Source organism: Acartia tonsa, chromosome 11, assembly GCF_053477335.1.
Source record: "Acartia tonsa isolate MP-2025a chromosome 11, ASM5347733v1, whole genome shotgun sequence".
Classification (NCBI taxonomy): Eukaryota; Metazoa; Arthropoda; class Copepoda; order Calanoida; family Acartiidae; genus Acartia; species Acartia tonsa.
The window spans coordinates 21,237,522-21,309,610 of NC_137270.1; the positions used below are offsets into that span (position 1 = coordinate 21,237,522).

The 72,089-nt window shown below is 31.5% G+C and overlaps 2 protein-coding genes and 1 long non-coding RNA gene across 3 annotated transcripts; 1 reads left to right on the forward strand and 2 right to left on the reverse strand.

Annotated features, from left to right (window-relative positions):
* Positions 1-5,396: 5,396 nt before the first annotated feature.
* LOC145331617 (uncharacterized) lies at positions 5,397-9,299 on the forward strand. The gene is made up of 2 exons (XM_080176384.1): positions 5,397-8,709; positions 9,147-9,299. The coding sequence occupies exon 1, from the start codon at positions 6,061-6,063 to the stop codon at positions 7,402-7,404; it is 1,344 nt and encodes a 447-aa protein (XP_080032510.1). The 5' UTR covers positions 5,397-6,060; the 3' UTR covers positions 7,405-8,709; positions 9,147-9,299.
* Positions 9,300-27,149: 17,850 nt separating this feature from the next.
* Positions 27,150-58,089, reverse strand: LOC145331615 (uncharacterized). The gene is made up of 8 exons (XM_080176382.1): positions 58,022-58,089; positions 50,157-50,211; positions 47,606-47,671; positions 46,833-46,913; positions 41,805-41,878; positions 39,160-39,232; positions 38,555-38,615; positions 27,150-28,933 (listed from the first exon to the last, which is right to left on the reverse strand). The coding sequence occupies exons 1-8, from the start codon at positions 58,078-58,080 to the stop codon at positions 28,821-28,823; spliced, it is 582 nt and encodes a 193-aa protein (XP_080032508.1). The 5' UTR covers positions 58,081-58,089; the 3' UTR covers positions 27,150-28,820.
* Positions 58,090-65,379: 7,290 nt separating this feature from the next.
* Positions 65,380-69,116, reverse strand: LOC145331182 (uncharacterized). Its single transcript, XR_013883694.1, has 5 exons — positions 69,055-69,116; positions 68,680-68,729; positions 67,945-68,008; positions 65,772-65,845; positions 65,380-65,388 (listed from the first exon to the last, which is right to left on the reverse strand). It is a non-coding gene; the product is annotated as an uncharacterized LOC145331182 (long non-coding RNA).
* Between the last annotated feature and the right edge of the window lie 2,973 nt (positions 69,117-72,089).

Here is a 72,089-nt window from a genome sequence, read left to right on the forward strand (position 1 = left end):
AAGTGCTAGAGCAAATAAGATCTCTTGTGGAAATGAATACCAAAGATTACCCAGATCTTAAAGTGGAAGCATTCAGTTATGCAAATGTAACTGACCTTGCAAAGTTACTCCCTGATTTTCTCTTTAGAAGCTTTTCCCAGAAATATGTAAAGGAAACTTCTAAGAAGAAACAAGAAGCTCTTTCTGGACAAGAGACGTTTATTATCCTAATGGATATTATGAAGGATACACTCAAAGACTTAGAGTTTACTGCTGAATTATACATGGAAGAAACCAGTGATAAGCAAGAAGGTAAGCCAGCAGCTGTAGCAAAACCCAAAGTCTTTAGTTATGAGTCAGCCTCCAAAGAATCCACTAGATCTACGAGTAAATCTTTTGATGGAAATAAATACTTTGGTGCTCCTTGCATAGCACACCCAACTATGAAACGCAAAGTAAAGGACTGTTTGTTAGGACGGTGCAAGATATTTCTGGAGATGAAACCAGCAGAAAGAGAAACTATGGCTGAAAATAAAAATGTGTGCAAAGATTGTTTAAAGGATAATGTATACAAGAATATCCTTTTGTGTTCTATTCATAGTAATACATCTAATGATGATATTTTGACTGCCTTGTCTGAATTCTTGCCAGGATTTCGTAAGGATACAAACATAGAGTTGTTTGTTGGCAAGATATTCAAGCTAGAACATAAGATTGTTCCCAAACCAACGCGCAAGAATGATTTAGCATTTGATATTACTACAGGTCAGACTATTTCCAAAGCAGATGTTTATTTCAAAACAAAGCAAGATTCTAGCAGCCTATCAGTGTATCCAACTCAAATCATTAATCTACATGGTGTCCACACACAAGTATTGTTTGATAGTGGAGCACTTGGTGAGATGATCAAGAAAGATGTTGCTGAACAGCTTAAATTATCAATATTAGATGAACAAGGACAAAGTTATACAGTTGCAGGTGGCCAAGTAGTGCACACTAAGTGTCCATTATACGAGTTAACTTTGGGCCCTAATGATGAAGGGAATTTCTTTTCATTCCCATTGATTGGTGTTGATAAAATATCTAATGAATTGCCTGAAGTTGATCTGACAGACGTAGTAGCACATGTAAAGAAAACATTGGTGTCATTCCCAGAATCCAAATCAACATATCCTAAGAAGCTTGGTGGTAGTGACATACACCTTATTATTGGAATTAAGCAATCCCACATATTTCCCACTAGAGAATATGTCTTTGAGGACGGACTACAAGTTTGGAGAAGTCCACTGCGCGATATCTATGGTAGTAATATCATCTTTGCAGGTCCAGTTGAAGTTGTCAAGAAAGCGTATAATTTGATTGGACCTACCTTTTTCCAAGAGAACTGTAGAGTAATTGAACATTTTCGCCCAAGTCTAGATTTAAACAGCATTCTTGATGATACTACTGAAGAGATGGTTGAGGATACTGGAGAAGAAATTAATACATTTTTCAAAGTTTTGTATGATAAACCAAAGCAATCATCTGATATACTAACCCCAAACAAAGTTAATCTTTCTTGCCATGATTGTGTGATATGTGATTCTTGCAAATTCAATTTCATGAAATTTAAGCCAGCACCAAGATTGTTAGAGAAAGAATTTGAAGAACAAGAAACAGCTGGAACAACAGTTGATTATAGATGTCCTGATTGTGCTATTTGTAAGAAGTGTAAAGAAAGTGATAGAACAAGAGCTGTTTCAGTCAAAGAAATGGCTGAAGATATCTTAATTGCTAATTCTGTAAATGTTGATGTTGAGAAAAGAGTTACGACTTGTTGTTATCCTTTCACTGAGGAGCCCACTGAATATATGACAAAACTTTGGGGAGGAAAGACAGAAAATTTAGACATGGCTGTTGCAGTACTAAATACACAAAGAAAGAAATCTGCTGAAGTTAGAGCTTCTGTTGTCAAGTTCAATTCAGAAGTTTATAAAAAAGGATTTGTTGCACCATTGAAGGAATTATCAGTAGATATCCAGAATGAAATCATGCAATCAAAGTTTCGGCACTTTTTTGTGTGGCGCAGTGTGGCAAAACCTGACTCTTTATCCACACCTCAGCGTCTTGTGGTTGATCCGAGTATGTCTGGATTTAATAACATAATTGCCAAAGGACAAAATTGTCTTACAAATTTGTTCAAGATAATCATTAACTGGAGGTGTAACAAGTACATTTTTACTTCAGATGTGGAAAAAATGTTCAACACACTAAAGTTGACCCCAGAAATGTATAAATTTAGTCTTTATCTTTTCTCTGAATCGTTAGATCCTGTTGAAGATTATGATATCTGGTGTAATTTGACTTTAATGTATGGTGTAAAGAGTGCTTCAGCTCAAGCTACATTTGGTCTACGTCAGACTACTGAAATTAAGAAGGAATCCTATCCTCTTGCTCATCAGGTAATCCATGATACCACATATATGGATGATTCATCTGGTGGTGCAAATGACAAAGAAACAAGAGATGAGATGATAAATCAACTACAAGAAGTTCTTCCCTTTGGTGGATTCAAGATCAAAGTTGTGACAAAGAATGGAGAAGCTCCATCTGACAAGTGTTCTAGTGATGGCATTAGTACATCTTTTGGCGGCTATAGGTGGAAGCCAAAGGAAGATGTAATGATGTACAAATGCCAAGAAATCAATTTCAATACACGGCGTAGAGGATCTAAGAAAGATAATCCATTTGCAGTTGATTCTGAAGAAGATTTGGAACGTTTATTGAAAAACATCAAGTTTACCAAAGCCAATCTTTTGGGAAAAGTGTTGGAATTCTTTGACTTAGTGGGACTTTTTGAACCTTTGAAAGTTCATTACAAAATTGATTTACACAAACTACCTGTAACAGATTTGGATGAAGAAGTTACTGGTGAGTTTAGGGAAAAGTGGATACAGAACCTAAAGCTTATGTTCCAATCAAGACTGCTTGAAATTCCCAGAAGTTGTATTCCTGAAGAAGCTATTAATGGAGATAACTTAGAGTTGATTGTTTGTTGTGATGCTGCTTTAACAATGTGTGGATGTGCTGTGTATGTTAGAACACAATCTCAAAATGGTACTTATCATGTTAGACTCTTAACTGCAAGAAGCAAGAGTGTCTACTATTCGATTCCCAGGAATGAGTTGATGTCATGTGTGCTAGCAGCTGAAACTACATATACAGTATGCAAAGCCTTAGAAAATAGGGTATCATCACTGATCTTGGTGACTGATTCATCTATTGCATTGGCTTGGATTTCTAATGAAAAAGCTAAGCTCAAACAATTTATCCATTCTCGTGTAAAACACATAACCAGACTAATTGGTTCTGATAAGTTTTATTTAATCAGTACACATGATAACCCAGCTGATTTATTAACACGAGGATCAGCTACCTTTGATGATGTAAAAGCTGATTCAGAATGGCAATTGGGTAAGAGTTGGATGAGAATGCCAGTAGAGAGAATGCCAATCAAGTCCTATGAAGAGGTTTGCAAATCAATGACTCCAGAAAACATTGCTGACATTGAGAAAGAAGTTCACAAGGAGTTTCCAGCCATCAATCATCTTGATGATACTGATTGTATTGAAACAGATTGTTTCTGTGTTGATGACCTTACTGAAGTCAAATCCTGTGAAGATATTCATGATACTTCTTCTGATTACTACTTACCTACAATTCTCAAATCTACTATTTGTAAAGTTAAGCCTGTCACCAATGAAGCATCTACTAAAGAGTCTGAAAACAAATCCCCTTACACTGTTGATTTTGTAAGATTTGGATTTAGAAAAGCATTTTTACATTTAGCATTCATTATGAGGTTTATTTCAAGAGTGAAACATATGGTTCATATAAATCAAAAGAATGTAGAGTTTAGTACTGATTGTTCAGTATGTCAAGTCAAATCTAAACTGAATGTTAGAGGTTTTGATAAGTTAACCAAGAAAGAATCATCCAATTCTTCAAGAATCACTTGTTCTCCATTGGACTTGTACCTAGCATGGAATTCACTTTGCAGAATAGGTTCAAAGGAGGTGAAAGCAGCTCTACATCATACTAAGATTGCTGAGTTTGAGGAGAAGGATGAGATATTATATGGAGGAGGAAGGTTGTCGTATCCCACTCTTAGAATTGAGACAACTCCTGCTGTTCATGAGCTTGACTTTGTTCAACCTGTTTTTCTTGTATCAAGTCCTGTAACATATGCTATATGTATGTATGTTCATTGGGAACTTTGTCCACACAGTGGTGTTGATCGTACTACATCCTTTGTTTCCAAGATAATTCATGTTCCAAGAATTAGGAAACTTGTAAAACTGATAAGAAATTCTTGCACACGTTGCAGATTTTTACTAAAGAAACACTATCTTCCTCTTACAGGAAATCAGGCAATATACTCCTTGATGAAAGCAACACCATTCTTTTCGTGTATGATAGATGTTGCAGGGGTGTATCAAGCCCATGATAGTATCAGAAAGCGTGTTACAAAACCTGCATACTTTCTTGTGCAAGTTTGTTTATTGACTGGTTGTACATCAATTGGTGTTTTAGAAGACTTGTCAACAAGCTCAATCCTTTTTGCATTGACTCGTTCAGCCAATCGATATGGTTGGAGTAAGTATCTTGTTCTAGACAACCAATCTAGTTTCAAAGCTCTTGAGAAAGCTAAGCTTTCATTCAAAGATTTAGCTGGAAGACTGTGGAATGAACAAAATATGATTTTAGATTATAGTTGTCCTTTGGGACACAATGAAAGAGGCAGAGTGGAGTCTAAAATCAAAGTCTTAAAAGACTTTCTTCAGAAAGGTAGTTTGGTGAGCAGTAAACATTCATACCTGGAACTTGAAACTATTGGTCTTAATGTTGCTACAATGATTAACAGCCTTCCTATTACAGCCAATCAAGATGATCAAGCTAATACCATGGGAGAATTGGGTCTGATCTGTCCTAATTTGTTTATCATGGGCAGAAACAATGCCAGGAGTCCAGAAAGATTTGTATCACTAGATTTCAATCCTGCTAAAGCTCTCAAGGAGCTAGCTGCTACTAATGAGAAACTCACAGAGATTCTTGGAGATTTCATTCCAAGATTCATTCCTGGTAAGAGATTCACTGATGTCAGACCTCCTGAGAAGAATGATGTGGCGCTTTTCGTTGCTAAAGAATCTAACAGATCAAGAAATATTGAATACAAGTATGGTAAGATCATTGAAACCAATGTTGATGGCCGAATCAACAAAGTACTTGTTGAATATCGCAATGCAGATGAGTGTGTCAAACGTAAAGTTGAAAGAAATATCAAAGACTTGGTGCTAATTCTAAGCTCTGATGAGATAGATTTCAATTCTGCAGAACACCAGCTTGCTTCTTGGGTTCAACAAAAGTATCTTTAAGGATTATTTACTTGTTAAATCCTAAAATTTCAATGATACTACCTTTAAGTAAAATTCTTTAGTTTAAAATTTATTTTATTTTCCACATCAAATTTGTTTACAAGCTCAGAACTGTACTTATGTATGTAAGATATTTCATAAAACATATACATTACCTTCCTTGTAGTGTGAATGTTTATTTTATGATATATAAACATCACCTTTCTTGTGGTGTTTTTAAAACATCACCTTTCTTGTGATGTTTTTATGTGATGTATTTGATGTATGGTAGTGTTAGTTTATTCGTTGTATGTGATTTAAACATCACCTTTCTTGTGGTGTTTTTATTTTTTTTTGTATGTTATTAAATCATCACCTTTCTTGTGGTGTTTTATTTGTTGTATATGATTTAAGCATCACCTTTCTTGTGGTGTTTTTATTTGTTTTATGTATTCAAACATCACCTTTCTTGTGGTGTTTTAATCATTAATCTTACATTATTGTAATGATTATGATTGTAATATGTATGTGTATCTTGTAATTATTTATGATATATAGTACTTATTATATATATTATGAGCTTTTTTTGAATAAACAAACCTAAAAATGAAAATTGTGTTCTTTGGAGAGATAGATTGTTCGTTTTTTTTTTAATTCAGAAATTTTTAATGAGGTAGCAATTCAAAATATGCAACTTTTTTTTATTTTAAGTTTTTATTCAAACTTTTATTTTTTTTTCAGTGAGTTCAAGGCGGTAGAAAGAAACCTGAGCTTCCCTAGACAAAAATCTAGGTACCAGAAATCCATAAGTCACAAAGATTTTCATGTATTTGAAAACATTGCCCTGGAGGATATTTTAGATATGGATCCGGATACTGCTGTATCTGCTGTCAAGGATCAACAAATAGCTGTTTACGATTTAAAAAGGCTTGCTACTCCTGGGGTGTATCTTAATGAAGTGGTAGTTTATGCTGTTATGAATACCTTTGAAAGCTTACCCCATCACAAATTTGTTGTCTCGCAATATCTATCTGGCGATCTAAAGGAAGACACAGCACACAGGTATAAGAATGAATATAAAATGCATTTTGATGGTTACGATCTTATTCTCATTCCTCTCTGTTTCAAAGCTCATTGGACATTAGCCATTGTACACCCAAAAGCAAAGGAAATTGAATTTTTTGATTCTTTTCACTACAAGCAAGCTCCTAATGAACTTTTTAATAAATGCAAAGAATTTATGGAGCAAGTACTTGAATCAGATCTCACTGTAACAATAAGGAAGGATTTGCCACATCAGTATAACTTGACAGATTGTGGTCTATATACTTGCAAATTTGCTGAGCATGCAGTCAGTGGGATTAATCTTGATTTCAATGATGCTAACATGAATAGCTATAGAATTGAGTACGCAAATAAGATCAGGATTTTGAAGCCTGATGAGCCAGAATACCTAGAATTAAGAAACAGTGTTGATAATGAGATGGCTGATGCTGACAAGAATGAAACTGTTGATGATGATGTAATGATTGTTGATGATACAAATGAGACACTCAATGACAAGCCAGGTGATGACAAAATATGTAAACTTATGGCAAGATCAAGTTTAGTCAAACATAATCAAAGTGGTATCTTTTCCTATGAGGAAAGCATGGATTTGCAAAAGACAACAGACAAACCTTTTATTGGTAAAGACCTTAATGGTAAAATCATAACTTACAATACCAATAATGATTGGAGAAACATGTTAAGTTTTTTTGAGATCATGAATCATTTCAACTCCAACCATAAAACAGCGCTTAACCTTATTGAGGAAGAAATCAGAAAGGATCCCATGATTGCAATGAAGTGGAACAAGGCTGCCAGAAATAGCAAGGAGGATATGTCCCCATACAACTTCAGATGGCATCGTTATGGAAATTTCCAAAGAATCAAGACAATTTTGTCAAGCCTTGGTATCAAACTTCTAAACAATCAACAAAATGAGAGGAATACTCTTAAGAAAGACAAGAAAAAACTCAAAGCCAGGTAAATTTTATAAAGAACCTTTAGGTTTTACCTAGGTAGGTATTAACACATTTATTTGTTTTACCTAGGTAAGTATTTAAATCATCTATTGTTTTACCAAAGTAAGTAGTTTTACCTAGGTAGGTATTCATTATCTTTTCTTTACCTAGGTAGGTATTTATTCTTATTTTTTTACCTAGGTAGGTATTCATTATCTTTTGTTTCACCTAGGTAGGTATTTATTCTCAATTTTTTACCTAGGTAGGTATTTATTCATTTTATGTTTTGCCTAGGTAGGTATTTAAACATCTTTATTTAAGTAGGTATGTATTTAAATATTTTTCATTTTTAGGTATTTAAAATTAAAAGAAAACATTTTTTTAAATTTTACATAGGTAAGTATTCAAATATTCTAATTTCTTTTACCTAGGTAAGTCACTAAATTCTTTTATTATAGTTTGATTGGATTGGTTATATCTAGGTTCTAGGATTACAGTTATTATGAATGGAGTATAAGAAAATATGTATCAAACAGGTAATGCTGGTAGTACAGTTTAATTTGCTCATTAAGTCTTGCCCAGTGTTTTAGAAAAAAATCGTTTCAAATAAGTTTCATCGATGAGCTAAATTAAACTCTATTACCATTTATTTATGTTTAGACTCTTTGCATATTTTACATAATATTAAATTTATTTAAAACACATTTTATTACTTTAAATGATATAAAATCTTTCGTTATTTATGAATATAAAGTTTCTTAATTTTAAATGCAAAAGAAAAACATTACTGTACAAAAAAAAACAGGTTATTTGATATTCTAAAACTATAAAAGCTGGCAACAGCTGACTGAAATTTGAGTCTTATCGTAGTAGTAAACAACAGTAGTTGAACTAAGGAAACATAGAGAATTGTCGTATATAGTGATTTTTTTAAGTTGAAGTTGCGTTTTTGGTTATTTTGTCAATATAGTAATAGTACATTAAAGATAAGGCCAATTTCGTTTTATAGTTAAAAATCACTTATTCTTTCTGTTTAGCAGCTTATTTAGTTTTTCTATTGAATTGTTATTAAACTCAGGGATAAAGTAAAGGAATATTTTTAGAAATAAGAATGACCTTCCCTTGTCGTTCTGAGGTTTTAAAAATATTATAGTAGACAAAATTTATCACCTTTCCTTGTGGTTTATTTTATTCTGCTATATCTCTTTCTCCTTGAGTTGTTTTAAATTGTTTAACTTGCTACTTAAGGTCCAAATAATTAGTGAATAATAGAAAATGGAAGTGAGTGTTACTGAATTTGTTCCAATCAGCCCTAAAGAGAGCATTGTTTGGTAAGTAATTCTTATGTTATATATTGATCTAGTTTTATAAAGTTAGGTTAATTATTTCATGAAAGTAAATACTAAATAATCATCAATATTGTTTAGTATTGACCTAGTTCCATGAAAAAGTAGTAAGACTTTTGTAAAAGTTTTAAATCTGCTTGAATTTGTTTATTTTAAAGTTCGCCCCACTGTAATTTGGGGTATCTAGGGACAAAGTGCGTTCCTTTGAAAATTTGGGGTTTCTAGGGATAAAAACAACGTTCGTCCGAATTTGGGGTATTTAGGGTTCTATTTACTCTATACACATTGGGGTAAATTAAGAAAAAAGCCCTTTAACCAATTTAGTGAACTTAAACCTAAATCCTAACTCATGATTGATTGATTGATTATAATGTGTGTTATTTGAATATGATTTGAGTGATTTAAAGTGTGTATATTTTCAGTTCAACTGTGTTAGAGCCAGTCTCTTGTGCTGATTAATATGATTTGAATCTTAATATTTGTCTTTAAATTGTAATATGTTTAATTTATCCTATTTTATATACTCATTGTGAATATTTTGTTTATATGTGAATATATTTGTTAATGAATTGAAACTTGTTTTTTGCTTTAAATTATTTGTCTTTGATTTTTAAGCTAGGGCTAAAAAATTTCCGCAACATTGGTGCTGCTTGTGACGCTATTGATGAACCTGTTGGTTCTGCTTGTAACGCTGTTAATGAACTTGTTGGTTCTGCTTGTAACGCTGCTGATGAACCTGTTGGTTCTGCTAGTGCTGCAGCCGTTGACAACATGGCTACGGCGGGTGTTGCCGTGGCTATTACTGATAATGATGTTAGTTGTGCTGCAGTTAATCCTGATGATATTGGTGATGATGCTGTAGCCGTTGATAACATTGTTACGGCGGGTGCTGCCGTCGTCATTCACAATGATGTTGCTAAATTTGTTTGTGTTCCATCCGTTTCTGATAATAAGGTTGGTGCTGTTGTAAATCAAGAATCGACTTGGTTGCTGCCAAGCTTGCCGCCCGACACAGGGTAAGAGGCCTGCAATATGGCGGGTGGAAATATGGCGGGTGTTGCCGCCAGAAAGTTATTGAAAATTTTCAAACCACACATATCTAATCTACAACATAAACTATTTATGTGTGAAAATGATCTTTTAAAGAAAAAATATTACAAGTTATATGTTGAGCTTGTGAAAGGAACCTAAATGGGTTCTGTAAAGAATAAGTATTCATTATTCAACTAATTCTATTGTTCATATCTAAGCACAAAAAATTCTACAAAACTGTTTAGACTTTTAAAGCAGATTTTAAAAGATTTGGTTTCTTTAAGTATGATTTCGAAAAGCAAAAGTTCGTGTGTATTAACTACCAAATGATTTTTGCAGATTTTTTAAATCAAGAAAAAATAGATTTTTTTTACAAATTATTTTTCGAGGTATTTTTTTCATGGTTCACGTTTACTTAAAAAATGTTATTTCTCAGATTCTCATATGAAATAATGCATTAAAGTAAAGAACACAACATGTAATATTATTATGATAGTGTTTAAAATATTCCTCATTATTATTTTAAAAGATTATCGCAAAAAAATCAAGATATTTGTTTAAATTTGTAAGCAAATCAAAGATTTTCCTTCATTCCGGAGGCAGAGATTTTTAACAATTCATGTACAAAAGTTTTCTTTCACTCCGGGAGCTGGGATTCCTAATAATCCACGCGTAAAGATTTTTTTTCATTCCGAGAGCAGAGATTCGTAGTAATATATGTACCTAGCGATTTCGGACAATTTTAAACCTTGAGAAAATACTTTTTAGCAATTATTTTCCTAGGTACATATATTTTTCGTTCATGTTTAAGCATTTATAATAATGAACACGATGTATGGTATTATTAAAATATTGATTATTATTTTATGTGAATGTCACAGAATTAATTTAAGATAAACTATGCATATTTTAAATTAACTTTACCTTCATTTTTATCGCATATATTAAAATTGAAGCAATATTTTTTTAAAAGAAATTACCCATTTCTTAAGATTTATAAGTAACGCAAATTTTCATACAATTTTGTTTAAACTTTTATTTAAAATTTTATTTCCAACTCATAAAACTAAAGTTTTCTATTCGAATACATAAGTTTTCTTTACGGATTTATTTGATCGGGACCTGGGATTTTTTCGCTAAAAAATCTTAGGTACGTATTTTTTTAAATTTGGATGTGAAGCATTATTGTCGTTTCTTGTTTAACAGACGTGAAATATGATATATACAGATAAGAACATAAATGAAACACATTTGATCATTTTAAAAATATCTTTTTATATTACAAGCATTATAAATAATTTAATATTAACTATATATATTAAGATTATTACATTTTAATTTCGTTCTGAAGATTACCTAAAACAAAAAAAGCAGTAATTTTATGAACACAGCAGATTTACTTTGATTTGTTTGATTTTATTTCGATGAGTATAGCCTAATGAAACTGCTATACAAAGCGTTCCAGCTCTGTTTCCTCGGCCGAACGCCTTGCATAACAGCAAAACTAAAGCTTAAGAAATATCTGATAATTTCATAAAGATTCTTTTTAGTTTCTTTGATTCCTTCTTTCTTTGAAGATTTTAACTTTGGAACATTTTTCATTCTATTTTTTTCAGAAATGTTCGTGAATTGAGCCCCGCACCAGGAATCCTGTTCACGGTTACACAAAAAAAGAAACAAAACATAACCATAAACAGGACTCGTCGCACGTGGCATTATTATAATTGTAGTGCGTCGGTTTGATCTGCAAGCTTTCGAGGTTCAGGTTGAACTGAGGCCCCAATTGCTCTTAATTTTAAAAGACTGTTTAAATAAGTACACGGAAAAGCTTATTATCTATTCAGCCAAAGAGAAATTGCCAAATAAACACTTTTTGAGACTTTTCTTTTACTTTGAGCTTAATTTAAAATTCGCATATGCAAAAATGCAATTTTACTTTCATTTTGATGTTTTATTGATGAATTAATACAGTTCTTTTATATGTTCTTAGATATAAGGATATTTTATTTGATGATATGTTTAGATTAAGGATAATTTTACTTTATTTGATTATTCTGTTTATCTAGATTTAAGGATTGTTTCTTATCTATCTTTTACATAAAGATTTGATCGAAGAAAGATTTACGTATGCATTTTCACTTTTCTTTAGCAAAAAATATTTGTTTGAAAAGAATTTTTTTTAAGTAATTATTCTTCTTTTATTAAAAGATTTGAATGAGTTATGAGTGAGTAGTGAATGTGTAAGCTTTCAATGAAGAATGTTTTATTTCCTATTCCTTTATTCCTACATTTTTGTGGAATTGTGTCATTTTGTGTTAGTGCGAGTATTCGTGAATATTACTACTAGCAAATTTGAGGCCAAAAGGCCAAAATTTAAAACTCTTGTAATTTATGTGGTTTTGAATTGTGACTTTTGTGGACATTGTCTGCACACAAAGTTGAAAATTTGAATAGTGTGGTGTTCGATTCCCCACTTTCAGGCGGGTGTGTATTGGAAGTATAATAGTGTGATGCGTTTGTGAACTCGAACCTTTATCCTTTTGTTTTCCTTATCATTAATGTCAGTTTGGAAAGCGCTGAGATTCAAATTGAAAGTTCATAATTGGACGCGGCAATCAAAACAATGCTTGCGCATGGACCATAAACAAAGCGAGCGTGGCCATCTTTAATCTTTCTTTCAAAATGTGCGGATTATCTGCATGATAAAAAACCATGTATAGTCAGAATTGTGGTGTTGTCCGTACTGAAAAATACCTTTGAGTGCTTCCCGGCTTTACAGGAACAAAAACTTCGGTAAGAATTCTTTCTTTAAGCATTTTCAATGGAATGGAGTGATTTTTTTTAAGACGGCAAATTAATCTTTCATTTTTACTTAAATTAGACCAAGTAATTAATTTATTTTTGTATCAGAATATTTTAATCGTAGTCTATAATGATTTTGTTTATGAATTTCAAACTCGTATTTAATTTTGATTAATTTTAAGCAAAAAGTAACCCTAGCATTCTTATATATTTTAAAATATAATTTCGAAGTCACGCAACCTCTCATAATGAATATTTACTTTATTAAAAAAGACGATTGTTCCAAATAAGAAAAGATTTATTCTCTTTTACAAGATTTATTTTATCATGTATTTAACATTTTAATATTTGATTATTAATTTTGTTATTTTCTATTTCAGCATGACCGTTTTCATACAATAAATTGTATTAGTAACTATGCTGGTTTTGTCTCTTGTGGGAAGTAGCAGGTTTCGTACGTCTGTACGTAAAGATCTGGTAAACGGCCAGCCAAATGCCGTTGTACCGAAACAATTGGGTTCCTGGAAGCTGTTTCCCTAGCCAAGGCAGATGGGAGAAAGGAAATTCAGAGGCCAAGAGAATAAAAATCTCCCAAGGGCTTTTTGCCGATGATACAACAGTCATTGGAAAAAAGAAAGAGCTGGAACAAGGTGTCAGAGAAATTAAAAAAGTGATGGACAAGTTTGAAGAGCGCAACAACGAAGATAAAGAAGAGTTCCTAGATTTTGGTAAGGCTGAGTGTAGAAAAACTCGCGTCCTAGGTTGTTTATTGGGCTGGAAAGAAGACACAAACAACAGGATCAAAAAGGCTGGAAGTGCATGGATAAAGGTAAAGCATCGGCTAAAAGGAACAAAAATATCCAAAAGTCTACAAGCAAGAATTAGAGAGGCATGCATAGAATCTACTATGTTGTTTGATTGCCACACCCGGACCTGGCAAGTCGGGGAAATTCTAAAAATGCAAAGGACAATGGACAAAAAATACCGCTATATTTGGAGTAACAAATCAAAACCACCACTTTTTCAAATGCAGGAGGAAGAAAAGAATATGCAAGATATCCGTAATGAACTAAAGATTAAGACATTAAGATACAAAATAGAAAAACGTGTACTCCAAAGGATAGGCCATGTTATGAGGATGGATGATTCCAGAATGACCAAAGCTGTAATTCTTGGATGGTTGGAGGACTTCGGGCAAGAAAAGAAAAACAGTGCTGTACTGGAAAAGAATCGTCAAGGAGGCGGGCATGGATTGGACTAAAATCGGTCAAATAACGAAGGACAGAAAGATCTGGAGGAAGGCTGTGAAAACCAGGATGAAATACCTGGAAAAATGGGAGAGGAGAAAAGGAAAGAAGATTCCAGAAATGAGCGGGCACAGGAACCAGGATCCAGGTACAGTCCTGTCACTAGTATGCTCATATGAAGGATGTGGCAGAATATGCCTCACAAAAACAGGAGTGACAAACCATGAACGTAGAATACATGAAATATCTAGTCAGAAAAAAATTTTCAAATGTGATAAATGTGATAAAAATTTCCTAGGAAAATCAAACCTAACCACTCACAAGAAGGTCTGTACAGGATTAGTGGCTAGAAATGTTAATAATAAGAAATATGATAAATGTCTAAAAGAAGTGTCTGCATCAAATTTTGCAAGACACAGAAAAAAGTGTGCACCTGAAGAAAATAGAGGTCAAAATACGACGACGGCCAAGCCAAAAGTTCCATGCGACAGGTGTGGAGCCCAAATATCATCAAATAACCTGGCCAGACACAAACGACTAAACTGCTTGTAAGAAGATGGGGAGTATCTTTCGAGATAGAATACCCGAGACAAGACAAGACAAGAGAGAGAGAGAGAGAGAGTAAGATTATTAATAAATTCAATAAAATAAAAATCATATTTTTATAAAATATTTGAAAAAGGCAAACAAAAAATAAAAAGGAAAAAAAATAAACTAATAATTGTTTGTTAATTTGTGTGTTATAATTCATGATTTATAATTAGGTTCCCAATTAGACTTACTTGCTTCTTAAACAAAATTATATAAGCTTTCCCTCAAAGTTACTATCGAGCACTAAAACCCACTGCAAAGGACGTCCAAGGAGGGAGAGGGGTTGGGGTAATCGGGCAATCTATCTTTTCAACGAAATAAGGTTGGGGGGGCGGGTGGGGGTTGTAGTTTAAATGGTAGGTCCGGCTCTCAGGCATATCTCAAATTTGGCGAACTTAAAACTTTGCAACGCCTTAATAGAAATTAATTTTTTCTATTTAGAATATTTACATTCCATATTTAAATGCACTAAAAATTATTAAAATATTTCATTTTGTATAGCAAAAACGTTAATTTGATTTTAGAAATTAGCAATGGTATCGGAGACAACTTCGCAGGAATATAAATAAAATTCGTGTTACACCTCTGATGACTTTAGAGTTTAAGTTTTTAGTAGCGAATTTACTCTATACTTAACCCTAAACGGTCGGTACCCTCCTGGACGGACGGATAGATGGATTAACAGGCAGTCGGACGGACGGACAAACAGACGGACGGACAGACGGACAGACGGACGGACAGACAGACAGACAGACAGACGGACGGACGGGCAGACAGACGGACGGACGGACATTTCAAATTATAGAGTAGACGGACAGAGGGACGGACAGACAGAGGGACGGACGGACGGACAGAAGGACGGACAGATGGACGGACAGACGGAAAAACAGACGGAAGGACTGACGGACGGGCAGACGGGCGGACAGACAGACATTTTGAATTATAGAGTAGCTTCGCTACTAAAAACCAGATGGGGGGAGGTGGCTTAATTCCCCCCCCCCCCCTCCCAAATGTTAAGGGGTAATTAAATTATTTTATGGAATATGGATATGGTTTCATCAAATAAATTTATTAATAATAATAATAAAAGGATGACAACATCCATAAGTAGCGAAGCACAAAAAAATCGTAGAGGGGAATGTGTACAAGTAGATTTAAGGTGTATTTTTTTAAATGAAGAATAGATTTTTTGGAGAAAATAAACACGAAACCTTGTTTTATTTTGTACAATGATATTCAAAAAAAGTTTGAAAATTGGACACCAAAGAAATGGGGAAACATATAAAACATATAAAAATAGCCCAAAACCTGCTAAAAGACAGTCTGACTGCTATGTTTGTTTTCTTAAAACGAAAGAATATTTAATTTTGATATCTAGATCTGAAAAGTTTTGAAAATCGGACAATAAACACCAAAAATGTGAAAAATATAAAAATAGCCTAAAACCTGCAAAAAGGCAGTTGGACCGTCATGGTTGTTATCTTTAATTGACGGGAAATTTAATTTTGGTATCTGTAAATGAAAAAATTTTGAAAATCGGACCATAAACACCAAAGATATGGAGAAAAAATAGAAAAAATTAATAATAGTCTAAAACCTGCTAAAAAGGAGTCCGACTGGCATCCATGTTTTATACTTGATTATGCTCCATATTAATAAGATTGTTGACAAGAAATTTCAGCCTTCTATCTTAAATAGGAGCCGAGAAAATCGTTTCCACTATTCTGTCTCAGATGGACGGACAGACATTTAAAATTGTAGAGTAGCTTCGCTACTTACTAATAAGGGGGGCAGCAGTTCTGACACTTTTGCGTAAACAGGAAGCATGGGCTTTGTCTTTGGAGTGAGAGGATAGATTATTAAAGAAAAAAGTTTAGTTTTGGGGTGTATTTTCCTTATATTAAATTTTTTTATAGGTCTTCAGGTTCAGGTGCTGCAGGCTGGAAGGTCACTTCTGGACAGGTATAAATAAAAAAAATTAGTTTGAAGAGTTAGATATCAACTTATTAAACCAAATATGCATCTTTTGGGATTTTATGAGCATATATGAAGAAAAGATGAAAAATAGCCTCCAGGTTCAGGTCCTGCAGGCCTCCAGGTAAATTCTGGACAGGTAAAAACTGAAAATTTTTAATTTTGAAGTTAGAACAAAATTCATTAAACAATAGTTGCTACTTTATGGATGGTATGAACTAATTTGATGAAAAATTTGAAATCGGGCTCTAGGTTCAGGTAGTGCAGGCCTCCAGGTAAATTCTGGACAGGTAAAAACGGAAAAATTTCAGTTTTAAAGTTAGAGCATAACTTCTTTAACAAAAGTTGCTACTTTATGGATAGTATTAACTCATGTGAAGAAAAATTTGAAATCGGGCTTCAGGTTCAGGTACTGCAGGCCTACAGGTGGATCCTGGACAGGTAAAAACTAAAATTTTCACTTTTAAAGTTAGAGCATAACTTCTTAAACAAAAGTTGCTACTTTATGGATAATAGGTATTAACTCATTTGAAGAAAAATTTGAAATCGATTACAAATTTTTCTTTAAATTATTTAATACCATACATAAAGTAGTAACTTTTGTTAAATAAGTTTTGTTTAAACTTCAAAGGTATTATTTTCAGTTTTTACCTGTCCAGAATCCACCTGGGGGCCCGCAAGAACCTGGAGCCCTATTTAAAATTCTTCTTCTAATGAGTTAATCATATCCATAAAGTAATGACTTTTATTACATAAGTTTTGTTCTAACTTCAAAAGTAAAATTTTTCAGTTTTTACCTGTCCAGAATTCACATGGAGGCCTGCAGTACCTAAACCTAGAGCCCGATTTCAAATTTTATTTTCAAATTGGTTAATACTATCCATAAAGTAGCAAATTTTGGTAAATAAGTTATGCTCTAACTTCAAAAGTAAAAATTTTTTGTTTTTAACCTGTCCAGGATCCAGCTGAAGGCCTGCAGTACCTGAACCTGGAGCCTGATTTCAAATTTATCTTCAAATTGGTTAATCCTTATACTAAAGTAACAGGGTGTTTGTCTGTTTGTCTGTGTGTCTGTACCAAAGGATCTCACTAACCACTGAACCGATCGGGTTCTTCTTAAAAGGGTATATTCTCATAGGTCCCGGGAAGGTTTTTAACTATTTTTGGGGAGGGTACCAATACCCTCCCAGGAGAAATCACAAAAAAATGAAATTTTTTTACGTTTCTTGATTTCAGAAAGAGAGTTAAACGCAAACATAAACGTCAAAAGCAACATAGACATATTTTAAATTTAAAAAAAACATTTAAAGTGCCACTAGAGGCCTCTAGGGGCGTAGCCGCTAGTTCTATCCATAAAGTAGCAACTTTTGTTAAATAAGTTATGCTCTAACTTTAAAACTGAAAATTTTTTGTTTTACCTGTCTAGGATCCACCTGGAGACCTGCAGTACCTGAACCTGGAGCCCGATTTCAAATTTTTCTTCAAATGAGTAAATACTATCCATAAAGTAGCAACTTTTGTTAAATAAGTTATGCTCTAACTTTAAAACTGAAAATTTTTAGTTTTACCTGTCCAGGATCCACCTGGAGGACTGCAGTACCTGAACCTGGAGCCCGATTTCAAATTTTCCTTTAAACATGTAAATACAGTCCATAAAGTAGCAACTTTTGTTAAGTTTGTTTTGTTCTAACTTCAAAAGTAAAAATTTTAAGTTTTTAACTGTCCAGAATTTACCTGGAGGCCAGCAGGACCTAAACCTGGAGCCCGATTTCAAATTTTTCTTCAATTTAGTTCAAACCATCCATAAAGTAGCAACTTTTGTTAAGTGAGTTTTGTTCTAACTTCAAAAGTAAAAATTTTCAGTATTTACCTGTCCAGAATTCACCTGGAGGCCTGCAGGACCTAAAACTGGAGCCCGATTTCAAATTTTTCTTCAATTTAGTTCAAACCATTCATAAAGTAGCAACTTTTGTACAATAAGTTTTGTTCTAACTATAAAATTAAAAATTTTCAGTTTTTACCTGTCCAGAATTCACCTGGAGGCCTGCAGCACCTGAACCTGAAGACCTATAAAAAAAATTTAATATAAGGAAAATACACCCCAAAACTAAACTTTTTTCTTTAATAATCTAACCTCTCACTCCAAAGACAAAGCCTATACTCCCTGTTTACGCAAAAGTGTCAGAACTGCTGCCCCTCTTAACAAAATTCACCTAGAATTGCCCTTTGGTACATATCTTATAACATAACTCCTCATTTTAACAACACCCAAACATGGAAGCCAACATCCATATAAGCAAAGCTCTGAAATGGTAGGACAAATGAACATTAACACTTGTAGAGTGTCAGAACTTAATAAGCAGAATTTTAAACATAAGTCAAAAAAAATTGTAAGTACATTTATTAAATTTGATGCAAATCTTCTGACATTTTTAACTTGATTGTAGAGATGCTTTGCTTATAACATTGTACCTTGTTGTAATAGGAATCAGTATCCCAAAAATCAGCTGAATAGAGTAATCATAACATAAAATTTTTTTATTATAAGTAAAAAATCATCATGTTTTAAATGGACTTTCTGGTAACAATATAAAGTTGTTACACTTTCTAAATTATACCTAATTTTTATAGGAATCAACATGTAAAGTTTGAAATTGATAGGACAATTCTAACCTGTTTAAATTAACCAGAATAGCTAACTGTCCCAGAATAAAATAAACTCACATACAGACGGACAGACCATAATTTTAGAAAAGCATTGCTTTTACAAAAACTCACTGACAGTAAAAAACTGATTCATTTTCCAATATTTTTTTACAAAAGCAGAAAAAAAGTTACAATGACAAGCTGACAGACATTTTAAATTATAGATAAACTCCGTCAACAATTTCAAGTTTAATATTTCAACTAAATTTATACCTGCAAACATAATTTACTCTGATACGATCTCATTTGAACATATGCGAACGCATTCGAATTAATTGATACTTGATCTATAGTGTTCAAATAAAGATTACTAAGGAATTAAATTTATTTACATATATAAAATACATTATTATACAGATTTTTATTTTTTTTTAAATTTTAATTATTGGTGGTGTTTAAACCACTTTTTTGAACAATGCCCCCATAAAACGTTTCCATGTATAAATTGAAGAAAAGTACATTAAGCTATTAAGTACATCAATAAAGTATTTTTTTTCTTCATAGTATTTAAATTAATTTTTTAAACAAACTTAGAAAAGAAGCTTTTGAGTTTTTAATAATCATTAATTAATTCTTTTTAAAAAAAATTTATTTAAATATCTGAAAATTTGCCATTAGTTCCCAGTTGGTATAAAACATAATAATTTATAGTAGCGGGGCTACTCTATTACTATTAATATTACAGAAATTTTAAATGAGTAGTAAGTAAATATCATAATATTAGCACCAGTTTTGTTAGCTCAGGCATTCGGAACCTTGTTTTCACTTATTATCCACGGAAAGATGTCTATTATACAATGTGGTAAATTAATCAACAAATTTATTTAGGATCTACAATATTTTGATATACAAGATACAAAATATATTTGTTTTATTTAATGAAAAAAAATATATTTCTTTTATTTCATGAAAAAAATATTTTCTACTTTTCATCCCTTTTGTCCTTGTTAACACAGTATAAACTTTGTACGGCAGAGAAAGAGTGGGCAATGACAATAGTCCCCAAAGTTATTAGGTTGAGTGTTCACACTTTTCAACCACAAATTTTAATCTACAGAAGGGGTTATTCTAAGTATCATCATAGGGCCAAGGATGTATATTAATTTATCGGCCATTGTCCCTTTAGATCCACTACTGTATACCCCTTCTAATATAATTTGCTTTTGTGTATTGATGAAACAATATGCTGATGTGATAATATGCGGAAATGACCGCACACCGTTTAATTGGTACTTTCCCCCCCAACTTACTTGTTTCACTACGCCTCCTACAGTATAAAACTGTATAAAAAGTCGTCAGAAATTAAGAACTAAAAATCATGAGATATTTGATCATGCAGGTAATGCGTGGACCTACCAGATTCCCTACAACCCGGGTGGGGAGTTTTTTTTCTATGTCTAACCTCTGTCAGGGTTTCTAACATTACCGGGTCTCCACTTTAATTGATTAAACAGTACCCGAAATAACCTATCCTAACATGACAAAAAGTAACAGATGAAACACTCACAAATTTATTAATGTTTAACCCAGCTACCTGGCCCAAGTGGTGAGAATCTTTTTTTGCCAGCTAATTGCTTTCTGCTCTTTTGTAGCGACTTAGCTGAGTCATTTTCGACGCTATTGGCTGATATTTGAAGACCAAATTGAAAGTTATCGCGCGTCCTTTCTATTTTTTACTTTAATGTCAGGGGAGTGAATAGTGATACTCCCTCCAATGTGTCTTCCCCACTAAATAATCAACATGCTCAAAAGTAAAAAAAAATTCCCCTTTATTGGTAATTTGCTGCTAGATACACATCCCTTCCATAAGACGCAGCTATATAGATTTATTTAAAGCTTAGTTTATAATTATTTTTCTCGGAAAACTAAAAAAATTGATGTTCTAAAGAAAAATTATTGTGTAAAATTTAATCTCTACTTCCTTTGCTATAAAACAAGGATGACAACATCCATAAAAGCGAAGCACTGAAACGGTAGGACAAACGGACATTAACACTTGTATAGTGTTAGAACTTAATTATCATAATATAAATTTATAAGAGTCAAAGCAAAATTGTAAGTAAATTTGTTGAAAAACTGCTTGATACAGGAAAATTTTTATGGACATACTTACATTTTTAGGACTTGATTATAGAGTTGCTTCGCTTAATACATTATACTTTGTTGTCCCAGGAATCAATATACCAAAAAACAGATCAATCCGATGATTAGATCACATAAAAATTTGTTGTTAAAAAAGTAAAAAAATCAACATGTTTAAAATGGACGTACGGACATTTTGGTAATGATTATAGAGTTGCTACGCTTTCTAAATCGTACCTAATTACTAAAGGAATCACCATGCAAAATTTGAAATCGATAGGACAATTCTAACATGCCTAAATTAACGGAAAAAGCTATCCGTTACGGACGTACGGACGTACGGACGTACGGACGGACCGACCCTAATTATAGAAAAGCTTCGCTTTTAAAAAGTGTTCTTAAATTTAAGCAAAATACAAATTTATCAATTTTTCCATCTGTCATAAGGGGCGTTTGGTCGTATTTTCACAGTAGCTCACAGTTATTTTAGGTTAGGTCAGTTTATGTTATGTTTGGTGATTGTCCCGCAGGGTTAGGCAATTGCCCCGCAGCCGCAAGAAATAGGAGAAAGGCTACTGTGAAAGTACGAAGAAACGCCCCTTAAGAGGCGTTGTCACGAAAGGGACTATACTCAAAATTTACTCTCTGGTGTAGATTGGTGTAGATTGATGTAGATTGGTTGGAAAAGTTAAATCAAACAATGTCTTCCTTTAAGATTAGAGCTACCACTGCAAACAGAAAAGTTCTAAATTATTAAAAGCTTTTTAAAATACTTGTTGTATTTACCCAATTCTGTTGTTTTGTGATCTATAATTTTGGCGAATGATAAATTAAACGTATTTTACACAAGAAATACCAACATCAAAACTATAAAAGACTTCCTAGAATTTTTCTAATCATTTTTTAAGATAAAGATGTTTTTCTATCTATTTATTTTAAATCAGTAATTACTGTACACATTTTTTATATTTTTTAAAGAAGATAGTTCAAACCTCAATAAAAAAGGCATATTAAACCCCGTTCTTGTCTTTCTTGTTTAAATCATATGTTGATCTCTTTAACGATTGTCACTAAGGATTTCTCAAACAGTAATTTCAAAGTCTGGGTCTATAAGTTACTGGTCTATTGTAAGGCCAACAAAACCCAAATATTATAAATATTTGACAAAACAGTGTGTCAGGATAACATAACTATGATTTCCAATATCAGTTAGGGAGTTGAATCCATTTTTATAGAAGCAGAAATATAATCTATGATTATGGTTTGGACCCTCTAAAACTGTAATCTACCCTTCCACTTTCCCCTCTCTTGGTGAAGATATCTTCAATGCCGATACGATTTTTGAAATATAAGATTCCACTTTTGTCTCTCTTGTTGAAGATATCTTCACCAAGAGAGGCAAAAGTGGAATCTTAAATTTCAAAAATCGTATCGGCGTTGAAGATATCTTCACCAAGAGAGGGGAAAGTGGAATCTTACATTTCAAAAATCATATCAGCGTTGAAGATATCTTCACCAAGAGAGGGGAAAGTAGAATCTTACATTTCAAAAATCGTATCGGCGTTGAAGATATCTTCACCAAGAGAGGGGAAAGTGGAAAGGTAGATTACAGTTTTAGAGGGTCCAAACCATAATCATAGATTATATTTCTGCTTCTATAAAAATGGATTCAACTCCCTAACTGAATATCGCTTCCAAACAAATTTATATCCATTGGATTAGAACCGGTTCTCCAGTATAGCATCGTACTAATAAATCTAATATATTTTAATCTAAATTTCATTTGAAATTGCTGAAAATTTAAAGGTTTTAGTGGCGTAATGTAGGCAAAAATCTTGTGTTGTGCTGTAACTAGATGGAAGTGGGTAATAAGGAAGTGATTTGTAAGGTAATTTTCACTTAGAATTGTTTGTTAGAATCCTGGTCCCTTGTCCCGATTATAACATTTATATCTATTTTTGTCTGAAGGATGACGAGAATTTACAGACAAATAGACAGATAAACATCCCATTACTTTTAATGCAAGATAGACCTAACAATTAGCAAAACAGAATATTAGCGTGTTTGTTCCAGCTTGTCTCATTACCCTTTTTTAGTAGCGTAGCAACTCTATCTACCTATTTATCTGTTTGACAAACTTAATATTTGATGCTTTTTTGACATGTCCCAGCTACTCTATAAATATTCATATCAAATATGGATTTTTATAATCGGTACGCAGTATGATGTAGTCTAGCTGGTGGGATAAACAATATCCTTGGTATTGGGTAAAAAAAATAGCTCTCTGATGGAGAGTCATGCAAGTTATTATAAGGTAGGTATGGTAGTAATAGCTCTTATATATGAGTTTCAATACGACTTCGATTCCTTTCTGTGAATATATTAGAATAAGTAGCAAAAATTAGTCTAAGCATCATTGCTTCTGTCTGTAAAAATAGGTTTATGGAGTATATATGTTCTTATAGTTAGGATTCTAAAAGACTTAATGACAGATGTAGTAAAATTTAATTAGAAAAATAATAGGAAAGCATATTCCTATTTGTCTGCATTGTTTACAAACAATGAAATAAGATATTTTAAAAACCAGGAATAAATGTAATTAGAACAAATGATTAAAATACATTTCTGTAAAATTACATTATTTGAGGAAAGCTAACTCATACTGCAAAATCATCAAAGTAAAAAATAAAGATTTACCTTAGTCTTTATTCCTGGTTCATTCATAAACAATATAACTACTTTTTGCAACATTATTTTTTTTGTATTTAGTAACAATTTTATGAATCTTGTTGAATATGAGAAGAATTGTAGAAAATGTTTTTACCTTTTTTTAATAAACATTTTTTTCATTATTGGTGACAATGTCTGATGGGACATGAACTTTATTCAAACACTTTTTCCTGTTTTATGTCTTTAAACGTAGATTTGTTGCAGTTTTTCCTCATTTGTATTCTTAAAAGACTTAAACAGTGGCGTGCGAAGCACTTTGTCTTGGGGGGAGCATTTTGAAGATTTTGTAAAATTTTGCCCCCCCCCTAAATCAAAGTGCCCGGGGGGGCACTTTGCTTTAGGGGGGGGCATTTTGATTATATATACTAATCTTAAATAAGGGCGTTTTAAGGGGTGGGATTATTTGATTATGGGCCTTTCAGTCTTTATCCCTTCTTCCCCATCCCTATTTCCCATTTATATCCCCCATCTCTTCCCCCCCCCATCTCTTCTCCCCCATCCCTTCTCCCCACCCTGTAATGACCGAAGGGAAGGGAGCTAGAAAGCATCTTCGAAAAAAAAGTACAGAAGATAATTTAACCTTCCCCCCCCCCCCACCACAATACATTTTTTATGGGTGGAAGGGGATGTTATAAAATCTCAGCAGGAAGGATGAATAACCCCAATAAAAAAAATTTGGGGGGGGGGGGAGATAAAAACACTCATTTTGGAAATAATTTACCAAAAATTAACCTAATATGTAAAACTGATTTTAAATATTTCTTTATTGTATGACAACAAGGATGACAACATCTTTAAGTAGCAAAGCACAAAAAATCATCCGACCTCCATGAATTTTTAATAGTTAATTATACTCCATAATGATGAGAATGTTAACATTAAGTTTTAGCCTTCTATCTTTAATTGCAGTTGAAAAAATCACATTTCCCCTTTAGCATTACGTACTGACAGCCATAGTGGATTATAGAGAAGCTAAAAAGATATATCAACATATCCTACCCTCTTTAAATGGCACTTTAAAACTCTGTTAATTTTTGATTAAGTGGTGTTTCCAAGGATTTATAAGGGCGGTGTGTGAAGCGCACCTAAAAATATTTACTCCCCCATTGAACTAAAATCAATTAAAGACAACAAGAGTGGCGTATTTTATCAAGTTAGGAATATAGAGTGTAGTTAGTTTTAAGGGTTTTTAATGAAAATTCAAAATTTACATAAAATAAACATGTTTTTTTTGTAAGGGTGTGTACACAAAAAAATGATAAACTTATCCTGAAAATAATATGACATCATATATAGTTATTCATTTAGACAGACATACAGTGTTGAGAAAAATGGCTTAGATAAATATCAACGCTATTTCTTTTTTATATAAAATAATTTTTTTATTAAATATTTGTTGTTTACACATGTTTTTATAGAAATAAAAACAAAATATACAATGTGATAAAAAGCAGAAACCATTTGAAGGGCGCGAAGCGCAAATTTTTTTCTTCAAAAATGCAGGGAGGGAGGGGTTTTTGGGTTATTTATTACACTAGTCCCCAATATATTTTCTTATTCGTTGGCTCAACAACTTTGGGGACTTGTGTACATACCCTTACAAAAAAACATGTTTTTTTATGGAATTTTGATTGGTTGGTTAATTAAGTCGAGTTTCCATACATTTCATCCACTAATTGTAATCTATATAAGGGGTAATTTTGTGTATCATCATTGGGGATGTACAAAATTTCTTTGGTAAAAAGTTTATATTATACAAAATAAAATACTTCCTATTACCTGGTTTGTTATGTTCAGTGAAAAAAGATTATAACCTAATTTCTACACTAATTAGAAAATTTGGTAAGGTTAATTGAATAGTAACTGTCTGTTTGGCGCGAAGCGCCAAAAATTTTTTTTTTGAGTATTTCTTGATCTTTTTTTTGGAAACTGGGATAGTTTTGCTTTTTGTAGGGTAGGGGGCAAAAAGGGGCATTTTTGTTGACCAGGGGGGGGGCAAAATGGGGCATTTTTCAACATTTAGGGGGGGGCAGGGGGGGCGGTGGCTAGGGGGGGGCAGGGGGGGGCGTTTTGGTCGCTAGGGGGGGGCGATTGCCCCAAATGCCCCCTTCGGTTCGCACGCCACTGGACTTAAAGCTACTGTTTTAGTAGAACTTATTACAAAAATTATAAATTTTAAAAACTCGATGTTTTTAGAGGTTTGCTATGGAAGAAATACACTTTTCAGATAAATGGCAATTAAAATCCTTATTTGTATTTGAAAAGGTAACTACGCCACATAAGTTCAAAAATTTTTATTAGTTTTAGTGAAAATTGACTGCACTTATATCAAAAACAAATAATAAATAAATTCAGCTCATTATAACTCTTTGAACATACTTATGTTATGGTTACCTCTTTTTTGAAATTTAGTCATGCAAGTTAGAATTGTTTTATTAATTTCAAACTTTGAATGATGATTCCTGTAATAGTTAAGGTAAGATGTACAAAGCAAAGCAACTCTATAATCATTTCTAGAAAGTCAATACTTTCATTTCAAACATTTCATTTACTTTTTTTATAACAACTTTTTGTAGATATAATTACTTAATCTGATTTTAGGAACTTTGTTTTGACGAATCCACTGTATTTCCTGTTAAACAGATTTTGTCGGCTGAAATGTTGTCATGTCAATATTTTTCAAGATAAACTTTAAAAGTCCTAACTGTTTATTATAATGTTAGAAAATAAACATGTTTTTGTAAAGTAAGTTGTTTTTTTTAGGTAAAAATAGCTATTAAAATAAATACATGATAATCTTAAACTTAAGTTTTTTATGCGATGTTTTTTTTATCTTTCTTGGTAAGTTTTATAATGATCCAAGACTAGACTTTTATCCAACTATAACTTTAAGTTATGGGATGGAGAGGTGAATGGTTCTAATAGTGTACCCCAAGTTTTTTAAAAAAAAATGTTCTTATTCGATTGTGCAGTAACTTTACACATTTTTAAAAAACCTGTTGGTTGGGTTTTCTGTGTTCGCTAGGTACTTTGATGCAGCCTCTACCAATAACGAAATTAATTCGGAAAAAAATCACGAAACCTATACGTGTTTTTCAGCTGTCGTTGGGGGGCAACACATCGTAAAATTGACGACCTCTACATTTGCCCCCCAAATATTATTTTAGATTTTTTTCGCTTGTTGGTTATACTTTATTCCTGACTTTGATGGATCCCACCACAAACTATTCTTGTCTCTGATATAAAATAAAATAAACTACATGTATTTTTGTTGTATATTTATTTTCTAATCACAACCATTGTATACAAAATTAAACAACCATATTTTACCCTATTTAAAATGGGGGAGAGGGGGCATCGACGTTTAGATTTATCTTTAAACCAGGGTTAGGCAGCCGCGACAAAGCCTAAAATTAAAACCCGTCTGGCTGCATTGAAATTTTTTTTTTAAAAGATGGATTGCCATGTTGGTAAAGTTTATTTTAGGGTTTACAGGTTGCTTTCCCTGCTGACGCGCGGCTGCCGAGCCCTGCTTAAACCAAATATTTACAACCTACCTAAAATAGATTGTTACACAAATGGGGAAGATTACTTCAATGTCTTTTTATTTTCCCTAAATCCATGATTTTTTAAATTATGTTTTGTAGTGCAGCTTCTCTTTACTAGAATATATCTGTACGTCCGTCCCTGCATCATTGAAAGTTACATAAAACTTTCCACGCAAGGTTTTTTGTCAGAAGCCAAAGATCTCAATAACTACTGAAAGGATTTAGTTTTCATTTTTAGGTAAGCCTCACATAGCTTCTGTGAAGCTTTTAGGCCATTCTATTCCCAGATTTTAGTATTGGGATGATTTTAAGCTATTTAGCCCTTTTTTTGCCTTTTCACAAACTCAGCCCCTAGAGGCAAGGGACTTAGCTGCTAGTATTAAAAAAGTGATTTAGCTGTTCTTATTAGTGAAAAAAAATGTATTAGCTTGTTATTGTTGTGCTACTTGTGGATATAAATGTCCTTGTTGCAAATTACATTTGATTGAATGTTAAGTAAAATACAAGTATATTTTATTTTGGTTAATCACATTTTCATAATTAGAGATTAAATGAAAAGGTTACATTTAAATACTTTTTTAATTAGATAATTAATCATTGAAAAAATCATTTACTTATTAGATTCTTATAATTTGTTGGTTTAATTTTGATTTAATTTTCATTGATTTTTAAAGTTTTGTACTGTAAATATTATAGTTAATGGAACACAGTAATAGTGTCTGACTGATTATGACGTAACAAAAAAAATAGCCAATGAGAGGCCGTTATTAACCAATGGTAAAATTTATAGTGGCCTCTCATTGGCTAATTTTTTTTGTTACGTCATAATCAGTCAGACACTATTACTGTGTTCTAGTTAATGGCGGCCTAGAAAAACTTTTCTAGTGTGGCTTTGAACTTGGTTGCTTTAATGGATTAAAAACTATTTCGGAGCCATAATGAAAAATCTTTTATCGTATCGTATTGTAGGGGGTTTTACTCAAATCATAAAAAAAATTGGGTCATGGAAAGAAAACGAAGTTGCGAGTTTCATCGTATTTTCACAGTAGTTTTTGAAATGTTATTATAGGTTAGGATAGGTTAAGTAAATGTTAATGATTGCCCCGCAGCCCCCCGAATGGGCTAAAAATAGGAGAAAAACTACTGTGAAAATACGATGACCCACAACTTCGTTTTCTTTTGGTGATCCAAAAAATCATATAATCATAAATTTCATAATCATTCCCCGTTATGTCGGCGCGATTCGATAAAAATATCATAATGTCAACCATGGATTGTAAATTTTAAAAATCAGCATTTCATAATACTTTAACTAGTAAAATAGTTTTTCTTTGGAGGCCATATTCTATTGCTTTTACTCTTTTATTTCTTTTATTTTACAGAATCACAATTTGAAAACACTAATAAGACAAATTGATAAAATACTGAAAAGATTTAGGTTTGAAGATTGGTGGACATTTCTACCATTGTTTGCTCGAGCCAGCATTGAGGGAAATCCTAAAATAAGAATAAAAAATAACAACTATTTACATATTCACATAATTGATGACCGAATATTTATGTTGTCACCATGTTATTGTTGCGCTACTTTGAATAAATTGTCCTGTTTTGATTAGATTATCAAATCGGTGCTTGCTCTCATGCACTGAACCCCCACTGTTTTTAAATGCCTATTACCTAAGGGGTACCCTCATGCTACGGGTTACCTATACACATGCGGTGCCTTAGCCTTCAGAGATATCCAGTACCCAATATAACCTAACCCAACATTACCTAAAGAAATCAACATCCACTTTTTTCCATTTATTTTAAAATATTGACACTTACAGGGAAACCGCTAATAAATCTTAAATTGTCTTCGTGCAAATATGTATTAAATGTCAAACAAATATTATAAAATATTATAAAAAAAACTTTTAAAATACAGTTAACATTTCAAAGGATTAAGCTTCTTTGATATTCAGGTTATCTTTTAACTTAAATCAATTGTTTGGTGCATTATTTGCCAAATGTACCACTTTTCTGCACTACCTCTCCGATTTTGTTAATAATTTATATTTTGGTCCGTTGGGTCATTCAAGGATGCTGGATGGCCAAAAAAAAGTTTCAGAGTCCCTGGATGTCTAGGTATCTAGCTATCTATGAAGGTAGGTAACAAAAATGTAAAAAACACCCATTTTTTCACAATTTTAAAAATTAATTTTTTCATCAATCTTACATCCAATCTATACATTTTATACACCAAAATGATCGTTTATTCATGTAAAAAGCGCACATAATGCTATTTTGGCCAAAACTCTAATTTTACAGGGTGTCCAACATAAAGTGTATTTTGGATATCTAGTGTAATACCCAAAATACCTGTCCGAAAAAAATCATTTTTTTTGGCTTAAATCCTGTGTTTTATCTGTGTGCATATGTGGTATATAACGGTTCGGACCACCCGGGACTATAAGGTTGTCAAATTTCACTTTGGGACACCCTGTAAATGTGATTTTTGCGTCTGTAGAGCTAAAACTTGGTCCAAATTGGCTATTTTTTTCAAATTACTCTCATATGTGTCTTAGTATGTTTGGCCATAGTGTTTTCTGACCAGATCAATAATTTCATATTTTTTGGACACCCTGTATTTTCAAAAAAAAAGAAAATTTTTTTTTGTTTTTTTTTAAATTTTTTTTCTATTTTTAAGTTACTTAAAACTGTCATATAGATACATATTTTGACTAATAACAATAATATTTGCCTATTTTACAATTTTTACACTTTTGGGACACCCTGTGCATGTTTTTGAAAAATGATGGTTTTTGCCCATTTTTTGGGGGAAGGAGTCGTTTTAGGGCCATATACTATTTCTTCATTTTTGTAGAACTTTTCAAGACACATCTTTTGTTATTTAAGCAAAAACCGAACCGTTTTGCCGTTATTCACCGCCAAAGGCGGAATTTTTTTACGTTTTTGCCATTCCGGAGGTTGTAATGGGCATTTGTGGTAAGAAAACGTTGATTTATCAAAATAACTGTGAAATACTTTTATTTAGGCATTTTAATTTACTAAATTTCATGTAAAGTAAATTTTTTTGTATATCCAACCGATTTTTGTCAAAAGGAATTTCAAATGCACATGATTTATGTTTCTTTTATCACTTATGTTATAGCAATTATTTATGTTATATTCACTTCATTTTCTTGTTTTAACAATTGAAATCCATCTCGACGAAAAACGGTTAGCTGCACAAAAAATTTTACTTAATATGAAATTTAGTAAATTTAATTACCTAAATAAAAGTATTTAGGAGGGATCTTGATAAATCAACGTTTTCTTACCACAAATGCCCATTACAACCTCCGGAACGGCAAAAACGTAAAAAAATTCTGCCTTTGGCGGTGAATAACGGCAAAACGGTTCGGTTTTTGCTTAAATAACAAAAGATGTGTCTTGAAAAGTTCTACAAAAATGAAGAAATAGTATATGGCCCTAAAACGACTCCTTCCCCCAAAAAATGGGCAAAAACCATCATTTTTCAAAAACATGCACAGGGTGTCCCAAAAATGTAAAAAATTGTAAAATAGGCAAATATTATTGTTATTAGTCAAAATATGTATCTATATGACAGTTTTAAGTAACTTAAAAATAGAAAAAAAATTTAAAAAAAAACAAAAAAAAATTTTCTTTTTTTTTGAAAATACAGGGTGTCCAAAAAATATGAAATTATTGATCTGGTCAGAAAACACTATGGCCAAACATACTAAGACACATATGAGAGTAATTTGAAAAAAATAGCCAATTTGGACCAAGTTTTAGCTCTACAGACGCAAAAATCACATTTACAGGGTGTCCCAAAGTGAAATTTGACAACCTTATAGTCCCGGGTGGTCCGAACCATTATATACCACATATGCACACAGATAAAACACAGGATTTAAGCCAAAAAAAATGATTTTTTTCGGACAGGTATTTTGGGTATTACACTAGATATCCAAAATACACTTTTTGTTGGACACCCTGTAAAATTAGAGTTTTGGCCAAAATAGCATTATGTGCGCTTTTTACATGAATAAACGATCATTTTGGTGTATAAAATGTATAGATTGGATGTAAGATTGATGAAAAAATTAATTTTTAAAATTGTGAAAAAATGGGTGTTTTTTACATTTTTGTTACCTACCTTCATAGATAGCTAGATATCTAGACATCCAGGGACTCTGAAACTTTTTTTTGGCCATCCAGCATCCTTGAATGACCCAACGGACCAAAATATAGAGTATTAACAAAATCGGAGAGGTAGTGCAGAAAAGTGGTACATTTGGCAAATAATGCACCGTTTGCATCATCAAATTATACTTCCAAAATTCTCAAATAAGTCAACATTTTATACCATGTAGTTTTCATTTCATGTTTCATCAAAAAAAATGTACACATTTTTTCACTTTTTTGGTTAATTCAAAAGAACACCAATTCTTCCTCCATCCTAAAACCTAAACAAAGCAGGATATCATAAAGATTAAAATTTTTCCCATCTCACGAATAACTCCACCCATTTTTTTAACAGATTTCAAAATTCAAATCTCCACCCATAAAACAACCAAGGACAAAGATAAATCCATAACCTTTTCATAACCCCCCACTCCTCCCACTTTTTGGTCTCCTCCCAGTTTTTTTCTGTCTCCGCCTTCAACCAAACTCACCATCCAAAACTCCGCCTATTTCCTAACCATCAAAAAAATTCCTTTAATAAAAACTATGTCCCGCCCCAAAACTCAAACAAGGCCAAGAATTATTCCCTACTCCTCCTTTTTCAAAAACTAATGTTTTAATCTTTTATTTCAAACTTTTTCAGTAGTAATCTGTATTCTATGGTGATACCTAAGATTCAAAATAATTTGTGACATTGTTCTATATAAATGTATGTTTAATATCTTTGATCATATTTGCTGTTATCTAATGTCTCATGCCTATATTTTTTTAGACAAAATGAATTGAAAATGATTGCTAAAATCGAAATATATCTTCATGTCTTAGAATAGTGTAATTTTTTTTAAAATAGGTTGAAAAACATACTAACTTTAAAATATTCTATCCTCCATGTTTTTCCCATGCATTCTCCACAGAATCCCTATTTTTTAAACTCAAATAAGGGTTATCTTTGAATACCTATGTACAACCTTTTGTAAGTATGATGTTAGCAGGTATTCCAGGGCAGAACAGAGAGGATGGGGACCCACCACCAGCAGGATCTCCCCCTCCAGGTTCTCAGATACCCATACCACAACCATCAGGTGACACTATTCAACAAGAAAATATAGATGAGGTATCTTTTTTTAAAAATAGGTCTTACAAGTCAGAATACTTTAAGGTTCACAAAAAGCTGGCCAATTTAATCAATAGTTCGTCCAGAATAAACTTTCTTCAAAGCTGTATAAATTTCAAGATCCTCCCTCCCAATTCCAAAATAAAATGTAACCACAATCCACGATTCTCACAAGAAGCTTCAAAAATATTCACAGAAAATCTTGAATTTATCAGCTTTGAAAATTTAAAGATTGGTTTAAGGGAAGAAAGACTGTATTTAAAAAAATGTAAACTTGAACTTAAAAAATCAAAAATACATTTACACAGCCTTATCTTAGAACCAAATTTGCACGTTTTTTTTAATACCAGGTTAGCACAGGACAAACTTGTTCTAAGTAAACAGGCTGTAAACAAGCACAAACAAAAATTGATTTTCCTTTTTAAAAAAGAAAATAGGCCCCTCCCTCCGCATTTAAAAACCAGCTTAACAAATGAAGAAACAAAACAAAAAAAGAAAAATAGGAAATTCATCAAAAGAAATCGTTATAGGAAGCTTAAAAAGAAAATTGATCGCAAAATGCAACTACCTTTAGTAACCAATTTTAGTGATATTGAGGTAACCAAAGACATGGAAAGTTTATTAAACAAAGGTTTAAATTATGCCATTGTCCCTAAAACCATTAATACAACTCAGATTATTGCAGGTTTTGAGAGAATGGGACGCACAATGAACTGGATGGACAAAATCAATAAAGAAAAAGAGTCAAATGAAGAGAGGGAACTTGACCTATCTTTGACTGACAATTTTATTAAGGTTCCATGGAAACCAACCAACATTAGACAACCACAAGGTACCCCAACAGCTGACCTGACAACCTTTTTAAATGGTAGTTTATCTTGCGTTTTAGGCTCAGACTTGAAAAAAACACACAGGAATCTACCTGTAAATGAAAGAGCAGCCATGGACAAGCTGGTTAGTCTACAAAAATCCAGAGTGATAACCATCAAACCGATGGACAAAATGGGTGGGGTAGCAATTCTTAACACCCCAGAATACATTTCAGGAATGGAACAGCTTTTAAAAGAAGAATTCAAGGACGGAAATGGTACTAATCATCTTTACTTTAGGACTTTAGAGGCCGTTGAAGCAGATCAGCTGCAATTCAACCATTTAGAGGAGCTTAAGGACATTGTCAGGAAAGGTAGGCAAAGAGGCTGGATAGGAGAGGACGAAGCAAAGTGGCTAGTCCCCGACCATTTCAGCCCAGGAAGGCTATATGGACTTGTAAAAGACCACGTGGACCCAGCTAAATGGCCAGCTGGAGGAAAAATCCCCCCCCCCCCCCCTACGCCCTGTTGAATCAGCATCAGGTACAACCTTTGAAAATTCAAGTCATTTTGTTGATTATCATAGTAACCATTTAGTTAAGGATATACCCAGCTTCATTGAAGACACACCAGATCTTCTCAGATTCATAGAATCTGAAAACCAGAAAGGTCCACAACCTGCAGGTTGTGTGCCAGTCACTCTGGATGTTACAGCTCTATACACAAACATACCTATAGACGAGGGAATGCATTATTTTCAGGAATTTTTAGATAAGAGAGAAGATAAAACAGTTCCAACTGCATTTTTAATAACTCTTTTAGGTATGGTGCTTAGTTGTAATATCCTAACTTTTGACAACAAATTTTATTGGCAGGAAGTAGGAGTGGCAATGGGAACCAGGGTTGCCCCCACATTTGCTAATATTTTTATGTCTGTTATAGAAGGTAGAATGCTTAGAACTTGGAGAGGCCAAGCCCCAGCATGGTACAGACGGTTCATAGATGACTGCATTATGCTGTGGACTGGATCTGAAGTAGAACTTTTAAATTTTTTAGAACATATAAACAACATACATCCCCTGATTAAATTTAAAGCCTCTTATGATTTTCAGAGTAAAAAAGTTGAATTTTTGGATACTGTAATTTCCATAACTGAACAAGGATTTATTAAGACATCCCTTTTTACAAAACCTGGCAAGAAATGTACATATCTCTTGCCATCAAGCTGTCACCCTGGTCACATCACCCAAAACATTCCCTACTCTTTAGCTCTAAGACTCAAACGAATCTGCTCTGACAATTTAGACTTTTTAGCACACCTGGACATATTACAAGAAAAACTGTTAGGAAGAGGTTACAAACAAAACTTCATAGTTAAAGCTTTTGAAAAGGTCAGTAATCTACCCAGAGCAACAGCATTGATAAAAACCGAAAAAAATCCGGTAAAGAGAGTTGTACTCTCACTTCAATTTGATCCCAGACTACCCAATATTTCTAATATCTTGTTTAGGTTTTGGAAAGTCATGATACAGAATCCACACCTCAAAAGAACCTTTCCAGATCCACCAATGATTTGCTGGTCCAGACCAAAAAATCTACGGGATTTTTTAATTAAGGCACAACTCCCACCAGTAATTACAGAGAGAAGGTCAAGCAGGGTTAAAAATGGATTTTCCCACTGTGGTAGAAATTGTAAAATGTGTCACAATTCCCCCCGGTTTTGTAAAAGTGTCATAAACACTAAAACCAATGAAATCTTCCCTATTTTAAGCACTTTAGACTGTACTAGTAAAAACGTTATATATCTTATTACTTGTAGGAAAAACAGTGGATCCTGTGCAGTTAGGAGACCTCAGTATGTGGGCCAAACAAGTAGAATGATCTCCAGCCGTTTTAACGAGCACAGTCACACAATCAGCACTGGATCAACTACAGTTGGAAGTCATTTCAAGGCCCAAGGACACAATCTACAGGACTTGGAAATTGTCCCAATAGAGAAAATACGAAGCACAGACCCCTGGATACGCCTAGCTAGGGAAAAACTTTTGATTAGGTCTTTTGATTCTGCTCTCAATAAAATTGTGTAATTTGCTTCACCCAACAAACATTTAATCATCAATCAAACAAAAAAATCCTTTCTCAAACAAGACCCATCTTTCCAACAAATTTCTTTTTCAACACATAACATTTGTTTGCAGTTTCAGAGATCTACTAAAAAACCCTCATCATTTAGTTTGTAAAAAATATTTTATTTCTGAACATTTCTTTAAACTCAAATTAACTGTGTGCATTTGCAAATTTTTATAAAAAAAACTTTTAAAATACAGTTAACATTTCAAAGGATTAAGCTTCTTTGATATTCAGGTTATCTTTTAACTTAAATCAATTGTTTGCATCATCAAATTATACTTCCAAAATTCTCAAATAAGTCAACATTTTATACCATGTAGTTTTCATTTCATGTTTCATCAAAAAAAATGTACACATTTTTTCACTTTTTTGGTTAATTCAAAAGAACACCAATTCTTCCTCCATCCTAAAACCTAAACAAAGCAGGATATCATAAAGATTAAAATTTTTCCCATCTCACGAATAACTCCACCCATTTTTTTAACAGATTTCAAAATTCAAATCTCCACCCATAAAACAACCAAGGACAAAGATAAATCCATAACCTTTTCATAACCCCCCACTCCTCCCACTTTTTGGTCTCCTCCCAGTTTTTTTCTGTCTCCGCCTTCAACCAAACTCACCATCCAAAACTCCGCCTATTTCCTAACCATCAAAAAAATTCCTTTAATAAAAACTATGTCCCGCCCCAAAACTCAAACAAGGCCAAGAATTATTCCCTACTCCTCCTTTTTCAAAAACTAATGTTTTAATCTTTTATTTCAAACTTTTTCAGTAGTAATCTGTATTCTATGGTGATACCTAAGATTCAAAATAATTTGTGACATTGTTCTATATAAATGTATGTTTAATATCTTTGATCATATTTGCTGTTATCTAATGTCTCATGCCTATATTTTTTTAGACAAAATGAATTGAAAATGATTGCTAAAATCGAAATATATCTTCATGTCTTAGAATAGTGTAATTTTTTTTAAAATAGGTTGAAAAACATACTAACTTTAAAATAAAATATTATGTAAAAAAAGTTTTATAATTATAAGTTTTCATGATCAAGGTTAATAGATATTCAAAGTTAAAGAAACAGGAATAAATATTCTTTAAAGTAAAATTGTGATTTATTTAGCTCAATTCCTAACCTCCAGGATCCCCCTTCTACCCCATTTCATGAGACTTTTAACTCCCTGCTTCAACATTTACGTTTTTTTCCATGAATTTAAAAGGTTGTGGAAGTATCATTTGAGCCGTTATGTAGACCTTACTGGACATAAAAGCATACAGAGACATAACTTAACTTTATAAATGTTTAAAAGTGTGAATTAGGCAAATAAATCTAAAACAATATTATGGGGACATTTATAAATTTCTTCGTAATTACTGCAAGGCGTTGTCCCTCAAAATAACTTAAATGAATAGTTTTTTAATTAGATTTTAGGAGAAATGATAATGTAATCATTCCAACCTCTCTAAAATCACCATCATCCCCCCCCCCCCCCCCCTACTCCCACAATCTAAATATTGTACTATTTTAACTTTTTATAAAAAGCTTTGTCATCTTTGGCTTTGCTCTATATCTCAAACTAGCAACTAAGGGCACTGTATTCAAAGTGGTGAGAAAAGCAAAAAATTGAAAAAAATCATCCAAACACTTACATATAAAAATCAAATAGCCTAAAACAATTTCGGGATTTATGTGAAACTTATCTAAACTAAAGAACTAAATCGGTTCATTAGTTGTCTAAAAATTAAGCTACGGACAAAAAAACCTTACTACTTTATATAATAGGATAGAGAATGTCTATCCTTATCCAAAACAGTGACAAAGTTTTTAAAGTTTAGCGAATAATTATTATTTATCATTACAACTTTTATTCTCATCTATACAGAAAATAATTAGTTTGGAAAATATTTTTAAAGGTTAACTATGTAACTGGACAAAATGTGTTAGCCATGTGACGTCATAAAAATGAGGGAGATGAGAGAAGAAGTGGGAAAGAAAACCCCTGTAAAAAGGAATAGGTAATCCCTCATTTTTATGACGTCATATGGCTGATTTTTGTGACACTTTGTCAAGTTAACAAATTCGTGGATAGTAATAAATTGTCCAAAAATGTTCTTTGAAAGTATATTTTAATTTAATAACCAAAATTGATGTAGGCTTATAAAGTTAAGCTTTTCTTTTCTTAGAAATATGAAAGTAAATTCTAAGAAAATTATAAATACTTAGAAATTTATTTTGTGTCATAAACTATGTCATGTAACTAGAAATATATTTTCTATACACTTAATTTACCTTATGTGGCTTTTATTTATACATACATTAATCTTAAAATAATAATAGTTATGTATCGCATAGGATTATAGACAACTTCCATTCGGCCCCTCGTTCTAACAAAACTGGTTTTAATCTTATGTTTTTTTTATTTTTAATATTCGTAAAAAATTGTCTGTAATACAATGATATACAAGTTTTTTTCAGTATGGCTTAGAACCGGTTCTAATCCAGCGGTTATTAACCCTTAACGGTCGGCGGGGAGGGCGATGAATGCCCCCCCCCCTCAGGTTTTTTCTATCTCATTTTCTGTGTGTGAAAGATAAAGTACCTAAACTGCGTGACTTTTTAAGTATGTGTATAACACATAAGTGAGAGTTGGAATTTTTTGAATAATTCCATCCTGGCGGGCACAGGATGCCAGCAAACCTGGCAGGGACATCCAGGTAAAAAGCAAAAATATTTTTGACTTTTGACAAAGCATTTTATCTTACCAAAATACTAAAATATCCTTTAGTACATCCTTATATGAAATACAGGTGTTCAAGTCAATTTCAGGTAAGATCAAAGTAATAATACATCCATTATTAAACCCTCACCTGGTGTATACACCGTAGAACGAACCAATCTGTATTTAGTCCCAGGCAGCTCTAACTCACACTAGACAAAAAAAAAGAAAATTGTCAATAAACAAGAATATAATGATTACCTAAGTTCGACAATATGTTTTCCAGTCTGGCTCCGAAACCAATTGATGTCATAAAATTAGATGTTATAATTTTTCATTTCGATATCCACGGAAAGCTGCCTATAATACGATGCGATAAATAACTATTCAACTGTGGCGATGAAAATTAAATTCCTTTATGCTTGTTGGTGTGTTCAGGGTTTTTGGATGTAAACAAGATGGGAGAGAAAAAGTGGGGAGTTTTAATTTCAAGATGGGTGTTGACACCGAACTATTCAACCCCCCCCCCCCCCTCCTCATTTCTAAAATCCCTGAAATCCAACATCACTCCCCTTCCCTGTTTTTTTTGTAAAAAAAACACATTTTTAAAGCCCTTTGAGGGCCCTTATAGTAAGGGCTTATTATTAATTTCTCCTGGACCTTTACTACGCATAAAAATACATTATTTCAAAAAGTTCGATTGGGGACAAAATGTAATATGAGAGACGCTTCCAAAATCTTGAATAATAGTTTTACCTGGAATAAATTTTCCACATGTAGACTTGAATCATCTAGAACTATGTAAACTAACACCTGCCAAGCTCCGTCTCTACAATAATATGCAAAGTTTGAATTCGATAGATCGTTTTTATCATACCTAAATTTCTACAAAAAGGACAATTTTGTGCTTTTTCTCTAAGTGCCTAGCGAGAAAGAAACCCAACTTCCTCCTTCCTTATTTTGGTAAGGAGGAAGGAATATTTTTATTGATATAAAAGTTAAATTTCCTGTTGTTCTGAGCATCCAGTAAGTAATCTGTCCGTCATCTTACAAAATATAACAATAAATTACAAGAGAAAGGTTTCGTGAAATTTTCTCCAATCAAAATTTATTTATTTCAACAAATGTTCTTTAAATCTCTTATCTTATTTTGTTGTGTCTCGTATCTTAAAGATGTTGTCATCCTTGTTTATTATATATCCTAAACATCAAGATGAAATGAAATGCTGAATCACGACCTCTGGACGGACTGATGAACGGACAAAAAGCTATTAGCTGCGCTCCTTTATAAATGAAGGCTAATAATGACTTGGTAGTAAAGTTGAATAGGGAAGTATAATTATTGTAAAGTTGTATATTACTTTCAAATTAACTTTATAACTACAAATCATAATGCACTAACTTTGTGTGTTCACTTCCGTATATTGTCATATAAGCAAGGTGTATAATTCGCGTGCATTAATATAGCAAAATATTTTTTTTTAATTAAAGACCTCTCATACAAATCGTTTTCAAAAGTAGATTAGTCTGCCCAAATTCAAAGTTTTGAACCTTTAGGCATTTCTAACTCTAAAACACCAAGAAAATAGCTTAAAACTACCGTTGGTACAGTATGTTTTATGTATGTTCCATGATAAGCACAACCCTTTCGATTCAGCACTTATTTAGATCTTAAGGGGCAGACAAACATACGGATTAACATCGTTCTACTTTGTATTAAAGATTAAAGATTTTTAATTAAATTAAGAAACAGAAAAAAAAACATTTTTTTAACGTAAGATATTTTATTACTGCCTCTAACTATTCCTCTAGTCAAAAGAATAATAAAGGTGACAGAATGTACTGATTTTATGTTTGTACTTAAATCTTTCTGAAACATTGATAAATGTTGTCTAATTAACCAATTAAATCTATTTTTAATTTTCTAATTTCTTTTAAATTGCCATTGAAGCATTGATCCCCCTCTTTCCTTTAAGAAAGATTCGATAAAGCCTTGTGCAAAGTTACTTTGTAAACCGTTTGTCCTTTCAAAATAAAGACTATAGTCAATGTGTGACCAATGAAACGCGATAATCATTTTATTTTTATTAAACTAGTGGCTACGCCCTCGAGAAGCCTCTAGGGGCACTTTCAGCTGGAAGGACCAAGGTCAACCGTCCCCCAAAATAGTTAGAAATCTTTCATTAATCCATTACTGTAGTGAGATTATTCGCTACAGAAAAAAAGGGCTACTACTTTATATAATAGGAAAAAGTCGAGATGCTGTGAGTATTGGTGCAAAAAATATGACGTAACAAAAAAAATTAGCCAATGAGAGGCCGTTATTGACCAATGGTAAAATTTATAGTGGACTCTCATTGGCTAATTTTTTTTTGTTACGTCATATTTTTTGCACCAATACTCACAGCATCAAAAGTCGACATAAACAATAAAAAATATGAGAAGAGAGTTAGGAATTGGTCATACGTGGTCCACTTTTCGATTCGAGGAATATTCTTACCTAGATTTTAACATTAATGGTTAATCATTTTTAAGAATTGTCTCTTTTCAATAAAAATGTCTTTTATTATGTTCCATAGAAAAGCGTTCGACTGAAAACTTTTTCAATAGTTTTAGAACTTTAAAATGGAAGATAAATAGGTTATATATTCAGGTAGATAAGAATAAGATTAGGTAGTGGCTATTAAAGCTTCTGACATTAACTGCGTTACAATTGGTGTATATTCAGTTAAATAGAATGCCTTGGCTAAGAAACAGGGGAATCTCATTTCTTTGCTTTATTGACACCTTTGAACAAATGCCATGCTGTCTCAGGGCTATGCAATAAATATTTAGTAGTAAGTTGCCTGCCATTAAAGATTTTGCTATTATGGTAACCGAACATACGATTTAGCAAAAGAAAACATTGTTACTAACTAATTTCTTTTAAAATGTCTTAAAATAAACTGTAAAAAAAGTGGGAGAAAAAAATCAAAATATACAAATACCTCTTTTAAATCATAAAATGCACGCGCTATCAAATGCTATCCTTAGGTCAAAAAGACACAAATTGGAGTCAAGCTTTTGAATAATAGTCTGTAATTAATATGTACATAACAATTATTGCAAATGTGTAAAAGTTGATATAAAACAAAAACTGCCACATATGCATATTGGTTTGGCTTTAGACAGGGATATCATAATAACAACTATCTTAAACTTATCTTGAAAAGACCTATCTTAGAAAAAGCCTAAATTAGAAAAGACTTATCTTAGAAAAAAGGTCTATCTTAGAAAACGCCCATATTAAAACGCATATCTTTAAAAAAGGCCTACCTCAGAAAAGCATAACTTAACGCCTAACTTAAATCACGCCTATCTTATAAAACGAAATTTTAGAAAATGTACTACATATTTTGTACCTGTATCTATCTGTAACTTGGTGGACACCACGTTTTTGTAATTTCGAGTTACCCTGTCCATGATACAGACGAACCTAAAATAAAACGAGATTGATTTTTTTTATAAAAACCAATGCCTTTTTTAAAATTTAAAACTTTAGAGTACTAGATTTTATGTATCTCCCATATAGAGAAAGGATGTCACTAAACAAGACAAAAAACGGTTGTAGATACTTAGAAGTAAATGTAATTTGACAGCAGATGTGCTTTGTTATGCCACAGTCGAGGGTTCTAAATACAAGAACTGTAATGTATAACATGCAGTCAAACCAACACACTGTACTTGTTGATTGGCTTTGCTAATAATTATAAATAAACAATCATCCAAGTATTGTATGTAAAAGCAAATTTATTATTAATTATATGTTAATACCTTACGATTAATAAATAAAATATTAATAAACCCTGCCACCAAAAAAAATATCTTAATAAAATGAGGTAAAACGAACATAATGTATAAACATAAGTATTTTCTGTAAACGATGCTACTCTATAATTATGATAAACAGCCGTAACTTAATGCAAGACCGAGTTAGAATTCAAAAAGACAAAATTCTTCATTTAATTTTCAATAACCTCAATAATGAGAACGTCATATTGAAAATGTTAAATTATCAAAAAACTTTTAATAGTTATTAAGCCATCATTCAGATTGAATAAAAGGATCTATTATAACTTGAAAGTTGGATATTATATCAGATTACCATGTACTCTTATAAAGTCAAACTTGAAGTGAACTAGAATAATGGTTCGCTCCCCCATTTACCAAATCCCCTCCCCTGCTACTGCATGAACAAACTGACTAATAAATGACAGGGGAAATAGCAATCTAAATTGACGACAATTTTTCCAATGTCATAACATCCATGTATATTCTACATCCATTATCAAAATCATGTAGAAAATTTTCTAACGGAATTTGTAAAAGAGTCAGTTAAGGAAAAAAGTCACTAAATTTTTTTACATGACAGACGAAAATGGGTATTGAATAGCTTCGCCTCTAAAATGTAACAAAAGTATGTGTTGAAAAGTTTTGCTTGTAGCAAAGATGCATACCGAATATCACAAACATTTTCCTTTACATTGCAATTTGATTATTTTCACCACCCTTCAACATTGAGAATACAAAATCATTTAATGTGTGCAAAGCAATTGATGGGGTCTGAACATTTGAAGACTATAACCAATTGTATACTAAAATCTAAGAAAGTATGGTTAATCAATCTATTAATCAACACTAGGGGCACAAGAAAACACCTACCGCCCTCCCAACTTTATCATTCCATTATAATTTAGTTTTGTGTTTAAAGAAAAAGATTATTGAAATGTTTGAACATATTTTTTATTATTTATACAAAAAAGTCTCTTTTTTTCATATGCATTTTTTGCCTATTTTTAAGCTATTGGTAATCAGAATCACCCCCCTTGACAATGGTATACATCACCCTGGCACACAGCCAAGATGGGTTTCAAGTAATAAATGAGTTACACTCCTCTTAAAGAGGACTATCCACGAACCAGAGCAAGTGATTCTAAGCATCTTCCAGCATTGACCCATAGTATTTTTTTAGCGAATATATTAGGTTTATGTTTAATATTTGCTTTATCGACTAAAAAGTTAGGTTTTACCACGGTTTTATATGAAATAACTTTGAAATGTAAAGCAATTTTTAAAGCAATATCATCAAATGCTTTGTTGGGTTCAAAGGACAAAATAAAATAACACTGCAGAAAAGCATCAAATGTTGTAAATTGCAAAAGTACATTAATTAAACGGTTTACAAGTTACCAGCCCTTATTCTAAATATACATTTTTAAACACAATAATATACTTTTGTGTCAAAGCTTTTAAACAACAGTTTGAACTCATCAAAACATTCGATGATATTGCACCAAACAATTCTTAACATTTCAAAGTTTTTTTCATATAAAACCATGGTGAAACCTAACCTTTTAGTCAATAAACCAAATATTAAACATAAACTTAGTATATTTACTAAAAAAATACTAAGGGTCAATGCTGGAAGATGCTTAGAATTACTTGCTCTTGATCGTTGATAGTCCTCTTTAGGATTTATTTTCGATAAAATAGAGGTTTAATAGAGAGCACAACTTTAGATTAATGGATATTATTTGATAAAGTTTGTGAATAAAGTTGTTATATATATGAAAGAAAGTTATAAACCCAATTAAGTTACGTACATCACTCTATATATTACAAGCGGATATGCCCCTAGATGCCTCTAGTGGCAATTGAGGGGTTCTGGGGTGAATTCAACCCATCCCATTTTTAAAAACCCCTAAAGCAATTACTATTACCATTTTACTATTCTTATGAAAATTTAAATGTAATTATTTTGTTAATAGTGTGTTACTTAATGACACAATTTTCCTCCTATCTATATCTATCTATCATGTGTATGTAATTTGTAGCCAAAACTTTGTCTCTTACAGAAGCATACCAAATGAAAATATTTTCTATATGTACAGTAAAAATAAATCCTTATATAATTTTTTATCACGCCCCCTAAAAATTAAATGCTTGGACGTCCTTCTTTTTATTTTATTTTACTCAGATACTCCATGGCCTATTATGTCCATTCTTCTTTTTTAGCTGCTTCATGTTTCGCTTCTTAAAGAAATTGTAACCCTTGTTTCTTATTATTAACTAGTGGCTTCGCCCCTAGCCTCTAGGGGCTTTGCCCCAAGAGGTTATCAAAAAAAAAATTAAGGTGAAATTCGTAAAAGGACCAAGGAAATATCCTGCAAAAAAAAAAAAAAAAATTGGGGGGGGATTTTTTTGTTTTTGGGGGGGTTGGGGGTGTCCCACCCCCCAAGAAAATATCCTAAAACCACCACAGGACCAGTAGGTATATTCCCTGAAGAGTAGAGCCCATTCGGTTCAGCGGTTACCGAGATCTTAAGCTTCAGACGGACAGACAGACGGACAGACAGACGGACAGACAGACGGACAGACATCGTTCTACTTTGTATTATAGATAAAAGAAGTTTTTACTTTTTGTTATGATAAAAAAAAAGAAACATAGAAGTTTTTACAAACATTTTTTTATAATAGTACAAACAAAGATGTTTGCAAATAGCCAAGTAAAATTTCAACTACTGGCGGCTTTCCCCCTAGCCTCTAGGGGCTTCGAATTTATAAATGTTGCCATCCTGTTATAGGCGAAGTTTTTAAATATTAAGATGATTTAGTACGCAACGGATAGCTCTTATCTTTAATTTTGGCATACTGAATTTGTCTTTTTGATTTTAAACTTAACATTATTGTTCCTATAACAGTTAGGTACAATTTAGAAATGATAGCAACCTCTAATCAATTGATATTTGGAATAAGGATTCATAGGATAAGTTGCGTTTGGTAGATTTAAAAATGTTCACCCCCTAAAATTTTTCTCACCTTTCACTGCTTAGGACCATTAGGTATAATATTAAAAGCGAAGCATCCTTATAATCAATTTATGAATGTTGTTATCCTTGTTAATTTTTGTTTTACAAAATAATTTTCTTTCTCCTGAGTAAAAAGGTTGACGGATAACCTAAGTTATAGAGTATGGAAGATAGATTAACAAACAAGAATAAAAACATTCAAAGTTTAGAAATAGAATCTCAAATACATTATGAAACTTGAATTGATATATTATTACTTGAATTTTCATGTTCGCTAATAAAGTGAAACACTCAGCGGGCTAAGATAGCGATTCTACCTTCCAAATTAATAAAAGAGTTACAAATTAGCAACCTAAATTTTCAACATGTTTTCCTCTGTCATAATATACACAAGCATACTCTACAATTACATCCATTGGAACCTGTCATGATGGCTAACCATATTTCAATCATCTATTTAATCAGGGTATTTAATCCTTAACACTCAAGGGGGTTTAAAACCTGGAGGTCCTGATTCTCAATGGTCGATGGATCGCAAATTTTTTTACTTTTATAAAAAAAAAGCGCGTACATTAAAGGACTACAATAATTAATATGTAAACCACCACCATTTTCTTGCAGGTGGCGTCGTATCCCTTTTTTGCCGCCGAAAATAAAGGGTAAAAAATAAATATAACTTAATCACACGTACAAGACGCCAGAAAAGCATTACTGAATGACTTACAACCAACCAACATGTTTCCACAATTCTAGAGTAGCGTTGCAACTTCAAACTTAGTGCTCAACATGAGGCCTTAGCTAATGTTGTTTACTTTATGGGCAAAGTTGAAAGATAAATTAAGTTTATGAGTGTTTGTTCGATACAACAAATATTCACCGATCTTATCAGTAGTACGAGTGCAATGACTGACCGGCACGCCAACCGACATTTTTTGTTTTTTAATCGCACTTTAGCAATAAAACTTTGCTTAACATCGTTCAGAAAGGTTTTTATATTCTAATAAAGTAATGTTAGCTTTTTTATTTCAAATTCACTTCCAACAAAAAATTTTGACAATACATTAATCCTTTAAAGCTTTTTCTTCAATTTTGAATGAAATTCGAATTTAGTTAATGAGATAGCTGTACCAGTTTATAAAATAGTTTTGCCAAACTAAATTTTGTTTATAAAATTGTTGAACCAAACTAAATAATGTTTATAAAATAGTTTTGCCTAACAAAGTTTCTTAACTATTTAACCTTTAACTCTTTGATTTAAAAGTATTTTTAAAATTAATTTAATATAAAATACCGAAATTTAATATGCTGACATTTTACAAAACAGCAAATAAGTTTATGGGTTGATACTAGTTTCATATTAGTTTAAATATAATCAATAATTAATATTTTGTTCCTCCTAAAAACTAAGTTTCCTTTAAATACTTTACTAGCGGCAACGCTTCTAGAGGCCTCTAGGGGCACGTAAAGTTTGGGGTGGGGAGGGGCTTCACCCATCAGCAACGATTCCTTATCTTTCTTGTAAAGTTGAATACTGCCTATTACTAGCAACTAAAAAAAGAAATGCTAGCCAAATTAACTTACCACGGGTCTAGGAAAGGCATGGTCTACATAACATGATATGTTCACTTGTCTGTACCCTGTATGTGTGTGGGTTAGCAGCACCTGAAATAAGGTATACTAATTTTCAGTGTGGCTTTTAAACCGATTAAAATCCTCTGGATTAGATCCGGTTCTCAGCCACGCTGTAATCACGTAAAGCATTGAATAAGAGAAAATTCTCCATGAAAAACTAATTTTAATGTTCCATTTAAAAGAAATGGGAAAAAACAAAAGTTAGTTTTTCTCCATGTCAGTCTTATTCTATATGCAAAGTATTTCGCTAACCGCTGGACCAATATGGTTCTCCTTTACAATGAAACTTATCATAGGTTCTAAATATCTCGAAGGGGCGTAGCCGCTAGTAATTAAAATAAATTGTTGGTATTTTTATTTGTTAACTAATTTAAACAACTTAGAAATTTATTTGCCATTTTTATTTTATATGGAAATTTAGATCCATAAAAACTATATCTATGAAAAATGCAGAAAAAAAGTTTTTAATGATATATTAGCACACTTTTATTTTTTTTATAAGTATGTTAGCTCAACATTGCTTATTATTGCTAATTTGTTGTAAAAGCAACAAAAACTTGCCTTTTTTCATTTGAAAATTCAGAAATCCACTTTAATTTACAATATCTCAACGTTCCCCTCTCTACTACATTTATATACTAACGGCATTGAATTTTAAAGGAGAGATGAGGGAACAAAATAGCCTAAAACCTCCAAAGACTTGAATCTAAAAACTAAATAACCTGTGTAGGAGGAGTATATACTATCATGTTACTTGATAAGGATACTTCATTCTCTAGTGTTGAAACCTGAAAAATAATTTTTTTAAATATTTTTGGTAATTTGGATTGTTTTATCCTTGCTCAATTTAATTTTCTTCTGTTGAAACGAATAAATCCGATTGTACTTAAGATCTTTCTATCGATTCTAGATGATGAATGTCGATTCTTGTAAGGATGAGATATAATCTTGAAAGTATATAAACTTTTTAGCTAATTTGAATTAGAATCTGTTTTTCAGTATGGCTTCGAAACCGATTAATAGCTGTTGGATTCTCAGCCACACTGAAAAATCATGTATAGCACCGTCATATAGACAATTTTCCATAACTTGCCCCCAAATCTGTTTTTAATCTTATATTTATTTCAGTATCAGCAGCAAGCTTTCTATATTACGATGTAAAAACGTTAAGTACTCTACACTGATATTGTATGTCTGTTCTTTTATCTGATACGTTCAGCTTCGTTCATATGTTTGCAATCATTCTAGCTTATAATATCTCTGAACTAATATGATTATGAAAGTTATATGGATTTCAAAATCAATATCAGATAATTATGGTTCCATTAGAACTCCATCCCTACGGTATTTCACCCCTTAGCCTAAACCAAGCGGTAGACTAATTACTTCGTGTAGGATTATCTTTGAATGGTTAAATTAGAATTAAATAACATAATTTAACTAAGCCTAAATAATTTCAAATACATTTTAAAAATTTCAATCGATCCCGTTTGGGTGACATTAAACTTTTGTCAATCAATTATATTAGTGCCAATTTAGAGCAAAGCTCTTCTTAATTATAAGATAATGATCTTAAGTTGTTATGGAGGGGAAGCTACGTTATTCGCACACATGATCAGTCCATTGGATATAGAGTATACGTGGATATATTGACAGGGGAAAAATGTGTTTCTAATATGGACCTCATTTATTGGTTAGTTCGTTCATCCAGTACAAGGGGAGGGAATGTGATAAAGAGGGTGATTAGACGGGGGGTACCATTATTTTAGCCAACTTCGAGCACCAGTTTATCAGACTACATGAAAATCTGGTGCAACATCCAAGTAATAATATATCGATTATCAGTCAATACGAAGGACTGATCATTTTTTACGTGAGCTAAAATTTTAACTATTATAGATGAAAAGGAAACATGGAAAGAAAATGGTTGTAGAATTGTATAGAAATTTGATTAAATGTCAACCTAATTTGTATCGATATTTAATTTTAGCACTTTTATTGTTAAATTCTTTTTTGTGTTTTTGCCTCGTTTAAATGCGCTATGTAAGCTATCTTATTCATAATCTACATATATCTATGTACTTATTTTCTACTGGTATTGTTTATAAAACAGAAAGTCAATATATAAAGAGAGCTTTGATCATTGTCAAATGAATGAAAAGAAATACTTATATTGCACTGAGGATATAGGGAACAGATCTATAGTATAGATATATATACAGATAACTACCTCCCTTCCTTTTTTCAATGACCTTATTCGTCTGCTACCAATTTATTTCACCACTCCATTGGTTGATTTTCAATGTCCCAATTGAAAGTAGGCACAATGACAGTACGATAAGGGAAATACAGTTTTTTAACCCTTTCCCTCTCTAGTGTATGATACATATGGAATCTCAAGAAACAGTTTTCAAAAAGATTTTTTATGCTAGTGTGTACAAAGTACATGTTAGAATTAAGGAAAATGTTTTACCCATTGTCCTATTATTGTACAATGTATTTATTGTATGTCAGTTGATTGATAATGTAATTAACCTTTCAGTAAGATATCAAACCCTTTGTTTAAGTCAAAGATATATAAATTAAATACATTTCTAAAAATCTATTTAACGCTCTTTTGATTTGACCCACAATTCCATAAATTTCCAGACACAGGTAGTTCAATAAAAATGTCTTCAAATTTTTGGGAAGAAACAGAGTATGTATTAATCAATCTTTCTTGCTTATTTACTCATCCTTTTATATATTAAATCGTAATATTGAGGACTCTTGATGAACAATAGATTGTCATTAATGTCAATTTACAAGCTTAGAAGCTTTACAATACCATAAATAATTATAAAAAGCTTAATGCTCTGTAATATTTCTGCATTTAGGATTGCATTTGAGAACAAAATAGTTGTATATAAAATTAAGTAATAATGATGACAAGTGATGATAACAATTCAGATAATAAAACAAATAGGCCTAATACATCATGAAATACTAGCGGTTCACTGTTAATTTTTAAAATAAATTAAAAATAAGAGAGGGTGTTAGTTTTTTTCCTATGCTGGGGGCCCTAACCCTGAGGGACGTATAACTGCGGTGCCCTACTTAATATACCTGAAGGGCTACTCAGTAACCAATTTATTTCAAAATTAAAGAATCTCTTTGTGTGAAAGTGCCTTGTAATATTACTTTAAAACGCCTAAAAATTATTGTTTGAAAATACTAATATTGGTCCCTTTTTTAGAATACTTGTACACAATGTTAAATAAATATTATATTTACCTTACAAGTATATTCTCCAGACATTTCTATAGTGGGCCGGTAGATAAACAGGGCTCTAGATAGATAGATAGATAGATAGATAGATAGATAGATAGATAGATATATAGATAGATAGATAGATAGATAGATAGATAGATAGATAGATAGATAGATAGATAGATAGATAGATAGATAGATAGATAGATAGATAGATAGATAGATAGATAGATAGATAGATAGATAGATAGATAGATAGATAGATAGATAGATAGATAGAAAGATTGATAAATAGCACACGTCTTAATATCTTTATTAAAAGTAAATAATATTATGAGATCTACAAACAAACAAATATAGATAGACAAACAATAACTCAGAGACAAACACATACACAGTCACAGACAAAAACACACACATATGCACACAGTCACACACACACATAAACCATACATTACTAGACAAGCAGAGATTATTTGATAACAGTCACTTGGTGGCGGACAAAATATCCAAAAAATTTAATGCTTTTCTGGTGGCAATATGTCAGGATGCAAAATTTCATATAATTCATGGATGGCATTTTTGTGAAAAAAGTGCAAATTTTTTTTAGTTTAGTTTGTTCAAGTGAAAAAATAAAGTATGTCTATTAACTGTGGGTTAATCTTATGATTTTTGTGAAAAGTGCTTTTCTGGTGGCAATATGTCAGGATTCTAAATTTCATATAATTCATGGAAGGCATTTTTATGAAAAAGTGCAAAATTTTTTTTAGTCTAGTTTGTTCAAGTGGAATAATAAAGTATATCTGATTTACTGTCGATTTAATCTTATGCGAGAGTCACTTGACTAAAATGAATGTTCTTTGAAGTGTTCATTTTACTGAAAAATTTTTCTTTTTCATTGATTTTTTGTCTATATCAGCCAACACTTTGCTCATCTTTTTAACAAAATATCTAGGAATATATAAAAAAAATTTGTTAATATGAAAATGAAACAAAACGAGTAAAAAGATAACCATAATATGTTGAATATCTTTTTTTTTAAGGTAAAAATTGTATTTATGGCATATTTTATGTAGGTTGTTATATTGCCCAGATTTACTGGATAAACATGCAGACAAATGGAAAAGTAATCAGAATCATCATTTTATATCAATAGGCGATTCCTTTAACTTATATTTCCATAATATCACATTATAGTTACAGCCAAGGAGAATTTATATTTTATGATACAAATATAACAAAAATATATCTAAGAACTTGCCAATACATACTCTCACAATGGTTGCCACAATAATTTACAGAAAGTAAATTGAAAATATTTGCAAAACCTTGATAAGAGTCATTAGATTTATCCATGGAAAGCGCCTATTTCATCATGTAAACCCTTTAGAATATCACTATAATGTCATTTGATTATCTGAAGATTATAATATAATACATTTTATATGGCAACCATATAAGTCATCTGTTTATAGTTATCTAAAGATAATAAAATAAAAGTAATTAACATGGCAACCATGTAAGTCTTCTGTTTATAATTATCTAAAGATAATAATATTAGTTTTTTTTTTTTGGCAAATCTGTGCGTCATCTGTTTATAGTTATCTAAAGATAATAAAATAAAAACATTTTAAATGGCAACCCTCTACGTCATCTGTTTATAGTTATCTAAAGATAATAAAATAAAAACAATCTTGGTCGCAACTCTATACATCATCTGTTTATAGTTATCTATAGATAAAATAAAACATTTTTTTTGTGGCAACCCTATGCATCATCTGTTTAAAGTTATCTAAAGATAATAATATAAAAATATTTCTCATGATAACCCTATGATCATACATTTATAGTTATCTGAAGATAATAAAAATAAAAGAAAATTTATGGCAACCCTATACGTCATCTGTTTATAGTTATCTAAAGATAATAATATAAAAAGATTTCCACCACAGTATGATTTTTATTATTTTTTTTCTTGTCTACCCATACACAAACATATTGATTAGAAAACAAGGACAAAATTCTTAGTGATATTTCTTTTATCATCTAATAGAAAATAAAACATAGAACAACTTTGCAGTAAGACTATTTTTTGCCTGTTTTATTGGGGTAGTTTTCGGCTACTTTTCTGCAACATCAATCCCCCTTCAAATACAGAACCCCTGCTGCTAGATGCGCAACTTCTAGTGTTAAAAAACCTTAATATTTATGTGGTATAATTATAGAGAATGTACAATATAATTTATTTTTATCAATTAAAATGCTATGGGAGAAACGTTATATGCTCAAAAGCTATTTGAGATTTTGTATTGATATTTCTTGTAAACATTTCCATTACATATTAGATATAAAACATTTTTACTATTGCTGTACTTTTAGATGTTGTCATTCTTGTTTTCTTGATGTTTTATTTGACTTTTATACAAAAGCCAATAGGCCAAAGTTGAAAGTTGTTTTATATTCTTTATTTATAGTAACTAACTAGAGTATTGTAAAATTAATTGTTTCCAATAAATGAACCATTACAAACCACTTGGCTTTTTCCTTTTTATTTCATTTTGACTTGTACTCCACCCCCTATTGATAAAAATTTACTTAAGTTAAATAACTAAATATCAAGTTATTACAGTGGTCCTAGGTTGATTTTTGGAGGAAAAAAGGTTTTTCATCAAACTATTTTCTTTCAAAGTGTTGTGGGAGGGTCTTAAATTTTTAACTTTTTTATTTGCCTTTAACATTTCTTAAAGGAATAATTATTAATAAACAAAATGTATTACATTTGATCATTTCTAGCATTTATTCAGATATCTGCATCGATAAGACAATTGGTGATAAATTGATGTACCTTCTCAATGATGATAAGCAGAAGTATCTCTTCTGTAGATTGAAATTATGGGTTAAATATTTTGGTCACCATTATTTGGGATCAACCAATAAAAATTCAATAAGAGTTTTTTTTTAGAAACGAAGGAGAAATGTGATTATAAAACTTTGAGTACAAGTGAAGTCCAAAATCCTGAAGGCAAGCCTGAAATTTTACACTTCATACGTTTAATTCCTGTAATTCAAAAAGATAGGTTGTATAAAATGGACCAAATACAGCTGAAAGATACTGTATACCACTTTACCCTCTCTTCACAATTTCCTAAACTTTTCCTCAATAAAATACGATTTTGTGTTTTACCAAAACAAGAACAGTCGCGCTATTAGGTAGCGAAGCTAAGCTAATTTGCCAGGACATAAAAACAATTCTCTTACATTAGTTGAGTAAATGTCCTGCAAAGCCTTCAAGACATACAAGCGGATAAATCAAGTTAAAAAATCAAGCATCTATCTTTATCAGCAATTCAATACTAAGTTCTTCTTAAAATACGGACATACAGATAGCAAACATTTCAAATTATAGAGTAGCTTCGCTACTAAAAATATACTGAACGAATAGTAGCGAAGGAAATTTTAGACTGTAAAATAACATTATGAAAATTCGCAAATATATAATTTTTTAGGTGTGTGGTAAATGAAGAATTCTACACTTTAGAAGAAGGATAGCTGCACATAGGTTGGTTTATCAGTCAGTAATGTATTAAAGACAAGTCATACATATGTAGCATTGCGCACAATATTGGATGTAGAAAAACTAGGATAAAAATTTCCATAAGTTTCGCAACAAAACAATAACAAACAATAATATTTGATAATAGTCAAGTGTTTACAAAGACAGTAGGTATAACATACTTTCATGTACGGACCGACAAAATTATATATACAAAAAAATATATTTAATATTAATATTTGAGCTTTAAAGGCTGTCAAATTGTTTGTTAATATTTTTAATGTAAAAATTATATATAATAAGTGTTTATTTTTAATTAAGAGTCTTTACAACAGTTTCAACTTTTAAGTAGAGTTATGAAACGTATAAAATTATATTTATCTTAGAGAATTTTATAACTTAAAATACTTATAAAAGGTATTTTAAATTTTAAAATTTTTAATCCATTTCACTGTGGGCTAGAATTGAATCAAGACAAAAGTAAGTGCCGAGCCCTGGGACCTATGTATGGTGAAAATAGACATGAAACCATGATGATTCCAGGTAAAACCAAAATATTTCAGCGGGGTCTTTTTGTTTTATTTCAATTTTAAGTTCTGAAAAAAAAATGAAAAAAATATGAAAATCTTTAATAAAAAACAAACAAAAACTGTTTTTCAAAATTTTTTTTCACTAAAAGATACAAACAACTTATATACATACTATAAGCTTTAAAAAAATCAAAATTTTCAAATTTAGGACTGCCTTTCCAAGGTTAGAAGAAAAATCCTAACAACGAATTCTAACATATTTCTGATCAACATAGCAATAAAACGTCTTTTGCTAAATCTTTAACATCAAAATTAAATAGCACTTACTAAAGACTTTTTTTCATTTAAACTTATACTTTTTACATTATTTAACTTTTAAGATTGTGTTTTTTTTAAAGAAAGGTTGCGTGATTTTTTCCCTCATAATTAATTTATCTTAATATGCTGCATTATAAGTGACTGACATTGTAGGCTGTGATGGCTTAGAAAACTCAATACCAGTTTTGTTAGCCCAGGCCATCGGCCCCTCGGGGCCTACAAAACTAGTTTTAATCTTTTTATTTTTATTTTACTATCTGCTAAAAGCTGTCTATAATCCCATACAATAAATAACTATTAAACATACCAATTAAAGTGAAACAGGGATCTTAAGGGATAAGACAAAGGATGATAAATTGATTACTCCTTCTGTAGATTAATATTATTGGTTAAAAAGTTTGGACTTTGCATGTTTGAACCATCAAATCATTAATCAATTCATAAATTATCAATAAAACATACCAAGACTAATAGTATGAACCAAACAAACAAGATGAAAAATAAAGTTCCCAAAGTTTTTGAACCAATGAATGAGAAAATATTTATAAAGAACTTTGGGTACCAGCAAATTTTACATTCCAATGTCCCCTTGATCCATATTAAATCTACCATTTCATAAATTGAAGAATTTATTTATCAGTATAATTTAATTGTAAACAACAAAACAACAGGGAAGAAGGGGACATAAGAACTGTAAAGATTCTTAGAAATAGGAAAAGTTTTCTTTTGTGTGGACACTGCTAGTTTGAACCATTCAATTAAGATTTAATAAAAGACCAGTTAACTAATTAGATAACGTGTCTATAAAAACTTTTGGTACCAGTATAATTTATAGTCACATGCCATACTCGGCGAGGGTGAGGTAATAAAGAGTAGCTCACTTGTGACAGCGGGTCAAGGTATAATATACTTGAGCGTGGAGCTTAATAGCCCTAGTGGCTAAAATACATCCTTCTTCATTACTACTTAGGTCCAAACACTAAGAAACAATGGCTACACAAACAAATAAACAGTCACATTTTTCCTCCCTTCTTGCCGATTTGCATGTATTTATCATGTATAAAATCAATTATTTATCATACATTGGAGGTAGGGGGCTTTGGACTGTTTATAACACTAGTCTAAAAAGTTCTATAATAATAATTTATTATTCGTTGGCTTATATTTTAGTAAAAATATTTTGTTTTGTTTATTCTAGGTTTTTTTAAAATGAAACTTATATGGAATGTGTCCCAGAAATAGAGAGGACAATTGACTGTTTAATAAACTAGTCTCTAAACTTTATAAAGACATTTCTTATTCTTTGACTTAACAACTATGGGTACTTTTGAATAGTTTTGTTTTTGTCTGTTTTCAGGGGAAATTAATTTGTATAGCAGCTATTCAAGACAGACGGCTGCATTTTTTGTGAAGATTCCCTAAACAATTTACTTTGTATATCAGTCAAGGTCTATAAATATTAAAATTATAAAATACACAAGAAAGGTTTCAGGATTTAAAGAAATTCTTTTTAAAACTGCTTGTCCATATTCCCATCTCATCCATGTTATTGATGTTGTCATCCTTGTTTCTTTCTTTCAGGGATCTTAAGGGATAAGACAAAGGACAATAGAGTGATACATGTAGATTTCCATAAATTATGACAAGGAAACTAACCATTTCTTATGTAAAATTATTGTTTGATTATATGTTTGTAAAATATTAGTTTGAAACCATTCCATTAATTTTAGTAAAAGTACACAATTTTTTTGAGCTAACGTGGGTACTGGTGTGATTTACATCCCAATGTCCCCTCCCTCTTATAATTAGCAAAATAAATTTTAAAACGGCATTCTGCTTTTCAAAACAGGATATTTAAATAATTTGTATGATAGAACAAAAGATCCTAAAACTCTAGACAAAAAGTAACAGGATGTCTTTCTGTCTATATATAAGTGTATGTTTAACGAAGGAGGGAGGGAGTGAACTGGACATAGAATTGTAAATCATATCCAAAGTTTTATAAACACATTTTCTTATCCTTTTGATAATTTATGAATTGATTAATGATTTGATGGTTCAAACATGCAAAGTCCAAACTTTTTAACCAATAATATTAATCTACAGAAGGAGTAATCAATTTATCATCCTTTGTCTTATCCCTTAAGATCCCTGTTTCACTTTAATTGGTATGTTTAATAGTTATTTATTGTATGGGATTATAGACAGCTTTTAGCAGATAGTAAAATAAAAATAAAAAGATTAAAACTAGTTTTGTAGGCCCCGAGGGGCCGATGGCCTGGGCTAACAAAACTGGTATTGAGTTTTCTAAGCCATCACAGCCTACAATGTCAGTCACTTATAAGGCAGCATATTAAGATAAATTAATTATGAGGAAAAAAATCACGCAACCTTTCTTTAAAAAAACACAATCTTAAAAGTTAAATAATGTAAAAAGTATAAGTTTGAATGAAAAAAAGTCTTTAGTAAGTGCTATTTAATTTTGATGTTAAAGATTTAGCAAAAGACGTTTTATTGCTATGTTGATCAGAAATATGTTAGAATTCGTTGTTAGGATTTTTCTTCTAACCTTGGAAAGGCAGTCCTAAATTTGAAAATTTTGATTTTTTTAAAGCTTATAGTATGTATATAAGTTGTTTGTATCTTTTAGTGAAAAAAAATTTTGAAAAACAGTTTTTGTTTGTTTTTTATTAAAGATTTTCATATTTTTTTCATTTTTTTTTCAGAACTTAAAATTGAAATAAAACAAAAAGACCCCGCTGAAATATTTTGGTTTTACCTGGAATCATCATGGTTTTATGTCTATTTTCACCATACATAGGTCCCAGGGCTCGGCACTTACTTTTGTCTTGATTCAATTCTAGCCCACAGTGATTTATATTATATTTTTAGTAACATTATTGACTACAATCTTTTAACATTTTTTTGGTATGTACTATCAGTAAATTGCTAATTATAACATGAAAGGTCAAATTTCTGAATATTTTTAACGGTAATTTACAAAAAAAAAAGCAGGTAAATTCTAAAAGTAGAAATATACTCAATATGCTAAGGAGATGGAAAAGAAAAAATGATAAAAAAGAGAGGGAAAAAGAGAGAGAAAGAGATTTAAAATGCTATACTAAACTAGAAAAATCCTTTTTTCTCGTATTCATTCGAATCCGGTGGATAGAAACCGGTTCTCATCCATACGAAAAAACTATGTCTAGCATCGTATTATATCCAGCTTTCTACGAATATAGAAATGTACAATCATAAGATTAAAACCAGTTTTTTTAGCCGGTGCCTTCGGCACCTCGGGGCTAAAAAACTAGATTTAATCTTATATTTGTACTTTCTATATCCGCGGAAAGCCGTTTATAATACGATGCGAGAAATAACTATTTTTGCCTCTGAGAATATCTGATATTTTTAAAAACTTTTTCGGATGTACGGCCGGACTGATCCTGGCTATAGAGTAGCTTACGCTACTATGGAAAATATCCTACCTGTGTCTAGTATAAACATCTTTGCTGATTTCAAAATCCAGGTCAATTTTTCCTCTCATTGCTCCAAGCCCCTGCACATGTCATACATCTCAAAAAAAATTTTAACGGGGATCACCATTTGTTAATAGCCGCAGCCGATTGGTCAAAAGTGTAAAAGCCAAAGTCGTCAGTAGGTAAATAATTTATAGTATCAGCCGAACCGCTATAATTTTAGACAATCTACTGACAAAATTTCAACCGCAGCGTTTGCATAGTTGTAGCCGAACCGATTAATACATGCTGGATTAGAACCGGTTCTCAGCTTCACTTAAAAATAATGTATAGTATCGTAATTTAGACTATTTTCAACAAATAGTAAAAAAAGAAATCAAAATATTAATACCAGTTTTGTTATTTCGGGCCTTCGGCCCCTCGAGGATAACAAAAAACGGAATCAATCTTATAATTTATCGTTTTTCTATCCATGTAAAACTGTCTTGTAATATGAACAATTGTTTGTAAGAAAGGTGACACTAACGTTATTTACCCCCCTCAAGAATTTTAGATTTTAATTCATTGCCTTAAGCCTTAATCCCTGATATTTATACTGTAAACATATTTATGTGCCTATATACTGATGGTTTTATTAATGGATTATCTCATCCTATTATCCCTGATTATTAGAATATATATACTGTAAGCATATTTATGTGCCTATATACTGATGGTTTTATTAATGGATTATCTCATCCTATTATCCCTGATTATTAGAATATATATACTCTAAGCATATTTATGTGCCTTTATACTGATGGTTTTATTAATGGATTATCTCATCCTATTATCCCTGATTATTAGAATGTATATACTGTAAGCATATTTATGTGCCTATATACTGATGGTTTTATTAATGGATTATCTCATCCTATTATCCCTGATTATTAGAATATAAATATTGGAAGCATATTTATGTGCCTATATACTGATGGTTTTATTAATGGATTATATCATCCTATTATCCCTGATTATTAGAATATATATATTGGAAGCATATTTATGTGCCTATATACTGATGGTTTTATTAATGGATTGTCTCATCCTATTATCCCTGATTATTAAAATATATATACTGTAAGCATATTTATGTGCCTATATACTGATGGTTTTATTAATGGATTGTCTCATGCATATTTTCTCTTAACAGATTTTTCAGATTTCTTGACCCATATTACACCCAAATATAAAGTAGTTTTTTTTTCTGAAGCTTAATATTTGAAACCAAAATAAATGAGTTATCTTTTTTGGGGAAGTTTCACATAGGCTCCATATTTTAGAAACGTATTGCAGACCGAGTGGTAGTAAAATGATGGCCCTGTCCAATAAATCAGGAATTAATTTGTGTTTATTTTTTTGTGGAATATTATCTTTAATACGATACAATTCATGATTTTTCAGTATGGCTTAGATTCGGTTCCAATCCATCACGTTATTTCCTTTTCGTATTTTGTTTATATTTCTCTTTGAAATTATTTCTCTAATATTTCCTCTCTCTGGCTCCTATCCCTTTTCTTTCAATATATATTGTTTTCTTTTGCTAACTAACTTGCTCATGTGATATCCATTAGATCTTTTCATGAAAATACACTTTTTCAAATTTTAGTCTTCTGCTAACCTAAAAAGTTACTTTAGGAGCCTAGAAATACATGTACAAAATTTCAGCTCCCTATCTCTACTGGCGACCTAGCGCCAGGCATGTAAAATATCAACAGATAACGGTAGCACGGCGGTTTTAACAATATCTCAGCAATGTGCAGGTTTTAAGCTCTTCTGCATATTTCAATTTAAACACATAAGGACAAAGATATGATATCCCAAAAATCTTTTGTCAAAGTCTACTCTACACCTAGCGCCAGTCAGTTTTCTAAAATCATGCATTTTATACCTGTGAAAATAGAAATCGCCAGCGCTAGGTGTAGAGAAGACTTTGACAAAAGATTTTTGGGATATTATATCTTTGGCCTTATGTGTTTAAATTAAAATATGCAGAACACCTAAATTCATCTTCCAAGCCATTCTCTAAGCATTTTAATTTTTTTATGAAATAACGGGATTTCAAAACTGGCCTTTGAAAAGGCCTAAAAAATATCTTTTTTTGTCACTTTTTTCACTGCTTATAGTTACAACTTATTAAGATATTATGCTCAGTTAAAAAAAAATCGGCACCTCCAGCACCAAAACCAGCAAAAACTGGCAGTTAAACTTCCGTGCCCCTACTTGCCCCCCTCTTCGGCCAACAGTAGTTATCTCAAGAAGTAAAAGAGATATCAACACAGAAAGAAAACTTTTAAAATAAAACTGAACTAAGTAACCATTAAAGATTTCATTTTGGGACTTTCCTTCTAGGGACTTGTGGAGCAAAAGACCCCCAAGAATATGAGTTCTGAGCTTATTTTTAATGATATCAACCTGATTTTGTTTGAAAACTTTGTTAACATAATGGAACTCAGTAACATTTACAGATTTCATTTTGGGACTTTCCTTCTAGGGGCTTGTTTGGCAAAAAAAAAAAAAAAAAAAAAATATGAGTTCTAGACTTATTTTTAAAGAAATCAACCTAATTTTTTTTGAGAAAACTTTTTTCACATAACCAAACTCAGCAACCTATACAGATTTCATTTTGGGACTTTCCTTCCAGGAGCTAGTGGAGCAAAAGACCCCCCAAAACACAAAAAAATATGAGTTCTGAGCTTATTTTTAAAGATATCAGCCTGATTTTTTTAAATAAAACTTTTTAAATAAAACTGAACTCAGTAATGTTTATACATTTCATTTTGGGACTTTGCTTTGAGGGACTTGTGGAGCAAAAGACCCCCCAAAACACAAAAAATATGAGTTCTGAGCTTATTTTTAAAGATATCAACCTGATTTCTTTAAAGAAAACTTTTTAGATAAAACTGAACTCAGTAATGTTTACACATTTCATTTTGGGACTTTGCTTTGAGGGGCTTGTGGAGCAAAAGACCCCAAAAAACACAAAAAATATGAGTTCTGAGCTAATATATAAAGATATCAACCTGATTTTTTTTAAAGAAAACTTTTTTAACATAAACAAACCCAGTAGTGTTTACAGATTTCATCTTAGGCCTTTCCTTCTAGGGGCTATTTGGGCAAAAGCCCCCAAAAACTAAAAATATGAGTTCTGGACTTATCTTTAAAAATACCACCTAATTTTTATGAGAAAACTTTTTCACATAACCCAACTCAGTAACCTTTACAGATTTCATTTTGGGACTTTCCTTTTAGGGCCTTGTTGAGCAAAAGACCCCCCCAACACTTTTATTCCTTTTGGGGCAGGTGGGACAAAAGACCCCATAAACAATAAAAATATGAGTTCTGAGGTTGTTTTTAGAGAAATTTTGCTTATTTTTTTATGAAAACTTTTGAACATAACTGTACTAAGTACCCATTACATATTTAATTTTGGGACTTTCCTTCTAGGTGCTTGTGGAGCAAAAGACCCTCCAAAACACTAAAATATGGGGGGGGTCTTTTGCTCCACAACAATCTGTAAACATTACTGAGTTTATCAGGTTGATATTTTTAAATATAAGATCAGAACTCATATTTTTGTGTCTTGGGGGGTCTTTTGCTCCACAAGCCCCTCAAAGGAAAGTCAAAAATGAAATGTGTAATGGTTACTTAGTTCAGTTTTATCTAAAAAGTTTTCTTTAAAAAATCAGGTTGATAACTTTTAAAAAAAGCTCAGAACTCATATTTTTTTGTGTTTTGGGGGGTCTTTAGCTCCACTAGCCCCTAGAAGGAAAGTCCCAAAATGAAATCTGTAAAGGTTACTGAGTTGGGTTATGTGAAAAAGTTTTCTCATAAAAATTAGGTGGTATTTTTCAAGATAAGTCCAGAAATCATATTTTTAGTTTTTGGGGGTCTTTTGCCCAAATAGCCCCTAGAAGGAAAGGCCTAAGATGAAATCTGTAAACATTACTGAATTTGGTTATGTTAAAAAAGTTTTCTTTAAAAAAATCAGGTTGATATCTTTATATATCAGCTCAGAACTCATATTTTTTGTGTTTTTGGGGGTTTTTTGCTCCACGAGCCCCTCAAAGCAAAGTCCCAAAATAAAATGTGTAAACATTACTGAGTTCAGTTTTATCTAAAAAGTTTTCTTTAAAAAAATCAGGTTGATATCTTTAAAAATAAGCTCAGAACTCAAATTTTGGTGTTTTGGGGGGTCATTTGCTCCACTAGCACCTGGAAGGAAAGTCCTAAAATGAAATCTGTATAGGTTGCTGAGTTTGGTTATGTGAAAAAAGTTTTCTTTAAAAAATCAGGTTGATATCTTTAAAAATAAGCTCAGAACTCACATTTTTAGTGTTTTGGGGGGTCTTTTGCTCCACAAGCCCCTAGAAGAGAAGTCCCAAAATAAAATCTGTAATGGTTCCTTAGTTCAGTTTTATTTAAAAAGTTTTCTTTCTGTGTGATATCTCTTTTACTTCTTGAGATAACTACTGTTGGCCGAAGAGGGGGGCAAGTAGGGGCACGGAAGTTTAACTGCCAGTTTTTGCCGGTTTTGGTGCTGGAGGCGCCGATTTTTTTTTAACTGAGCATAATATCTTAATAAGTTGTAACTATAAGCAGTGAAAAAAGTAACAACAAAAGATATTTTTCAAAGGGCAGTTTTGAAATCCCGTTATTTCATAAAAAAATTAAAATGCTTAGAGAATGGCTTGGAAGATGAATTTAGGTGTTCTGCATATTTTAATTTAAACACATAAGGCCAAAGATATAATATCCCAAAAATCTTTTGTCAAAGTCTACTCTACACCTAGCGCTGGCGATTTCTATTTTCACAGGTATAAAATGCATGATTTTAGAAAACTGACTGGCGCTAGGTGTAGAGTAGACTTTGACAAAAGATTTTTGGGATATCATATCTTTGTCCTTATGTGTTTAAATTGAAATATGCAGAAGAGCTTAAAACCTGCACATTTCGTGAGATATTGTTAAACCCGCCGTGCTACCGTTATCTGTTGATATTTTACATGCCTGGCGCTAGGTCGCCAGTAGAGATAGGGAGCTGAAATTTTGTACATGTATTTCTAGGCTCCTAAATTAACTTTTTAGGTTAGCAGAAGACTAAAATTCGAAAAAGTGTATTTTCATGAAAAGATCTAATATCCATCCACAAATACCCAAAAGAAACATTAAAGATTATCTGATTTTTAATGCTAGACATTTGTTAATGAGCTAAGGGTCATTTAGAATTATGTATTCTAGTTTTAATAGTCTTTTCTTTACCTAGCTTTACTCCTAGCCTTGTGTTGTTTGTCTTTTTAATCTTATTAAATCATATTACAAAAAATTGAATCCCTGGATCACTGTCTGTAATACCATGCGGATAAATGCGATAAATGTATAAACAAGGATGACAACATCCATAAAAGCGAAGCTCTGAAACGGTAGGACAAATGAACATTGTCATTTGAAGAGTGTCATAAATAACTGAAAAATCTTAATGTAAATGTATTAAAGTCAAAAAAAATTAAATACAGGGTAATGTTTAAGGACATACCTACAGTTTTAGATCTTGATTATAGAGATGCTTCTCTTAAAACATTGTACTAACATTGCTGTCCTAAGAATCATCAGATAATTATATCACATAAACATTTGTTGTTAAAAAGGTTACAAATCAACATGATTAAAATGGACGTACGGACATTTTATTAACGATTATAGAGTTGCTACGCTTTCTAAATCATACCTATCTACTACAGGAATCACCATTCAAAGTTTGAAATCGATAGGATAATTCTAACATGCCTAAATATATGAAAAGAGCTATCCGTTACGTACGGACGTAAGGACCTACCCTAATTATAGAAAAGCTTCGCTTTTAAAAACAAATGTCTTTAAAGATGATACTATAAATTACTTGAATCATATGACAAAAATGCTTTATTCTGTAAATCATTAATGATTTGTTATTAAATCTATTTATAAGATTACTAAATTTTTCCTATACTTACAATATTAATAATTTGCTGCTCACTTTCATAACATGAAATAATTTTGTATGTTGATGCAGCTGTACTTATATGGACATGAGTGTCCTTGTTACAATATTATTGGCACTGCCTTATGGAATTCCTACTGGAAACACGGGGAAATAATTACAGCACTACCAACGGGACAGGGAAAAATATTCCTGGAAAGGATTGAATAAAGAATAAGGGATATAAAGGGATAAGACAATAGCTGATAAATCGATGTACATTCCTATTGATGATATACAAAATCACCCCTTTAATATATTACAATTAGTGGTTGAAACGTGTGGACACCCAACTTAATTAACCAACCAATTCAAATTTAATCAGTCCCCAAAATTGTTAAGCCAACGAATAAGAATACTGTTATGAATATAATTCCCAATCACTGACCCTTGCTGAGCTACAGTGATAAGAGATAACATAAAGAAATTGATCACTCCATGACCTTTCACAAGAGAGATTAATAAGAGTCATAAACTCATTTAGCAGTTTCCGCTAAAAAAAAAAACAAGAAATTTAATTAAACAAAACTGGTTTTGGTCATATTTCGAATGTACTTATTAATTTAAATCATAATAATCAATATAAAACCCCAGATAGCTTAAGATATGCAAGATGGATAAAAATTTAACCTCCATTATGATAAACAAAACTAACCCTTATGTAGATTAGTATGTAGTATTGTTGGTTGTATGTTTGGATATTGTTACTTTGAACACCCCAATAAAGATTCATAATATTAAGCTGACAAAATATAGATTGAGTTTTTAACCTTTTTATTTTTTTTTTTGGGGGGGGGGGCTGGTAAAATTTACATTTCATTGTACCCACCCTCCCTGATAAAACCAATAAAACAAATATAATGAAAGACTCTAAATCTTTACAAAGCTTTTAATAGTCATATTTGTTGCCAACTTAAGTTTAAAAAGAGCATTTTCATATAAATACTATTGACATTAATAGGATAGTAGGACGAGACTTTATTACTTTAAGGCAAAATATCTTTTACATAAAATCATTAATAGAGGAAAAGATAAAGGGAGGAGGAGAGAGATAAATGGGGAGATAAAACCTTATAAAAGAAGGAATGATATAATATTATCAAATGTTTTGGTATCACACACTGACTTTAAATGTCGGGGAATATTCAAGAAGATTTGATTTCTTGAAGACTGATTTTTAGTAGCGCAGCCTCTTCATATTTAGGGCATGTATATCCGAATATCCGTGAACGCCATTTTTGTAAATAAATAATACATTTTCTAACATGACTTCGAAACCAATTAATATCCGCTTGATTAGAACCGGTTCTTAGCCATACTGAAAAATCATTAGGTATAGTATAGTATTTATCTTCCACGAATATTAAAAGAATCATAAAATTAATATTAGTTTTGTTAGCCCCTAGGAGTTTTAAAAATCTAATCTTACAATTTTAATATTAACCATCCGCTTTAAGCTGTCTGTAATACGATGCGATAAATAACTGTTAATATTTAAATCCCGTTTTAGGAACTAATGATAACCGAAATTTAATATTTTTTTTATAATAGCACAATGTTCTTTATATTCAATTTATGAACGTAACTTTTGATTTTTAAAATGCCCTTCTACCTGATGATTAAAATGATTCTCTATAAAGCATCAAGTTAATAAGACACCAACCGTTTCTAAGATCTTAATGAACATATTGAGATGCATGCCTGAGGTCTAGAAGGAGGTATCCACTGGTATATTGGTACTGTGTGAGAGTTCAGGTACCATTTCAACACCATACCTGCGAACAACAAGCGAAATAGTTATAAAATAAAATTTTGAGGGCAAATAAAAAACGTCGTCCATTTTTTTTCGAGGTAATTTCGTTGTTGGTATAAGCTGGAAATGAAATTTATTTTGTAGTACAGATTTTCAACAGCTAAACTACTCTATAGTTGATTTTGTCCGTCGGTCTTAAATTCATTAATATCTCTTTTATCTTTTTAGCTTTATCTCTCTCTCTCTCTCTCTCTCTCTCTCTCTCTCTCTCGATGTCTCACTCTTTCTCTCTCTCTCTCTCCCTCTCTCACTCTCTGTTTGTCTTCCTCTTTCTATCTCTGTATTTCTCTTACTCTATCTATCTATCTATCATTATCTCTCTCTATTTAAAATCATGATTTTTGACTTATTTATTTGATTTAACAGCAGTTTGAACTCAACAAAACATTTGAAAAATAATTCATACTCATCATATTATTTTTATAGAGAATACGAGACAAGTTTTCAATAATATTTGATATGTCTAGGTTAGAACAATTATATTTAGAGACATTTAGATAGGTCAATAGCAATTTGGCAAATAATTCAATCTTCCACCCAAATTTGAAAAAAGAAATTGTGTTTGTAGCTGAAAAGTTATTAGTAGATTTAATTCCGTTTACAATTCAAAAAAGATTTGTAATGGAAAAATAATGGACTAATAAATTTTTATAACAATTTGTGAATATCTATGGAAAATGATAGGCTTAGACAATTTTATATCAGGAATAAAATTTCACGATTATTAATGTAATATGCATTAAAAATTGTTTTTCAAAAGTGATTGATTTTAGGAATATTGATGAATCAAGAAAAATTTACAAGATTTTTGTTTCTTTGTAACTCTACAAATAACTATTTTCTTTATTCTTATTGAATATTAAAATTTAAGTTCATTTTGCTATAACTGGCTTGTTGTTAAATGAACGCTCGTATATACCTCAGTTTATAGAGTAGCCTCGACTAAAAAGAAAATGTCTTTACAATTAGCCTATCAATAACAGGAACTGTATATATAATTCAGTCAATAACAGCTTGACAACTAACTCAATAAAAAGACGCTTTGCTTTGATATTTTGCTTTTGTTATTGGTGGATTTATAGAAAGGGACAAGTTTTTAGAAAAATAAAGAAAAAGACAAAATTGCATAGTAGGCATATCTAGCATTTCCTTTTTATTTAAATTTTCCATAGCCTTTTTAAAAACGAAGCTTTTCTTCAATTAGATCTCCGTCCGTAATTTAGGAATTTTAAAATTTTCCTATTGATTTTAAACTAGTAATACGATACGAATAAGAAAACGTAATTACACCATAATCGTTAATAGAATTTCCATACGTCCATTTAAAACATTTTAACTTTTTTTGACAACAATTCTTTATGCGATATATTATCCTATTCATCTGATTTTTGGAATACTGACAACAAATTACAAGCGAAGCATCTCTATAATCAAGTCCTAAAAATAACAGTATATCCTAAAACAGTATACTGTTTTTTTTACAGTTTTGCTACAAATTTAACTAACAATCTGTTTAGACTTGTACATTTTCAATTCAATTCTGGCACTCTGCATTGTTAATGTTCGTTTGTCCTATCGACAAATACTTTATTGAGTCATCAAAAGTTTATCTTTAAAACTAAATGTGGTATTAAATATTAAACTACTCTCATTGAGAAACATCTCTCAGAAAAGTTATTTATATCATCTTATTATAAACAGCTTTTCATGGAATTTAAAATGAAAAAATAAAGTTTTAAACCAGTTTTGTTAGACCCGTATTTATTTCATTTTTTTTATCTTAATAATAATATTACTGGGAAAATGTCTGTAATACGATGTTATAAATGATTTTTCAGTATGGCTGAGAACCGTTTTTAAAGTTAGTATATTTTTCAACCCAGCTTTAAAAAAATTCACTATTCTCAGAAATGAAGATATATTTCGATTTTAGAAATCATTTTGTCTCTTGTAGAAGTGAATCAGGCAATATTAGCTTGGTCGTTTTAGAGAACCGTTTATAATCCAGCGGATATTCATCGGTTTCAAAGCCATACTGCAATATGATTATATAGTTTTTACCTGACCCTTCTCCAGCCGCCAGCCAGTAGGGACAATCCAGGATAACGTGTGGTACTGTTCCATTCTAAACAATACAGGAATCATGACATTATACTGGCCTACCATTGGTCAATTAAAACGTATACTGGCCTGCCATTGGTAATTTAGTGTATGTGTTGGTCATTTGTATCGTATGACGTCCTTTTTTATAGGCACTATAAAGAGCTTCATCATGACATTCATAGGTAGCAAACAATTATAATATACATTAATTACAGTTTGCAAGTTTTTGGTGCTTTTTAATCAAATATGATTTTGACAATCTGAAATTCCCCTCCATCTTATTTTAAATTTTAATACAACATATATATCCATTATGGGGCTCTTTAAACATTTATTTAATTAAAAGACTGTTAAAAGTGTTACCAAAAAAAGAGAATATATTAATAAACTTTTGGCCAAAGTATCCCGACTGACGTTTTATTTCCTTCTAATATGACGCCAATTGGTATTGTTTGACCAAACGTTTATCCCATTTTTAGAACACTTCTACCAGATTCTTTCATAACCTAATCTAACTAAAAAATATTTTTGGCTTTTCAGTGAATAGTAGCTTGCAGTAAATGTTCTTAATAAATAAAATAATAAAATTGTGATTCCTGGTGACTTCTTATTCGTAGTTTAGGGTAGTTTATCCTCAGGTGAAATATCTATCCTTTAATAATCATTAAATGAAAAATAATGTATATTTATAACCTGTACTAAAGGCGGTACTGATAAGGATTCCAAACGAACTGGTGAAACACCTAGAAAAGAAGATATTCATTTCATGGATATCCAAAGGTGTTGGTAAAGGGTTGTTTACACCCTTCAAACCCTCAGTTTACCCCCCTCAAAATAAAAATGCTAGATGATTTCTAAATATCACCGGTAAAGTATTTTTTTCTGTCGCAGTTGCAATTTTTACTGTTTCTAATTAATCCGCCTATTCAAATTTTAAAAATTCTGCAAGACCAGTAAGCCCTGAGTTAGTATTTCACTGTTTTACAATCAGAAGAAGCCGATTTTTTATGTCGAACCCTTCTTTTTTCTGGTCTCTCCACAATACATTTTTTTGTGTTATTTTCTGACCTGATAAACCAGATAAATGAAGAACTCCAGTAAATATTAAACATAAAAGTAACATTTTTACAAAATCTGAAAATTAAAGAGTGTCATTCTATTTGTATGTTTATTAGTTCTATGTGTCATTTCCATTATTAAGAAGCATAATTGACTATTAAACATCCATTGCAGTTGGACTCGTTTTCAGCAGGCTTTTGGCTATTTTTTTTATTTTTCACATTTTTCCCCATGTCTTTGGTGTTTATGGTCCGATTAAACAAAATTTTGCAATTAAGAATATCAAAATTAAATTTTCCGTCGTTTTAAGAAAACATCCATGACGTTCGGACTGCCTTTCAGCAGGTTTTTGGCTATTTTCATATTTTTTTTATTTCCCAATATCGTTGGAATTTTGGTCCGATTTTCAAAAAAAAATGGAATGTCAGTTTCAAAATAATTTTTCCTGTTGTTTTGAGCATCCAGTATGTAATTTACTTTGACCGTCTGTCTATCAGTCATCATAGAAATCAAAATGAGGTTTCTTGTTTATTTTCTGCAATAAATCTATTCTAGATAATCTTTAAATCTACTTGAATGTATTTTCATCCACGATTTTTTTATGCTTCGCTACATATGGATGTTGTCATCCTTGTTGGTTAATAAATTTAAATTGATTATTTTACCTAATTTTGTAAATGAAACCATGAACATATAAAATTAAATGGTTTTGGTAAAATCAGTAAATATAAGAAGAAAACCTAAAGACCTAAATAAATGATAGATTACTTCATTTGCTTATATTGGTTATTTATGCATTGCATAATAAATATAACATATTATAAAACATATCATACACAGAAAGAATGTAGATATATGGACCGGTAGTTTATAATAAATATTTAAAATGACTTTTACATCTGCTATGTCAAGAAAGTTATATTAATATGAAGATAAAGGGGTCTAACTTTGATTAAAAAATGGAGCAACTCATTGCCTATACAGTTAGGTCTCCCAGACAAAGGTTATTCATTAAAAGGGTTAATGTATAATAAAAACCCAAATAATGCGTTTTAATGTAAAATAATTAACACATTTATGAAATAATATTTTTTCCGTATCTTATTAGTTCTAAAATATCTTATAAAAAACATCTGTTAACAAATTTAACCTAAAAATTCTATTATAAAACCATACCCAATTTTTAAAAGCGAAGCTTTTCTATAATTAGGGTAGGTCCGTCCGTCCGTCCGTCCGTCCGTCCGAGATAGATAGCTTTTATTCGTTAATTTAGGCATGTTAGATTTGTCCTATCGATTTCAAACTTTGCATGATGATTCTTGTAGTAGTTGGGTACGATTTAGAAAGCGTAGCAACTCTATAATCATTACCAGAATGTCCGTACGTCCATTTTAAACATGTTGATTTTTCTACTTTTTTAACAACAAATTTTCAAGTGCTTTAATTATCCGTTTGATCTGATTTTTGGTATATTGATTCCTGAGACAACCAAGAACAATATTATAAGCGAAGCAACTCTATAATCAAGTTCAAAAATATAAGTATGTCCATAAACATTATCCTGTTTTAAAGCAGTTTTTCAACAAATTTACCTACAATTTTGATTCGACATTTATACATTTATGTTCCGATTTTTCAGTTCAGATACTATACAAGTGTTAATGTCCGTTTGTCCTACCGTTTCAGTGCTTCGCTTTTATGGATGTTGTCATCCTTGTTTAAACAATTCTTAACACATTTTAAAGTAACTACTAGGGGCTACAATTCTACTATTTTCTATGAACCTACCTAATTGAACAGAATAGTCTATATATTTATTTCTTTTATCATAAATGAATGTGTGTGTGTGTGTGTCTGTAAATATAAAGGGTAAAGAGAACTAATTCTATAATGACATTAAGGCAGAAATCATATTAAGGTAAAATAATAGAGGGGGTATGAGCTTTATTTGTATATTCTCCCCTCAGTGCAGAGACCATATCCTGATTATGTATTGGGTCTTTGAAATCAACAGATAGCTTCGGAAATATAAACACAGCCGGGTCCCTACAAAATAATAAAAAGGAAATTTGCTAGCAGACGAAAAGAGCCATTGCCATTTGGGCCAGATAATTGTCTGAGTTATAATGTATACTAATAAATTTATTGGAACATCTTTTATAGCAAAGCTACTCTATATGACATTGTGTCTGATTAGAGGCCTTAGATACTAACGCATCTACTCGATAACTACCTTTGTCAATTGTGTCTCTGTTAGTAACTATTTAAGATGGATATAATTTACCAAGGAGGTAAGGGACATTGAACAATAAACTATTCTGACCCCAAAAGTTTATTTAATATCTTTAATACTTAGTTGGATTGAATGCATTAGTGATTTTTCTTAGATCTTGGTTTAATTGAATTCAATCAGCAGAGTCTAAACGTTTCCACAAATGATTCTAATTAAAATCAATTATTAAAATCAATTTGTCAGTTTTTCAGTAGTATATAAAGTTTTACTAAAAAATGTTTAATATCCTCGCTACTTTTAGATGTAATGATTATAGTTTCTTATTGTATCTATTTGATTAAATATTAATCATTCCTATTTACAGTACAAGCAGATAAAACTATTAATCTAACTAAATAGGATTCTCTCTCTCTATCTATCTAACTTTCCTTCTCTTTTCTCTATCGATCTATCTCAAAATTTTCTTTCTTTTTCGTCTTTGAAGCCCTGCTCTATTACACTTAATTATTCTTGTTTTTATTTCCAAACCTTCAAACTAGTAATCAAAGCTTAAGACAGTTTCTCTCATATCGTAAATGGATCACAGATAAACCTTTTAAATAAGAAAAAGTATTTTTCATCATTATTTTAGGTTAGGTTGAGTAAATGTCAGAATAGCTCCAAAAGACAAAAGAATAGAGGATATAGAATATATTTTTTTTGATTTAAGGGAAGGGGGTTAGTAATACAAATTAGGTTTCTTTATTAGTCCTAATATTCATTTATACATTTTGTCCCTATTCCATTCTACTGTGAACTGGTGAGTTGTTAC

Excerpts from the sequence above, each read along its gene's own strand:
- LOC145331615 (XM_080176382.1), bottom strand. The coding sequence starts at position 58,080 with ATGAGAGGAAAAATTGACCTGGATTTTGAAATCAGCAAAGATGTTTAT. Across the intron at positions 46,914-47,605 it reads TATATACTCCTCCTACACAG|GTGCTGCTAACCCACACACA; the intron begins GTTATTTAGTTT and ends ACCTTATTTCAG. Across the intron at positions 28,934-38,554 it reads TTCTACGGTGTATACACCAG|GATTTCCCTCAATGCTGGCT; the intron begins GTGAGGGTTTAA and ends TTCTTATTTTAG.
- LOC145331617 (XM_080176384.1), top strand. The coding sequence starts at position 6,061 with ATGCAACTTTTTTTTATTTTAAGTTTTTATTCAAACTTTTATTTTTTT.